The sequence below is a fragment of the Convolutriloba macropyga genome, chromosome 4, assembly GCF_964194025.1.
Source record: "Convolutriloba macropyga chromosome 4, txConMacr16.3, whole genome shotgun sequence".
In the NCBI taxonomy this organism is placed as follows: Eukaryota; Metazoa; Xenacoelomorpha; order Acoela; family Convolutidae; genus Convolutriloba; species Convolutriloba macropyga.
The window spans coordinates 15916038-15988126 of NC_134471.1; the positions used below are offsets into that span (position 1 = coordinate 15916038).

At 36.0% G+C, this 72089-nt stretch overlaps 4 protein-coding genes across 5 annotated transcripts; 2 read left to right on the plus strand and 2 right to left on the minus strand.

Moving 5' to 3' along the window:
• The first annotated feature begins 10484 nt into the window (after window positions 1–10484).
• On the plus strand, window positions 10485–25251 carry LOC142338278 (uncharacterized). Of its 2 annotated transcripts, none has more exons than XM_075387956.1 (2): window positions 10485–11073; window positions 24860–25251. In XM_075387956.1, the coding sequence occupies exons 1-2, from the start codon at window positions 10717–10719 to the stop codon at window positions 25154–25156; spliced, it is 654 nt and encodes a 217-aa protein (XP_075244071.1). In that variant the 5' UTR covers window positions 10485–10716; the 3' UTR covers window positions 25157–25251. The 2 variants fall into 2 exon arrangements, with proteins under 2 accessions (XP_075244071.1, XP_075244072.1); XM_075387957.1 differs by having other exon boundaries at window positions 10485–11067.
• A 4103-nt stretch (window positions 25252–29354) lies between these two features.
• Window positions 29355–37133, minus strand: LOC142338279 (leucine-rich repeat-containing protein 72-like). The gene is made up of 6 exons (XM_075387958.1): window positions 36760–37133; window positions 35885–35958; window positions 34060–34325; window positions 32971–33060; window positions 30184–30355; window positions 29355–29593 (listed from the first exon to the last, which is right to left on the minus strand). Exons 1-6 carry the CDS (start codon window positions 36955–36957, stop codon window positions 29419–29421), a joined length of 975 nt encoding a protein of 324 aa, XP_075244073.1. The 5' UTR covers window positions 36958–37133; the 3' UTR covers window positions 29355–29418.
• Window positions 37134–58273: 21140 nt separating this feature from the next.
• Window positions 58274–60196, plus strand: LOC142338280 (uncharacterized). Its single transcript, XM_075387960.1, has 2 exons — window positions 58274–58532; window positions 59798–60196. The coding sequence occupies exons 1-2, from the start codon at window positions 58361–58363 to the stop codon at window positions 60109–60111; spliced, it is 486 nt and encodes a 161-aa protein (XP_075244075.1). The 5' UTR covers window positions 58274–58360; the 3' UTR covers window positions 60112–60196.
• A 3086-nt stretch (window positions 60197–63282) lies between these two features.
• LOC142337994 (uncharacterized protein F54H12.2-like) lies at window positions 63283–64644 on the minus strand. The gene has a single exon (XM_075387628.1). The coding sequence runs from the start codon at window positions 64642–64644 to the stop codon at window positions 63283–63285; it is 1362 nt and encodes a 453-aa protein (XP_075243743.1).
• Between the last annotated feature and the right edge of the window lie 7445 nt (window positions 64645–72089).

Here is a 72089-nt window from a genome sequence, read left to right on the forward strand (position 1 = left end):
TTATGTTCGAACAAAAATATTTCGTTTATCCATCAAAAACTTTATCTCTAACCACTATAAAAATTAAACAGAAACATATTGGAAAGATGATGATACCTGCTCTAGGGAGAGTTGGAGACTAGGCAACAAACAGAATCAATTAAAAACAACAAGCCTTATTTACAACAAGAAATCAATGTCTATATAATTTTATGAAAATAGACTTGTTGACGTCAAAAAAGCATCAAATCAAAATTAAACTAAAAGAGTTGACTTGCACGTTACCTGAAAAGATATGGGAAATGTCTTTTTTTGGGAAAAGCTAACAAGTAGACAAAAAAGAAAATGTTATTCAGAAAAACTTTACTCTTTGAAAACGACTAGTTTCCAAGTCATGAAAAGCATTAGCTATCAACTGATATCCGGTAATGCCTTCACTTATGCCCTCATGGCATTGAGGGCTGTCAGTATTCATAATGTAATACGGCTACACACAGAACAAAAAAGCAAAAAAAAATGTCAAATAAAAAATTTCAGGTGAAACTCTGTCTCTGCGTTAAAAGTCATAGTCGAATACTTAAAATTTTAGAAATGATCAATTGAGCTTTGTTTCATAGCTGGTATTGTGATATGCAACTTGTCAGAAATGTGCCATAAATGTTATGATCGGACGAGACAGCAAATGAGAAATATAAATTTGAAAATGTCAGAAATCAAATAAAAAATTCATGAAAAATCATAGTATCGGCGCCAAAAGACCATTACTTAGATGGTATAATAGCAAATAGGACTACAAAAAAGTATCAATTGAAAACGAATTTTACATCTATTTTCAATGCGATTATGCAAACAGGTTGCAGAATTACGACTGAAAGTGGCAAATCTCAAAAAAAAAAATTGTTTTTTAAAACAATTTATTCAGAAACTTAAGACACAATAAACGTAAATTTTCGATTAAAAAATGGTAAACACTTCATCCTGCAACTGCTCATGAAACAATTGTACATGCTGTAGTTGAGACTTAATAAAATGATTGCACATTAACACTGAATACACACAGAATTCAAATTTTCACAAACAATTTTATGGAAACCGTTTTGAAACCGAGACATCAATTGCTTTTCGCTGAAATTGTAATGTAAATTCAATACCCTGTCCCTGCATGTACATTTCAACTGTCAATAATTGAGGTTTGATTTAAAATCATTCTGGTCAGCGAACAACATAAAAAATACAAAAAGCCAAAATTATTTCCAAAAAATATTTGAAGAACCCCATTGCAATCCCAATAGCTTTTGATCTATGAGAAAACATTACTCGAGCAAGACCTCTCATGGTCTGGCTACTTCTCCTATAAAGCAGAGAAAAATTACCCAAATGCTACCCACATAGCTAATTCTATCAAAAACAACTTGATATCCAAAATAAATTATGCAATTGGGTACTTATCGAGTTATTTAACGTATTTCTCTTTAAAGCGCATTATATTTCATTTGAAAGCATAGTTCCTTTAATAGCTCCGCTGATACCGAATTAGACATAGATTTAATCAGACTCAGTCATGAGACTACAAAAAGAGCAACAAATGCTGTCTAATATAAAGATTTCATTAAATATTTGTGAAAATAAATTTTAAGAGCCACAGAAAATGAGCTTTACCTATAAAAAACAATCTTGAATTTTTTTGACAAGCAGAGATCTGCTATTATTTGCACTTTTAAGCGAAAAAACCTTTCGTGTAACTGGGATGAATAAAAAAGAAAAAAAATAAAAAAAAAAAAACCCCGAAATATAATCTGAATCATTTTCCATTGCAAAACTCCAAAATGAGACAACAATTGGCCTTGCTCTCACTGTTCGACTTTTAGAAAACGCGAAAACATCCCCAAATTGTTGTTTTGGAAAATCTTAATAAGACAAAAAAACTATGCGTTATTTTAAATATTTATCTAAATTAACGAAAGACACAAAAATGTTGTTTCCAGAAAATAATTTTAGAATTCGAACTTACAGTTAGCCCACATCTGATTAAAATAGGATTGTACGCGCAAATTTTTTGGCTGCACAACCAGTCTAATTTGACAAAGTGAGCCAAATAGGCATATTAAATGCCTTTTTTATAGAAAAAAGAAAAAAAATGAATTCTCAATGATTTATCTAAACGTTTTTCCATTACAATTGGTTCAAACAATTCAGCAAATCTGTTCTATCTCTAAACTGAAAATCAATTGGAATATTGCTGACAAGTATAACAAATTACGAAAAAATTAATCAACGTTTAATAAAAAATTATGGAAAATGTCAACAAGAGGTCAGGCCAACGTTGATATTTTTAAACCTCCTTAACTCCGTTGAAAAACGCAAATTTGAAAAACTATTTTAATACTGAAACTATACGTTTAGCAAGATTTCTAATGATACCACTCATAGTCATGTAAGATGAAAATACAGGTCACTGAAAATTGACTGAACAAAAAAACCAAGTTTGAGTGTACTGTTCCCCTCTCACTAATATGGTTCGAAACAAAGAAAATGTTTCTTTTGCAGGGTGCATTTTGAACAATATGGTTGGTTTTTTATCTGATATTGAACTAATCCCTAAACAAATCTAAGAAATTTTGATTAAACCCTTTTACTGAAACGTTATTGGAACGTCTTATGAAACAACATTGCTAATTCTAAGTCTCAACTTGTTGAGTTAATTTTCATCGGTTTCGCTAAGTGCAAGTTTCGAAAATGGGTCGGAACAAAGAAAATGTTTCTTTTGCAGGGTGCGTTTTGATGATTATTGTTGATTTTTTATCTTAAATTGAACCAATCTTAAATGAAAATCTATGAAATTTTGATTAACATTTTTTACTGAAACGTTATTGAAACGTCTAATGAAACAACATTGCTAATTCTAAGTCTCAACTTGTTCATTTAAATGTCATCGGTTTCGCTAGGTGGACCCAATAACCTGCAGACGCAATCTTTCTCTTGTTGAAGACTGTCATATATCTTTTTATTGTAAATTAGAGTTAATTTGCTCGGAAGGAACTGAAAAAAAAATTTCTTGAAAAAATATTTCAACACTTTTTGTAACAATGCTGCAAATTTAATGCACATGTGTCAATTCAAAAATAAAATCCGGCTAAAATTCAAACAAATTCTACAATCTGCGATAGAATGCTTTTAAGCCAGAAAAAAATTGAAAATTAATTGACGAAAACTGAAGAAAAACTAACAAAACTGCATTTGAACAGTGCGAGATAATGCGATCTCATATTGCCCTTGTAGTGAGTTTAAGTAGTTTCAAAATTCTTGCATCTTTGACTGAAATTGGAGCCTTTCATTAGTTTGAGAATCAAAATAATTAAATATTTTTAAACAAATCGCAAAAATATTGTTAGCCCTTTATTAACAAATAAAAACTTATAAGTTGAGAGCGCATACGCTAAACCGATTTGATTTTCAGGATCAACTATTTGAATCAACTACATGATTGTGCTGTGTTGAATGCAGTAGGATACTTTGTAAAATTAACCCAGCAAAAAGCTGAGTATACTTCTGATTATAAATCTTAGAAGCGTAATGAAACTTTTTGAAAAAAATCTTTCAGAACACCTGAGAACCACAACAACTCCTTCAATTGCACGCTAAATCGCTCTTAAAAGTAAAGAAAAACAGTTCCTCGAATCAAACAGGCACAATATATTTTTCCTTTCAATTATCAGAGTTGTCCCAAAATTAATTTATTTTTATATGCCAGACAAAAATTATGAGTACCTTTGGGTAATTGGACCTTAACCTAACAGGCTGTTAATCTCGGTTCTTAGCTCTAAATATATGTTAAAATTCAGCTATTAATTGGCTTACCTTCCGCCCGAGAGATTTACTTTCCAGGTCAGGCAAACGTTGAAATTTTTGAACCTCCGTAACCCCGTTCGAAAAGGCAAATTTGAAAAACACTTTGAAATCTCAAATTATACTTTTAACAAGCTTTCTAATGATACCATTCACAACCAAGTACGATGAATATACCGGTCATTGAAAATTGACTGCGCAAAAAAAAACCAAGTTGAGTGTATTGTTCCCCTCCCACTAACATGGGTCGGAACAAAGTAAATGTTTTTGCAGGGTGCATTTTGACGTTTATGGTTGTTTTTTTAATCTGAAATTGAACCAATCTTAAACAAAAATCCATGAAATTTTCGTTAAAATTTTTTACTGATACGCATAATGAAACAACATTGCTAATTCTAAGTCTCAACTTGTTGAGCTGAATGTCATTGGTTTCTCTAAGTCGACCCAATAACATGCAAACGCAATGTTTCTTTGGTTGAAGACTATTTTTTTATTGTAAATTAGAGTTAATTTACTCGGAAAGAACTGAGAAAAACGATTGCTTGAAAAAATGTTTCCACTCTTTTTGTAACAATACTGCAAAAGTAATGCACATGTGTCAATTCAAAATTCAAAACAGGCTGGACTTCAACACACTCTACAATCTGCAATAGAATGCTTTTAAGCCAGAAGAAAATTAAAAATTAATCGACGAAAACTGAAGAAAAACTCACAAAACTGCGTTTGAACCGTGCGAGATAATGCGATCGCATATTGCGCTCGTGGTTAGTTCAGATAGTCTGAAAATTCTCGCATCTTTGACTTAAATTGAGGCTTTTCATTAATTGGATAAACAAAATAATTAATCATTTTGAAACAAATCGAAAAATTTTGTTTTCGCTTTATTAACAAATAAAAACTCATAGGTTGAGACGGCATACGCTAAACTGACTTGCTGATCAGGATCAACTATTTGAATCAACTACTTAATCGTGCTGTGTTGAATACAGTAGTCTACGTTGTAAAATTAACCCAGCAAAAATCTGAGTATACTTCTTATTGTAAATCTTAGAAGCGTAAGGTATTTTTTTGGAAAAAATCTCAGAGAACACCTGAGAACCACAACAAGTACTACAATTGAGTCCTAAATTGCTCTTAAAAGTAAAAAAAACAATTCCTCGAATCAAACAGGCACAATATCTTTTTTTCTTTTGAGTATGAGAGTTGTCCCAAAAATAATATGTAATCATATGTCAGAATAAAATTATGAGTACCTTTGGGCAAGTGGACCTTAACCTAATAGGCAGTTAATCTCGGTTCTTATTTCTAAATATATGTTAGAACTCAAATATTAGTTGTCTTACTTTCCGACCGAGAGATTCTTTCCAGGTCAGGCTAACCTGGAAATTTTTAAACCTTAAACCGCATCTCCGTTCAAAAACCAAATTTGAAAAACTCTTTGAAATCTGAAATAATACGTTTAACAAGTTTAATTATACCACTCATAATCATGTACGATGAAAATACAGGTCAGTGAAATTTGACTGAACAAAAAAAAACAAGTTTGAGTGTACTGTTCCCGTCTCATTAATATGGTTCGAAACAAAGAAAATATTTCTTTTGCAGGATGCATTTTGACCAATATGGTTGGTTTTTTATCTGATATTGAACTAATCCCTAAAAAAATCTAAGAAATTTTGATTAAAATTTTTTACTGAAACGTTATTGGAACGTCTTATGAAACAACATTGCTAATTCTAAGTCTCAACTTGTTGAGTTAATTTTCATCGGTTTCACTAAGTGCAAGTTTCGAAAATGGGTCGGAACAAAGAAAATGTTTCTTTTGCAGGGTGCGTTTTGACGATTATTGTTGGTTTTTTATCTTAAATTGAACAAATCTTAAATGAAAATCTATGAAATTTTGATTAAAATTTTTTACTGAAACGTTACTGAAACGTCTAATGAATCAATATTGCTAATTCTAAGCCTCAACTTGTTGTGTTAAATGTCATCGCTTTCGCTAAGTGGACTCAATAACATGCAATTGCAATGTTTCTTTGGTTGAAGACTGAGTTAATTTGCTCGGAAAGAACTGAGAAAAACAATTGCTTGAAAAAATGTTTCAACACTTTTTTAACAATGCTGCAAAAGTAATGCACATGTGTCAGTTCAAAAATCAAAACAGGCTAAAACCCAAAAAAACTCTACAATCTTCGATAGAATGCTTTTAAGCCAGAAGAAAATTGAAAATTAATTGACGAAAACTGAAGAAAAACTAACAAAACTGCATTTGAACCGTGCGAGATAATGCGATCGCATATTACCCTCGAGGTTAGTTCAGGTATTTCGAAATTGCTCTCATCTTTGACTTAAATTGAAGCTTTACATTAGTTGGAAAATCAAAATAATTAATCATTTTGAAACAAATCGAAAAATTTTGTTTTCGATTTATTAACAAATAAAAACTCATAAGTTGAGACGGCATACGCTAAGCTGACTTGCTGATCAGGATCAACTATTTGAATCAACTACTTAATCGTGCTGTGTTGAATACAGTAGTCTGCGTTGTAAAATTAACCCAGCAAAAATCTGAGTATACTTCTTATTGTAAATCTTAGAAGCGTAAGGTATTTTTTTGGAAAAAATCTCAGAGAACACCTGAGAACCACAACAAGTACTACAATTGAGTCCTAAATTGCTCTTAAAAGTAAAAAAAACAATTCCTCGAATCAAACAGGCACAATATCTTTTTTTCTTTTGAGTATGAGAGTTGTCCCAAAAATAATATGTAATCATATGTCAGAATAAAATTATGAGTACCTTTGGGCAAGTGGACCTTAACCTAATAGGCAGTTAATCTCGGTTCTTATTTCTAAATATATGTTAGAACTCAAATATTAGTTGTCTTACTTTCCGACCGAGAGATTCTTTCCAGGTCAGGCTAACCTGGAAATTTTTAAACCTTAAACCGCATCTCCGTTCAAAAACCAAATTTGAAAAACTCTTTGAAATCTGAAATAATACGTTTAACAAGTTTAATTATACCACTCATAATCATGTACGATGAAAATACAGGTCAGTGAAATTTGACTGAACAAAAAAAAACAAGTTTGAGTGTACTGTTCCCGTCTCATTAATATGGTTCGAAACAAAGAAAATATTTCTTTTGCAGGATGCATTTTGACCAATATGGTTGGTTTTTTATCTGATATTGAACTAATCCCTAAAAAAATCTAAGAAATTTTGATTAAAATTTTTTACTGAAACGTTATTGGAACGTCTTATGAAACAACATTGCTAATTCTAAGTCTCAACTTGTTGAGTTAATTTTCATCGGTTTCACTAAGTGCAAGTTTCGAAAATGGGTCGGAACAAAGAAAATGTTTCTTTTGCAGGGTGCGTTTTGACGATTATTGTTGGTTTTTTATCTTAAATTGAACCAATCTTAAATGAAAATCTATGAAATTTTGATTAACATTTTTTACTGAAACGTTACTGAAACGTCTAATGAATCAATATTGCTAATTCTAAGCCTCAACTTGTTGAGTTAAATGTCATCGCTTTCGCTAAGTGGACTCAATAACATGCAAACGCAATGTTTCTTTGGTTGAAGACTGTCATATATCTTTTTATCGTAAATCAGAGTTAATTTGCTCGGAAAGAACTGAGAAAAACAATTGCTTGAAAAAAATGTTTTAACACTTTTTTAACAATGCTGCAAAAGTAATGCACATGTGTCAGTTCAAAAATCAAAACAGGCTAAAAACCAAAAACAAAACTCTACAGTCTTCGATAGAATGCTTTTAAACCAGAAGAAAATTGAAAATTAATTGACGAAAACTGAAGAAAAACTAACAAAACTGCATTTGAACCGTGCGAGATAATGCGATCGCATATTACCCTCGAGGTTAGTTCAGGTATTTCGAAATTGCTCTCATCTTTGACTTAAATTGAAGCTTTACATTAGTTGGAGAATCAAAATAATTAAACATTTTGAAACAAAACGAAAAACATTGCTTGCGCTTTATTGACATATAAAAATTTATAAGTTGAGAGCGCATAACCGACCTGCGGATCAGGATCTACTATTTGAATCAACTACATGATCGTGCTGCGTTGAATACGGTAGGCTACTTTGTAAAATTAACTGGGCAAAAAACTGAGTATACTTCTTATTATAAATCTTAGAAGCGTAAGGTATCTTTTTGAAAAAACCTTTGAGAACACCTGAGAACCACAACAAATCCTACAATTGAATCCATAATTACTCTTAAAAGTATAAAAAACAATTCCTCGCATCAAACAGGCACAATATCTTTTCCTTTTAAGTATCAGAGTTGTCCCAAATATAATTTATTTTCACATGCCAGACGAAAATTCAGTATCTTTGGTTAATTGGACCTTAACCTAACAGGCAGTTAATCTCGGTTCTTAGCTCTAAATATATGTTAGAACTCAAATATTAGTTGGCTTACTTTCCGCCCGAGAGACTTATTTTCCAGACACGAGGACGCGTGTGTCCGAGTACTGAGCACAAGGCACAAGAGTGTCAAAAATTTATGTTCTTACGTGCTTGGGGGATCAAAGGGTAAAAAATTAGGCAAGCAATGAAATCACTTGACAAAGAGCAATAAAATCACCTGACAATTGTGAATGCAATCAATTGGCAATTTGGCAGTGCTCAAAAGGGACACGCTTTTAATTTCTAACTTGCTTGGATAAACTAATACTTTCAAATTCTTCCAAAACCCTGTCCCTAATTAAAATTAAAAACTTGCGGTAGTTAAGACCTCATTTTGACGTTTTGAGCTGAAAAAATCTTGTTAATGAGAGCAGCCTATTTTTCTCAGCGTACTGGTACTCTATGTTACAAGTCGCTCAGCCAACTTTTTGTTATTAATTTAATTTTATTTTCAAAATTGAGACTAGGCCAGTTGGATAGAGTGACTGCGATTCTTGCTCAAAATTCTAGTTGTTAGCTAGGGCTAAGAAGTAAGGCAAGAAACACATGCATGCTTTCATTGAGTTTTTCATGTCTGTGCGTTATCACGACTCAACAACAAAATAATTTACTAAGTTCAGATGCCTTCTGGTTTCAGTACTTCCACATTCTTACCACCAAATTCTCGAATCCTGTTGAAAGCATTTTGTTTCTGAAAAATAAAATCTAGGCAAAAAATATCAGACCCTAAATAGAGAATATCAGGTATGGAGCTATGAAATATTACGGTTCATTCATTTAATATTGAGCTAATTTTCTGGCCCTGGCTAACAAACGATAAAAAAATCCGCCGTTTCTTAGCTGCTTTCTCAAATTTTGCTGTCTTTGCGCGTCAAATGAGAACTTGTCGGCGCCCGTTGTTGTGTCCACAGTTATTTGTGTCATATATGGCACGTTTCTATGTAAATAACGTGAGCGTAAAAATTGTATGACCACTAAAGGAAAAGAGTGGGTTACCCAATTCTTAGTGGCCCGCGCGTCTTTATTCCCTGACACGAATGCACTTGCGCCCGTGTGCTGGGTCGAAGTGGAATAATATGTATTGTATGCTTTAACTTAGTTAGAGAACCAAATGTATATGTTAGAAAAAATCTTAGTCGCCCGAGGCACTTAGTGCCCTGACACGAGGGTGTTTGCAACCGAGTTCTTGGCACAAGGAGCGAGAGGAAATAACATTTTTTCTAATGTATTAACAGAACCAAACGGTATGACAGAGTTTAATTTCATTTAAAGGATCTTTTCCGTTTGTGCTCCCAAGTACGTTTTTCACCCCCAGTTAGAGAGCACGTGTCATTACATAGTAATTCATTGTGTAACAATATGGCACGTGCGTCGGGGGTGCAAATAATATAGACCCACTAAGCTGGTGGGGGCACAAAATGAAAGGACCCCATTTGAAAATGAAGTTAAGAGTGCAATTTTAAAGATTTGTGAAAGAAAAGTTTTCTTCTTGAAAATAAACAGGAGCTGAAATAAACCAAACGTCTCCGTCTCCAATTGCGAAGCAGCCGATTATTTATAGCGGTTTGATTCAAGAGCCAAAAGCTAGGTTTCTAACTTATGTTAGCATATGAATCTTAGTGGCCCGAGGGATTTAGTGCCCTGACACAAGGGCGCTTGCGTCCAAGTGCTGGGCACAAGGACCGGGGGGCTAAGATTCATGTGCTAACTTATTTAGAGAACCAAATAATAAGAAGGGGGTTAAATATTAATTAAAATTGAAATTAAGAGTACAGTTCTGCAAAATATTAAACAAAAAGCTTTTGTCAATTTTTCTAATTTTTTCCTATTTTTCGGCTATTTCAATCATTTCCGTTTCCAAGGCGAGGCAAGTGCTTGCGTATCAGGTTTTGATGGGAAATGTCCAAAAGTATTAGTGGGTTTGGCCTCACAGCCAAAAATTATGTTTCCTTACTGCGAGCGGGCCGCTAAGTTAGGGCCACTAATATAGGGCCGCCAAACTTAGCATTCCATTTTGCACGTGCTAATTGCACGTGCCTCCAAGTTTTAGCGACCAAAAAATTCGTACCCTGGGTTTTCTAAATCTAATTTTGTGCCCTTAACTTAGTGTCCTAAATTAGGACACAAAAGTAGGGCAAAAAATTAGACTTTTACTTCTTTAACTCTTTAAGTTCAACCTTTCAAACTAAACTCTCTGCCTCAAAGTTTCAGTGACCGATGAAATTGTACCCTCGGCTCTCTAAGGCACAAATATGTCAAGTTCGACTCCAGTGTTCTTGAATATACAGATATCTCACTTAAATAGCTGCAATTGACAAGAGACCTAATTTAGCACGTTGCATTCTGGTGACAAAAAATTCCGCGTAGAATCGTTCACATTTGCTTTAGTTCAATTATTCAGGTCAAAAAGAAAATTGTTGTAAACAATTTTGACACTGCAGTTTTTAAACATGCAAAAATTGTGCACTTTTACAATATTTTTGTCGACTGTTTGGTTTAATTTTCTTGCAAGTGCAGTTGAAAGACAGCTGGAAGCCCCGAAGAATAAATCTGAAACTGAACTTTGCCTGCACAATACAGATTGCACGATTGGTGGGTTTGTGTGTTGCAAATCACACCTGTGTTGCAATTACGAAGATTACAAGAATGAGCTGAAAAAGTGCAATAATCCAGGTACCAACTTCGGATGTGGAAAAGGGAGCCGGTTGGTGTGTTGCAAAAATGACAGTACCTGCAGACTTAAGGAAGATTGTGCGACAGATTCGAAATATATTGGCAATTTGAAGCTTCTTCATTTGACAGTAGGTGTTAGTTTTTAGGTAGCTCCCGCTCGAGCCCCCCCCCCCCCCCCCCAAAAAAAAAAAACGCATCCCCATTGACGATAAAGGTCGACTTGAATGGGGTGTTGGAGCTGAGCTTAAGGAATAACAAGCTTGCATAGGCGGGGAAAATAGAAACAAAACACTTTCTGTTGTCTTAGTCATTTAATAGCTATAGTTATAGTTCTAGTTCTAGTTACAGTTTGTCACGTGAGAAAAAAGAGAAAAAGGGGGAAATAACAAAAAGCAACACACAGAACTCAACGTAGTAGCCGCAGAAAACGGCTGAAAGTATAACTCAGCAAAATATTGCAAAACAAATTGTCTTGAGCAGTAAATAACGTGTTACTGTGTCTTGAACTAGAAATATTCCTGAGCAGTAAATTGTTACTGTGTCTTGTATTCAAAATATTATTCTTGAGCAGTAAGTTCTGTTACTGTGTCTTGCATCAACGAATTATTGGAGCTGAAATTCAACTGTTACAACCCCAACTTCTGGTATTCTCAACTTGTGAGTACAAACAGCAAAAGCCAACCTAGGTTTAAATTTAAATATTTTTGCACAAACAGGTCTTAGACATATATCTTTGTCTTCGATTTGTTTTTTCTATCGGATTGAACTGCTATACATAAAGAGATCCCGTATTGTGTGATCTGTAGCAATCCAGTTTAAATTGATAGTTGAAAAAACTAAGATCAGCAAATAGTTACGAACTAAAATAGTTAATGCAACGGTAAGTACAGCAGAGCGGATATACAGTTACAAAAGCGAACTGCATAAACGAAGTATCCGGACAGATTTTGTAACCACTCAGAACGAACTGGGCGGTGTAAAACTTTCTTTGTGAAACACAAGGAGAGCAGCCGTTACATTTGGTCCGCCGACCCGGACAGTGGAATAAACTGCTGTCCAACCCAACAGTCGAAGTGACGAAGTCATCGACGAACGAGAACAAAACTCAACGAGCAATTCAACAACGCAAAGCCAATTAGGCAAAGCAGATAGGAACTTTGAAAAGCAAAACTCAAATAAAGCAAACAAATAAAGGAGCTGTAGAGATTCAAGCTGCAGTCCCGAAGTACACAAGAAGTGACTCCGTCACAGAGTCAAAGCGTTTTGGATCGACAGATCAACAACTTGCGAAACAAGTGGATTGAGAAACAGGAAGAAGGTTTTGAGCTCATTGATAATCGAGATTGACCAAGCAAGCTCAAGACTCTTTATCAGCAGATACTGCAATTGGACGACAGCATTCAAAAACTTGTGAATAAGAAAGCTGAGACTCTCCGAGACCCAGATATTTCTTTAAAACGCAAACTTGAGAGAGAAAAATACTTTCAATATTTGAACGCAGAGTGGTTACCGTATATCCACGGAGAGACAAACATGTCAAGCCAGCAAAGCCAGTCAACTCTTCATGCCAATGAAGAGCAACCGCCTGCAAATAATGTGCATCAGTTAGAACAAAACGTTGGAATTCCAGAGTTTAACCAAAACCATGGTACATGGTAACACAAGTAATGCAACGACGAATACGGTTACACGGACAATCAACCAGGATACAGAAAACGCTTCGGAAGCATCTTCAGTGAAACGTCAGGTTGAAGAACGAATAAAAGAATTTGAAATTGAATTCGAAAGAAAGTTGCAAATCGAACGAGCACAATTTGATCGAAAGAGGTTGGATCTAGAAATGCAAATGAAAGAACTAGAGATGCAACATCAGCTTCGGGAAAAAGAGCGAGACCTAGAGCGCCAATTGCAAAAGACAGCGTTGGAGAAAGATGACTTCCGTTCTCAATCAACTAAGGCGCGTGACAAGTCACCTTTCAATTGGACCCCAAAAGGGAGAGATGTCTCGGAGTGGGCGAATTCGATGAACGACACGCGAACGCCAATTCGACCAAGAGCTCGCATTGACGTCAGCCCTGAACGGAATAAGCAGAGGCATTACCCATGGTACCCAAACTCTCGCGAACGCTCAGTAAGTGTTGAAGGGCGGGATATATCGCCGATAGCTGGAAGGCACTACAACACTGGACATTCAAGCAGTAGTTTACCAAAATTGAGGTTGAACAATTTTGACGGAAACCCACTGGAGTGGCCTGAGTGGTCTAGCATGTTCATAGCAACAGTAGATAAACGCACGATTCCTGACTCAGAAAAAATGAGCCATTTGAAGACTCTGCTAACAGGCAAAGCAAAATCTGCAATCTCGGGAAAGGGCTATTCTGGACAGTTTTATAGTGCTGCCTGGAACATTTTAGAAAGAAAAATTGGAAGACCGCATGTAATTATAGATGCGCAGCTCGAGAGCCTACGAAAAGCTAATCAAGTGAAACCTCATGATTCAACCAGCCTGATTAATTTTTCTGTTACTGTATCTAACTTCGTGAACGTGCTTAAAGAGTACAAACATATTGGTGACTTGCAATCAAGTTCGACATTGTACATGGCAGTTGATAAGCTACCACAGGTTCTTAAAGAAAAATGGTGGTTCTACGTCGATGACAAAGACGAGGACTGGCCTGACCTTATCATGTTTGAAAAATGGCTATCACGAATGGCATTCGTGCATGAAGGGTTTTCAGCGTTTAAAGGGGAACGCAAAGAAGAAGACCGACGCAACTCAAATAGAGAAAAACAATTCTCGAAGACATCGAACTTCAGTGCAAGTTCGAACCTGCAAGAAACCAAGCAGACGCAAAGCGATCACTGTCCATTAGCCGATGGCACTCATAAAATTTGGAACTGTCCATCATTCAAAAACATGAGTCTGAATGATCGATACGTGGCAGTGAGGAGAGAACGCTTATGTTATGGATGTCTGGGGAAAGGGCATGCAATCAAAGATTGTAAAGTCCACCCGTGCGGTATAAATGGATGTACCAAAAAGCACAACAGACTGCTACACTCAGAAAACCAAATGGACGAGGGTAGTCACGCAGTTAACGTAAGCGCAGCAACAATCAACCAGAGTAACCAAGTTACTAGTTTTCTTCAAATAGTTCCGGTATCGGTTCAGAGTGGTGGTAACAGGTTGACTACCTACGCTTTCCTCGATAGTGGTTCAACAGTATCATTCATCGATCAAAGTGTTAAGGATCAACTACAAGCCAGAGGCGCGGACGTTACCTTAAACATAGCTGGCATACATGGGACGCAAGATTTGAGGACAGAGAAGGTTCCTATCACAATAAAGGGACTACATTCAAAGGTGCATTCGATTGAAGCGTTTGCACACCCATCAATCTCGTTGGGAAACACGAAATATGACTACAAGGAACTGAAGAACAAATTCAGACACCTGAATGTTCTCACTAACAGCACATTCAACCTGATGGAAGTAGGCATCATACTTGGACAAGATGCCTACGAAATTCAACGTCCATTGGACTATAAGATTGGAACACGAAGTGAGCCTTTCGCCGTCTTAACAGAATTAGGATGGGTAGCCAGTGGTCCCGTGACAGGCAAGAAAAGTCAAAATGTTTGTCATTTTGCCTTCACAGAAGATGTGAAAGTGGCAGAAAATATCCAATCATGGTGGGACATAGAAACTTATGCTTTCAAAATAAATGTTGTAAGTCAATCAAAGAAAGAGCAACAAGCTCAGAAGTTTCTAGAGAGCACTACAAAGTTTACAGGCGAGCGGTACGAAGTGGGCATGCTCTGGAATGAACCAGAACCCAGTCTTCCAAACAACTACGGCTCAGCCCTTGGTCAGCTCTACTCACTGGAACGAAGGTTCCAACGAGACCCAAATTTGAAAGAATTGTATCAACAGTCAATTGATATAGATGTTGAAAAGGGATTTGTGAAGATCCTTGGTAAATCGGAAGTCCAAGGCACTTTCGGAAGAGAATGGTATTTGCCACACCATCCAGTACTAAACCCCAACAAACAGGGTAAAGTTCGCCGTGTTTGCAAAGCTGCAGCAAAATACAAGGACGTATGCCTAAATGACAAGCTGTTAGCCGGACCCGATCTACTACACGGATTGATCGGAACAATATTCAGATTTCGAGAAGGGCCAATTGCCCTAACCGCAGATATTGAATCAATGTTTCTGCAAGTGCAAGTTCCTGAACGGGATAAAAGCTGCTTGAGATTCTTGTGGCGACCAACAATGAACGAACCTGTGCAAATTTACGAGTATCAACGTCATGTTTTTGGAGCAAAGAGTTCACCAACATGTGCCAACTACGCTTTGAAGCGAGTAGCGATTGATAGCGAGGACGAGTTCCCTATTGCAGCAAAAGCAATCCAAAACAACTTCTACATGGACGATTTCATCAAGTCAGTCGAAACACCTGAAGAAGCAATCAAGGTTTTCAAACAACTGCAACCTCTTCTCTCAAAACATGGATTTGAACTGAAGAAGTGGATCACCAACAGCGACGTGGTAACAAACGCAATCCCAGAGGACTTAAGATCAATCAGCAAAACAAAGCAGGTTGAAGTAGAACCCAGCCAGGAAGGGTCATCAGTGCTTGGGCTTCAGTGGACGATTACCGATGATAGTCTACAGGTTTGTAGAGGTACAAGCAAAGAAGTTGAGACCCCAATCACCCAAAGGAAGATCTTATCTCTAGTTTCTTCAGTGTTTGATCCTCTTGGACTGTTTGCACCATTAAGTGTCCATATGAGACGACTCCTGAAGAGCATCTGGAGCAAAAATGGACAACATTGGGACAACTCAGTAGAACCTAACGAAGAAGAAGAGTTTCTGAAGTGGAAGGCGCAGCTTCCAGAAGTAGCAGAAACCAGCATTGGTAGAAGATACTTCAGCACGGTCAAGGACAAATGGGAACTTCATGTTTTTGCCGACGCATCTGAAGACACAATGTGCGCTGTGGCATACCTACGTTCAAAGCCCAAAGAATACTCAGCAGATTTAGCATTTGTAATCGGAAAGTGCCGAGTCGCACCGATGCGACACCTTTCCATACCACGCTTAGAACTACAAGCAGCAGTGATGGCGGTGAGACTTAAAGAACAGATAGTGAAGGAACACGAATCGAAGATTCACAGTTGCAACTTTTGGACAGACTCCACTACTGTTCTGCAATGGATTCATAGCTCCCACCGTAAGCAACAGGTGTTTGTTGCAAACAGAGTGGCTGAGATTTTGGATACAACTAATGTTTCACAGTGGAATCATGTGAGTGGTATTAACAATCCAGCTGACATCGGGACACGAGCGATCAATGTTGACGAACTCAAGAGAAGCGAATGGCTCACTGGGCCGGCCTGGTTGAAGCAACGAGAGAACGAATGGCCTGAACAGTTGAATTTAACATTTGCTTCATACGAACAAAACGACGAAATGGTCTTCTCAGCAAAGGTTGAAGAGAAGAAGCCGATGATTCAGTGGGAACGATTCAGCAATTACAATCGACTAGTAAAAACAATGGCATACATACAGCGTGTATTCAAAAAACACAAACTGGCAACAAAAACACTAAGTGTTGAAGAAAGAGAGGATGCACAAGCAAGCATCTTCAGACTACTGCAGCAAGAAAAGTTTACTGAAGAGATGAAAACTCTCAAGGCTGAAAGGGAAATTCCAAAAAACAGCAAAATCCTCCAGTTTTCACCATTCATAGACCAGCAAGGACTTATTCGTGCCCAAGGCAGAATAGGTAAAAGTCAGTTGAACTTCGAAACCAATGATCCAATACTGTTACATTGGAAGCACCATGTAGTTGAATTATTCTTGCAAAATGAACATAAGAATAATCATCACGAAGGTACTGAACATGTCAGAAACATAGTTCAGCAGAATTTCTGGATCCTAGGCATACGAAATGCTTTGAGATCGATCAAAAACAAATGCATTAGATGTCGAAAGGGAAGAGCCCAAACAAAGGCACCAGTAATGGCAGATCTACCTGAAGAACGATTAGTCGCATCAACAGTATTTTCGAATGTGGGCGTAGACTATTTCGGACCATTCATAGTAAAGATTGGTTGGAAGAAACGAAAAGCGTTGGTGCTGTCTATTCACATGCCTTACTGTACGTGCGGTACATATAGAGAGTGTACCAAAACTAGACACTGATTGTTGTCTGAACGCAATTATGCGATTCATTGCACGAAGAGGCAAACCGGTCAAAATGATTAGCGATAACGGGACAAACTTCGTTGGAGCTGAAAAAGAACTGGCAGAGTATATAGCAGCATGGAACAAGGTGCGAATTGAAGAACATCTGATTCAACAAGGTATCAGATAAAAGTTCAACCCACCTGCAGCACCACACTTTGGAGGAGTGTGGGAAAGACTGGTTAGGAGTTGCAAGAAGGCAATGTACGCAGTGCTGGGCAATCGATCGGTCACGGAGGACGTTCTGTCAACCACGATGTGTCTTGTTGAACAGACGCTGAATGCTAGACCGCTGACACAAGTCAGTTCTGATGCTACCGATTTAGAAGCTATTACTCCAAACCATTTCCTACTTGGCAACAAGAACCTTTGTTTACCGTATCTATCAGGTGCAGAGCAATTTGTTGATCACAGAAAGCTCTTCCGACAAACACAAGCTTACGCAGACCTCATCTGGGACAGATTCCGTAAAGAATACTTGCCAACGTTGAATAGTCGAAAGAAATGGCAGACCACAACGGACAGAAGTCCTCAGCAGGGTGATCTTGTGTGGTTAGTGGAAGACAGTGACAAACGTGGATATTACGATCTGGGTCGAATAATCGAAACCTTTGAAGGTTCCGACAGAGTGATTCGATCAGCGACAATCCGAACGAAAGATGGATACTACAAGAGACCAGTAGTGAAGCTCGCTCCAGTGCTATCAATGGACGAAGATGTTTTCACGAAGGAAAACATGGCCGGCTATGTTGGAGCTGAGCTTAAGGAATAACAAGCTTGCATAGGCGGGGAAAATAGAAACAAAACACTTTCTGTTGTCTTAGTCATTTAATAGCTATAGTTATAGTTCTAGTTCTAGTTACAGTTTGTCACGTGAGAAAAAAGAGAAAAAGGGGGAAATAACAAAAAGCAACACACAGAACTCAACGTAGTAGCCGCAGAAAACGGCTGAAAGTATAACTCAGCAAAATATTGCAAAACAAATTGTCTTGAGCAGTAAATAACGTGTTACTGTGTCTTGAACTAGAAATATTCCTGAGCAGTAAATTGTTACTGTGTCTTGTAATCAAAATATTATTCTTGAGCAGTAAATTCTGTTACTGTGTCTTGCATCAACGAATTATTGGAGCTGAAATTCAACTGTTACAACCCCAACTTCTGGTATTCTCAACTTGTGAGTACAAACAGCAAAAGCCAACCTAGGTTTAAATTTAAATATTTTTGCACAAACAGGTCTTAGACATATATCTTTGTCTTCGATTTGTTTTTTCTATCGGATTGAACTGCTATACATAAAGAGATCCCGTATTGTGTGATCTGTAGCAATCCAGTTTAAATTGATAGTTGAAAAAACTAAGATCAGCAAATAGTTACGAACTAAAATAGTTAATGCAACGGTAAGTACAGCAGAGCGGATATACAGTTACAAAAGCGAACTGCATAAACGAAGTATCCGGACAGATTTTGTAACCACTCAGAACGAACTGGGCGGTGTAAAACTTTCTTTGTGAAACACAAGGAGAGCAGCCGTTACATGGGGTATGCAACCGCTAAACTGAGAGATTAAATTCAATTCTAAGATAGAAATTTATAGTGGTCATATTAATGGGTCATATAACGTATACTCCCCCCCCCCCAATTTACGGTTATTAAATCATAATAAAGGGAGCTATAATAATTTCGGGATCTATTCTGTTTTGCACCCCCCCCCCCCCAGTTATTGTAACTGGGGGCGTAAAAATGAGGGGGGGGCAAAACAGAATAGACCCTAATTTCGGGTGGGGGGGAGGAGGGGGCTATAATGGGAAAGACCCCCATGCTTTCCGAGATAATGAGCTTCGTGTACCGAAGTGGGGAGAGGGATGCAATGCCGGGAAAGATCTGGAGCTTGCGAAAATTTGAGCAGCAATTAAATTCAAAAGAAACTTGTTTTCTAATTGTCGACCCCCTCCCCCAATATAGCCCAACTACTGTATGCTTAAACCAAAATAGGACATTTGCATTCAAAGGAACTTAGAATCTTTTCTATTTGTGCCCCCCCCCTATGTTATGCACCCCCAGTTACAAAGCACGTGCCATTACAGAAAAAATCATTGTGTGAAAATATGGCACGTGCGTCTGGAGGTGCAAAAAATATGCACCCATTAAGCGGGGGGAACAAACCGAAAAAATCCGAAATTTAAATGAATTTACGTGCTCCGCACCTGTGGGTGCATGTATATAGCGAACTCGTGGGGGGGGACACAAACGGAAAAGTCCGGCCGGACTTTTCCGTTTGGCCGGACTAAGTTAAGCGTTGAATTTATGTGATTTCACCGCTTTCACTGCTGTTCTACCACAAATTTACCACATTTTTTTCTAAGCGGTCAATTTATGTAAGTTTATCACTAAGTTAAGCGTTGAATTTATCTAATTTCAGCGCATTCACTGCTTTTCTCACAAAATTTTGACACTTTTTCCAAGCGGTGAATTTATGTAAGTTCACCACTAGGTTATGCGGTGAATTTATGTAATTTCAGCGCATTCACTGCTTTTCTCGCAAAATTTTAACACATTTTTTCAAGCGGTGAATTTATGCAAGTTCACCACTAAGTTAAGCGGTGAATTTATGTGATTTCACCGCTTTCACTGCTGTTCTACCACAAATTTACCAAATTTTTTTCTAAACGGTCAATTTATGTAAGTTCACTACTAAGTTAAGTGGTGAATTTATGTGATTTCAGCGCATTCACTGCTTTTCTCGCAAAATTTTAACACATTTTTCCAAGCGGTGAATTTTTGTAGGTTCACCACTAAGTTAAGCGGTGAATTTATGTGATTTCACCGCTTTCACTGCTGTTCTACCACAAATTTACCACATTTTTTTCTAAGCGGTCAATTTATTTAACTTATCACTAAGTTAAGCCTTGAATTTATGTAATTTCAGCGCATTCACTGCTTTTCTCGCAAAATTTTAACACTTTTTCCAAGCGGTGAATTTATGTAAGTTCACCACTAGGTTATGCGGTGATTTTTCGATGTATGCTATTTCACCGCTTTCACTGCTGTTCTACCACAAATTTACCACATTTTTATCTAAACGGTCAATTTATGTAAGTTCACTACTAAGTTAAGCGTTGAATTTATGTAATTTCAGCGCATTCACTGCTTTTCTCGCAAAAGTTTAACACTTTTTCCAAGCGGTGAATTTATGTAAGTTCACCACTAAGTTATGCGGTGAATTTATGTTTTTTCACCGCTTTCATTGCTTTTCTTACACAATTTTACCACATTTTTTTCTCAGCGGTGAATTTATGTAAGTTCACCAATAGGTTATGCGGTGATTTTTTGATGTATGTGATTTCACCGCTTTCACTGCTGTTCTACCACAAATTTACCATATTTTTTTCTAAACGGTCAATTTATGTAGGTTCACTACTAAATTAAGCGTTGAATTTATGTAATTTCAGCGCATTCGCTTCTTTTTTCGCAAAATTTTAACACTTTTTCCAAGCGGTGAATTTATGTAAGTTCACCACTAGGTTATGCGGTGATTTTTTGATGTATGTGATTTCACCGCTTTCACTGCTGTTCTACCACAAATTTACCACATTTTTTTCTAAACGGTCAATTTATGTAAGTTCACTACTAAGTTAAGCGTTGAATTTATGTAATTTCAGCGCATTCACTGCTTTTTTTCAAAAAATTTTGACACTTTTTCCAAGCGGTGATTTTATGTAAGTTCACCACTAGGTTATGCGGTGATTTTATGATGTATGTGATTTCACCGCTTTCACTGCAGTTCTACCACAAATTTACCACATTTTTTTCTAAACGGTCAATTTATGTAAGTTTATCACTAAGTTAAGCGTTGAATTTATCTAATTTCAGCGCATTGACTGCTTTTCTCAAAAAATTTTGACACTTTTTCCAAGCGGTGAAATTATTTAAGTTCACCACTAGGTTATGCGGTGATTTTATGATGTATGTGATTTCACCGCTTTCACTGCAGTTCTACCACAAATTTACCACATTTTTTTCTAAACGGTCAAATTATGGAAGTTTATCACTAAATTAAGCGTTGAATTTATCTAATTTCAGTGCATTCACTGCTTTTCTCACAAAATTTTGACACTTTTTCCAAGCGGTGATTTTATGTAAGTTCATCACTATGTTATGCGGTGATTTTATGATGTATGTGATTTCACCGCTTTCACTGCAGTTCTACCACAAATTTACCACATTTTTTTCTAAACGGTCAATTTATGTAAGTTTATCACTAAGTTAAGCGTTGAATTTATCTAATTTCAGCGCATTCACTGCTTTTCTCAAAAAATTTTGACACTTTTTCCAAGCGGTGAAATTATTTAAGTTCACCACTAGGTTATGCGGTGATTTTATGATGTATGTGATTTCACCGCTTTCACTGTAGTTCTACCACAAATTTACCACATTTTTTTCTAAACGGTCAAATTATGTAAGTTTATCACTAAGTTAAGCGTTGAATTTATCTAATTTCAGCGCATTCACTGCTTTTCTCAAAAAATTTTGACACTTTTTCCAAGCGGTGAAATTATTTAAGTTCACCACTAGGTTATGCGGTGATTTTATGATGTATGTGATTTCACCGCTTTCACTGTAGTTCTACCACAAATTTACCACATTTTTTTCTAAACGGTCAAATTATGTAAGTTTATCACTAAGTTAAGCGTTGAATTTATCTAATTTCAGCGCATTCACTGCTTTTCTCAAAAAATTTTGACACTTTTTCCAAGCGGTGAAATTATTTAAGTTCACCACTAGGTTATGCGGTGATTTTATGATGTATGTGATTTCACCGCTTTCACTGCAGTTCTACCACAAATTTACCACATTTTTTTTCTAAACGGTCAATTTATGTAGGTTCGCCACTAAGTTAAGCGTTGAATTTATGTAATTTCAGCGCATTCACTGCTTTTCTCGCAAAATTTTAACACTTTTTCCAAGCGGTGAATTTATGTAAGTTCACCACTGAGTTATGCGGTGAATTTATGTTTTTCTCACCGCTTTCACTGCTGTTCTAACACAATTTTACCACATTTTTTTCTAAGCGATGAATTTATGTAAGTTCACCATTAGGTTAAGTGGTGAATTTATGTAATTTCACCGCATTCACTGCTTTTCTCACAAAGTCTTAGCACTTTTTTCCAAGCGGTGAATTTATGTAAATTCACCACTTAGTTATGCGGTGAATTTATGATGTATGTGATTTCACCGCTTTCACTGCTGTTCTACCACATTTTTACAACATTTTTTAAGCGGTCAATTTATGTAAGCTCCCCACTAAGTTAAGTAGTGAATTTATGTAATTTCAGCGCATTCACTGCTTTTCTCACAAAATTTTAACACTTTTTTCCAAGCGGTGATTTTATGTAAGTTCACCACTAAGTTAAGCGGTGAATTTATGTGATTTCAACGCTTTCACTGCTGTTCTACTGCATATTTTAACACTTTTTGTCTAAGCAGTGAATTTATGTAAGTTCACCGCTAAGTTAAGCGGTGAATTTATTTGATTTCACCGCTTTCACTGCTGTTCTACCACAAATTTTAACACTTTTTGTCTAAGCAGTGAATTTATGTAAGTTCACCACTAAGTTAAGCGGTGAATTTATGTAATTTCAGCGCATTCACTGCTTTTCTCGCAAAACTGTAACACATTTTTCCAAGCGGTGAATTTATGTAAATTCACCAATTAGATATGCGGTGAATTTATGATGTATGTGATTTCACGGCTTTCACTGCTGTTCTACAACAATTTTACAACATTTTTTAAGCGGTCAATTTATGTAAGCTCCCAACTAAGTTAAGTGGTGAATTTATTTAATTTCAGCGCATTCACTGCTTTTCTCTCAAAATTTTAACACTTTTTTCAAGCGGTGATTTTATGTAAGTTCACCACTGAGTTATGCGGTGAATTTATGTTTTTCTCACCGCTTTCACTGCTGTTCTAACACAATTTTACCACATTTTTTTCTAAGCGATGAATTTATGTAAGTTCACCATTAGGTTAAGTGGTGAATTTATGTAATTTCACCGCATTCACTGCTTTTCTCACAAAGTCTTAGCACTTTTTTCCAAGCGGTGAATTTATGTAAATTCACCACTTAGTTATGCGGTGAATTTATGATGTATGTGATTTCACCGCTTTCACTGCTGTTCTACCACATTTTTACAACATTTTTTAAGCGGTCAATTTATGTAAGCTCCCCACTAAGTTAAGTAGTGAATTTATGTAATTTCAGCGCATTCACTGCTTTTCTCACAAAATTTTAACACTTTTTTCCAAGCGGTGATTTTATGTAAGTTCACCACTAAGTTAAGCGGTGAATTTATGTGATTTCAACGCTTTCACTGCTGTTCTACTGCATATTTTAACACTTTTTGTCTAAGCAGTGAATTTATGTAAGTTCACCGCTAAGTTAAGCGGTGAATTTATGTGATTTCACCGCTTTCACTGCTGTTCTACCACAAATTTTAACACTTTTTGTCTAAGCAGTGAATTTATGTAAGTTCACCACTAAGTTAAGCGGTGAATTTATGTAATTTCAGCGCATTCACTGCTTTTCTCGCAAAACTGTAACACATTTTTCCAAGCGGTGAATTTATGTAAATTCACCAATTAGATATGCGGTGAATTTATGATGTATGTGATTTCACGGCTTTCACTGCTGTTCTACAACAATTTTACAACATTTTTTAAGCGGTCAATTTATGTAAGCTCCCAACTAAGTTAAGTGGTGAATTTATTTAATTTCAGCGCATTCACTGCTTTTCTCTCAAAATTTTAACACTTTTTTCAAGCGGTGATTTTATGTAAGTTCACCACTAAGTTAAGCGGTGAATTTATGTGATTTCACCGCTTTCACTGCTGTTCTACCACAAATTTACCACATTTTTTTCTAAGCGGTCAATTTATGTAAGTTCACCACTAAGTTAAGCGTTGAATTTTTGTAATTTCAGCGCATTCACTGCTTTTCTCTCAAAATTTTAACACTTTTTTCCAAGCGGTGAATTTATGTAAGTTCACCACTAAGTTATGCGGTGAATTTATGTGATTTCACCGCTTTCACTGCTGTTCTAACACAATTTTTTTCACATTTTTTTCTAAGCGATGAATTTATGTAAGTTCACCACTAAGTTAAGTGGTGAATTTTTGTAATTTCACCGCATTCACTGCTGTTCTCCACAAATTTTAACACTTTTCGTCTAAGCAGTGAATTTATGTATGTTCACCACTAAGTTAAGCGGTGAATTTATGTAATTTCACCCCATTCACTGCTGTTCGCACAAAGTCTTAGCTTTTTTTCCATGCGGTGAATTTATGTAGATTCAACACTAAGTTAAGCGGTGAAATTATGTAATTTCACCGCATTCACTGCTGTTCGCACAAAGTCTTAGCATTTTTTTCCATGCGGTGAATTTATGTAAATTCAACACTAAGTTAAGCGGTGAAATTATGTAATTTCACCGCTACCAGGCGATTAAGGTTTTTTTTCACCGCATTCACCGGCTGATTTATGTAATTTCACCGCATTCACCGCTGATCTTACAAATTTTTCAGCTTTCACCGCTTATATTGAATAATTTTGCGTTGAATAGCGGTGTCAGCTCGAGCCGGGGGTATTGTATTTAGAGTCTATATTTTTCAGGAGTTCCAGGAAGCCGCCATGTTTAATGACGAAAGTCATGCCTTTCACGAGAGACTCATGGCACAACACGACTCAGAGTCCACAGTTCTCAAACTAGTAATCTCTCTTCTCATTGTGTTTGTTGTGGCTCTTCTAACTACTGGAATAGGGGCGGGTGTTTACTGCGTGACAGTTTACTACCAGCGACAGAGCCAGAGTTACATGAAGTTGGGAAATTATGGAGACGATAGCTTGGGAGGCTACCAGCCGTACCAATTTTCCAGCTCTCCTTCAAGCCGGAAAGAAGGGACTATTTAAAAACAAAAAACTGCTGTAGATTGATTGTTGGGGTCTTTCCCATTACAGAAACTCCCACCCACCCATAAACATACCATATTCCATGGGGATATAATTTCGGGGGGTGGAGGGGGTTGGCAAAAATTGGAAGGATCTTTTCTGCCGTTTGTGCCCCCCAGCTCAGTGGTAGAACCTCAGGCGCACGTGCCAAATTTTTAATGATTTGCTATGTAATGGCACGTGCTCGGTAACTGGGGGGGGGGGGGGGGGGCACAAACGGAAAAGATCCAATGAGAAAAAAACATTGTTGTTGTACTTAAACTTTCTAATTGTTTGACGCAAATTTAATTCTGACGGTCATGCAATATTTCAATATATCAATAAACCGCTTTTGTGTATAGCAGTTTTTAAAGTTTTCTTTGTCACATCAAAAATTTTGGGGATCTTTTCCATTTGCGCCCCCCCCCACCCCCCCCCCCCCCAGTAGGTTTATGCGCCCCCTAGTTACAGAACATGTGTCATTTATTCATTACATAGTAAATAATTATGTAAAAATATTGCACGTTCATCTGGGGGTGCAAAAAATATGCATCCACTAAGTTGGGGGGGGGGGGGGCACAAATGGAAAAGATCTAATTTTGGATCCTTTCTCCATCCCCACCCCCCGCCCATCTTTGTGGTCATATAACTTTTGCGCCCCCAACCAACTGGCCTACTTTTTATATAGTGACATGATATATAACAACACATTGTATGCGGGGCTATGAAAAACACTGGGGTTCCGAAGCAAAATAGATACTAAATTTTTGGGTCCAATTTTTCTCCGTTATCGCCACTAAATTGTTGGCCTGTATTTGCGAAACTTTGGCTTTGCAGCGAATCATTGTGTCATACTGATTGTCAAAATTAGGTTATCGCCCCTAGTTCTACTAAAAAAAAGAAGAACTGTTGAAAACAACGCTCTAACTTGTGATCAAATTTGAAAAATCATTGTTACATAATCAAACACCTACAACGGTGATTTTGACTTCATGTGAAAGTGAGATGAATTTACCAGATAGCCAATGTAGAATCGACGAACTTGATCCCAGGCTCGCAAGGAAAAAAGTTGTCTCAAAATATGATGTATTTTCACGTTTTTTCAATTTTGAGTGAGTTTGCATTTACGTTAAACATTTGAGAGAAAAAATGCGGATTATTTTTTATTTTCGTGACACTATTTTTTTTTACAAAACTTGGCTGGAGTTCATCAACTCTGCATTGGGGTATCCAGTAAGTTATAATTGTGTATTATCTTAATATCCTTGTTGTGTGAGGGCACTAGTGTAAGAAATCGATGGTGTGAGAGTTGATTTTGAAATTTGATCACAAGCTGGAGGAACATTGCTTCAACAATTCGACTTTCCTTTGGACGATTAAAGAGTGAACTTCCTTTCGTGTAGTATATTATTGCAAATCAGCTTGAAAGGTGCAAATAGATTTAACGGCAAAAGTAAGTTGGCACCCGACAGTTTAGTTAGGAAAAAGGTTCAATTCATGGCCAGGAGGTATTAAAAAAATTCAGTTTGTGCAAATATTTTTCCTCTTGTTTTTTCCGATGCTAATACTTGTAGCTCAATGTCAATTTGAGAGAAAATGGAACGGTGCAAATATTTACAAAAGGATAAATTTATCCAAAAGTATGCATATAGTTGTTGTTAATTGCTCTTGAACGAAATTCGTAGCACTTATTGTAAATGTGTTTGTCCTTTTTATTCCAACTTTTCACTTGACCATTTTGCGTTGTCCATTTAGAACATTCTTTGACTTCTCAGGTGACTTTTCCGCGCTTTCCTTCTTCATTTATGAGTGATCTCTATTGCTCTCACTCCGAAGTAAAGTTTCTTGTTAAAATAAAATCGATTGGAGCATAGCAACAAGAAGGTCCTGATAGTTGAATGGGCAGTGCTTCTGGTGAGGGATTGCAGATCCATGGTTTGAATCTCGGAGTGGTTAACTATTTCTATACCCATGAAAAAAATTATCTAGGCTACAGCCCCTAAATTCTTCCGACATCAGTCGGTTTATGTTTATATTTGTTTCATGAAAAAGCAGTTGCAATATCAATTGAAGAGACGTTAAAAAACTTCATACGATCAGAGATAATGAAAAGGGTATTGCTATATCAGACTAAAAGGAGCTCAATAAATAAAACATAGGATTAAAGGATAGATAAAATATTTTCATGAATTGAAATGCAGTTAAGTGGACTTTTGTAAGAAAATCTTCGTGCAAAATTTTTTGTCAAAAGCAATTACGATTAGCAAAAAATTTTGAGAATAAAACGTGCTTTTTTCCAATTTTGTCTGTTTTAGTATCTACAATATGTGTATTAAGGCAAAAGTGTTTTTTCACAATATATATTTATTATTAACAATTGGAACTCGGAATATATATTGCGCAGCATATCGTTCGTAATTAGTCTCAGTTGGTGGTCTCAAATTGAACTGTTTCCATTTTCTCCATTAATTTATTTTTTATAAGTGTGCGTGTGTGTGTAAACTAAAGTTTTTGCACAGGTACGGATTCGTTTGACAAAATAAATGTTGGGATTTTAGGTAATTTTCTTTTTTTCAACTGTGAAAATATCAATTAAAGATTGTCATATCCTACCGTGTAGGGTAGTGGAGTTGGCGGGCTGACTCACAACACAAAACAAACGTTTGACAGCTCAAAAAATTGTCATGCAGTATCTGCATACAACCTGGCAGTGTACATACTGTTGGAAGATGACCTCAATTACAAAAAATAATTACATCGAGAAGTTTGTTTTTGTCAAAACTACATCAAAGGTTATTTTTAAACCTTTCCTGAGCTCTAATTTAATAGTGTGATGAAGTTGAAATTTATAAGGCATCCCAGTAAATTAAAATTTGATGCAGCTTGCCAAGACATTCATAATCTTGACATCTCTTTCAAAACTTGAGACATCTTGCCAAGAACTTTAAAGAACAACATTTAATCTTATCAAGATAGCCCAAGTAAATTCCTTGACAGCTATTGAAATTATCTTAACAAATCTTTTTATCATTTCTGACCGCTGCTCAATTTATCTCGTCCTCGAAAAGAAAACAAAAAATTTCCTGTGAATTCAAGAAAAAAAATGAGGGTAAAGCATATCATTCGCAGTTTTCAGACTTAAAAACCTAAAAGTTTAGAATACATTATAGCTAAGCCAAAAGTAGACGCCAGGTTACTTCTTTCGGTGGCTGTCAGTATAAAGCGTCTACCATGTACATACAGAGACTGCATCCACTTAAAAACTTGTTTATACTGGAAAAATTAGGTTGAATTGTTGGTTTACAAACTAAAGGGAGCTAAATCTTCCGAGAACTCACGAAATGGTGCTAAATCTTGTTTACAGCTTTTTAATTTAAAATTGTTTATCTTGCCAAGATCTTGTTTCTTGATGCTCAAGCAAAGATCTTACAAGTTCGTACAAATTTTGTTCATGGTAAGTGCCATGTCTAAATCTTGGTAAGATTTGCCTTTTTTAGTACTTTTCTCATCAAGATGTGTCAAGTTTTGATTAGGGATATGTGCATCGCTCATGTTTTGTGCAGACCCAAAAATTGTGCGTACAAAGATTTGTTCACAAATCAATTATCCCAGAAATTCGCCAGAACTTCAATAATTTGCAACTACATCGGCACAGTTTTAGACAAGCTTAGACCTCGAGAAAATTCTAGCGAGGCGGGCCTTTATTGTCTAAATTAAGCATTGACTAAAATCCGAATTAGTCGAGGAAAAGTTCCTTTCATTGGTTGAGTAAAAGTCTCTTCATGGGTATTTTGGGTCGAGCATGGTCTTTTCATGGGTTGAGAAAATCTCATTTTAATAGACCGGGTAAAGTCAATTTGACGGCCCAGCACGCTTATAGCAAGTGGGCTTTTTAGTGATTCTGATCATAATTCATTCAGCTCCTAGACATAAATGCGAGGAGTCTGCATTTCAACGCTGGAGCCAATTTTTGATGTTAAGAATTGAAATCACTCAGTTTCTGTTCAAAACCCTATTCAATTGTTCATAGTATAAAAATTTTTATTTTTTGAAATTTTTAGTTGATTTTTTTAAAGTATAATCTAATGTTTAGGATTCTGCGATTTTTCTCAGTTCTAAATCTCCTTTTCAATCCCGACCCAAATCATTAAACTGTCTGAGATAGTCTCGGAAAACATGCTTCGCTTTTCTGAAATTCAATTTATCTAAATAAAGACTATGAAAGAAACTTTTCTGTGATAATTCTACTGAAATCTGACAGTTATTAGTTGCGCCTCGTATTCATCTTCTGCACTGCCGTCAGTTGTTCGTTTCTGCTCTGATAGGGGCACTTTGGACCAATCAAATCGCGTGAATTCCATTACCGTCCTCTGATTGGCTCGTTTAGCCGCCGCTTTCTCATCGTCACCCATCGGTGGTCTAAAAAAGTGGTTTGATAGATGAGGAAAGTTTTTCCTCATTTGCGCTGATATAGTCATACACTAGTCTAGATTGAACACTTAGATAATATGTTGATAAAAAGGGAAACGCTGTCACAGCCAGAGAAAAAATTATTTTTTTCTTTTTTCAAATAGCTTCCAAGTGGACACATCCTTCCTGCCTAAACCTGCTTCTGTCTTTTCATGGAATCCTAATTTTGATTTGGCGCCTAACTAGATCCAGTTTTCTCGTTCTGGTCCAGCTTGAGGTCCCAGACCTTTCGTGCGTTCATGTCCAGACTTTCGTGCGTTCATCGTCGGACCTTTCGTGCGTTTATGTCCAGACTTTCGTGCGTTCTTCCATGTTTTCAGACTGTAAATTTGAACACGGCGCCCCCGTTATTTGCTCATTTGTGTCTGGACATATCGACGTTCCGTCTGGGACCTCAACCTGGTTAAGCAACTGCATCTCACAAAATTGGATTAACAGAAAACGTAACATATTTTCAATCATGTGTTTTAAAACCCGTTAGATCTTTAAATTAAATCACACAGTGAATAAGCAAGGGAATTGAGAAATTTGGTGATTACACTTTATAGTGGTTGCCAATTTCCTTAGAAGGAGCAATTACTAATCCTCTGTCCAGGTGATGCGTCTTGGGTTTGTCTCTTATGAGTCTTCCGAACCCTATTGAGTCCTCAATTCTCATCCTGTCCTGTGCGAATGTCCTTTTTGCTAGGAGACGCTCGTCTTCCATCACAACTGAAATAAAATACTTTTCCAGAATAACAATAAAAAACCTTGAAAAAGTAACCCTGATCACAGTACGGACTAAATCAGCACTGAATCATGGTTTTCTAATTCTCTATATATTCACTCTTATCATAGTCTGAGCACGCCATTTTTGCTACGTCGCCGAAAACATGCAAAACCGCATTTTCAGTCAAAAACCATAAAAAATAGAGCCTGACATTGTTATGCCAAAACTTGAAACTAAAGAAGTATTTTAAATCTCAAGATACTGTCCTGATTTGATGGTTGGCTTTTGACGAATGCTGAATCAGTACAGATATACTTTGAGGCTGGGGTCCACCCGCGTACATTTTGATAACTGTGGCAATTGGAGTTACATTTAATTGATGCATCAAAAAATCTAAATGTCTTGATTCTTAACAAATCCTATTATTAAAACCAGTTCATATCAAATCAATAATCAAATCAATCTTGCTGCTGATCTGGCAGAAAAACCAGCAGTACCATTTCTGTTCTTTCTTACACTTTATTTTCTTAAATAATATTTGAGCCCCTCACTCATTGAGTGAGACCTCACTTCAACTATTATCGCTCTATTACCCTGGTTGATACAGGATGGCTAACTTACAAGAACTTACAAGATTCTAACGAAGGATGGTTAACTTGTAAGAACTTACAAGTCAGATTTCATACTTGTAAGAACTCACAAGTCTGATGGTTATCTTTTAAGTTTCTTCCAAACATCACCATAAGGGTACAAATAGTGATTTTATTTCATTTATATTTTCAAATCTTATTGTGACATTGATTCGTGTGATAAAAACATGAAGACATGACTATTTGGATCTTTTTCGTTTGTGCCCCCAGCTTAGTGAGTGCATATTATTTGCACCACCAGAAGATCAAGAATTTTGAAGATTAGGAAATGAATCAAGAAATTTTAAAGAAATGAAGATCAAGTTGAAATTTTTCGGGGAAAAAAAGAAGATGGAAAATGGAAGAATTTTTCTTTTGTTGCTTTAGATTAATATTTATCTGATGTATTCTTTTTTTTGCAAAAAATATGTGTACTTTTATGTTCAAGGTTCTTATATTTTTCCAGATATTATTAGGCTAGACAAATGGACAACTTGTAAGCGCTATATTATACAAGTTAACCATCCAGTCTCGACCCGGGTGTTTAAATGAACTACTCTCTTCAGAAAAAAAATTAAATATCCAACTTCTAAAGCCAAATCATGAAAATGTTTTGAATTTGTGATTGAGCGTTGACATCAATTACCAAAATTGAGACCTTAAGGAAAATAATTTCGGCAAAACAAAAATATGAATAAAATACTCAATTGTATCAACTGATAAATCAATTAATCAGCCCATTTTCTGCTTAGGAATGCAACAAACGTGGAATAAAACATTTTGAAAAATCAATCAGTCAAAATAGCATACTTTTGCTGATTTGACGGGGAAATTTGATGAACGGAACACCGTAAAATTCTGGTCTAGGAAAAAAAACCCATGGAAATAAACTCAACGGAAAAAACCCATCTTCGCATTGAGTATCGGTTGTGATTATTTGTTCCTTTGTCATAGTTTCACATCAAGTCGCACGTGCTGCTTAGTCATGGTCATGATACGCGACGAATGACCAAACGCGGCAAATGCGCAGCTTTTTAATAGTCAAATGTTGGTTTATTTCCGTGTGGGTCTTTTTCATTGGGGGTTATCTTTGGGTAATTTTCGTTTGGTATTTACAAAGTTCAGGGTTTTTTTCCGTGGGGTTCTTTCCGAATGCTGAATCACATCAACAGTGTGAAAAGTTACTAATGGTTAAAGGTGTCTTCGGTTAATTGGCAATACCATAGGATAGCGAGTTTAATCTGAAATTCTGATTTTTGTTGAGGATTGTTTTTCAACCCAATAATGAGGCTTGAAAAAGTAACTGCACTCCAATGTTTTGGAAATTTACTTGGTTTTCACTAATTTTGTGTACAGTCTTCGCGGTGCTAGGAAAATTGGCCGACAGGGCCTTCGTTACACCTTCGTTACACTAGTTGATAAAAAACTGCGGTATATTTGTCCGCTTACGAACGTGTTTTCAATTGGCCAATCACAGCTTTAGAATAAGTTTTATTGCTCATTTTACTTAAATTGTTGGTTAAATTTCTCATTTTTTGGTTGTCGGCTAAACGCCCTGTCGGCCAATACAGCGGCCACCAGTCTTCAAACATGATTTTGTGAATTGATTGGTATTATTTCTATCAGTCGCCACTATAATGAAAAACAGTTTACAATTTTTAAACTGTTTACAATATTTTATTCGAATGAACTATTAAAAAACGATTTTAAAAAAATATAGATGGTTGTGCCACCTATAATTCCTGATCCTTCACGCCATTTCACAATCCATTTAAAACTTTATCAAGTATAGCTGGGTGTGGTGAAGTCTGAGCTTAGTTCTGTTTTTAGCTTCAGATTAGATCCCAGATTTTGCATGTGTACGCGTGAAACTCAGAACTCAGTAGAAAAAAGGAATGAACAGGCGACGGTTTTAATGGGTTGTAGATAAGATTAATCAGAGAGTGTTGATCGACTGTTTACAGGGAGAAATCATTAATTATACTCACGTGATCTGTCGAGTACAATGACTTGTGGGAGGTGGTGGATGACGTATGACCTGTACTGGGGCTCACTGGTCAAGGGGTTGTGGAACAGATCTGGAATTACACAAATCCACTTCATACAAATAAAAAGAATTGATTTCTTGGTCGTTTACCCGTACAAAATTATAAACAGGAATAGTTACCATAATTAAGGGTGATGACAGAGAGGATAATGAACGTGATCAGATAGATCCTCTTTTCCACCTGGTCAGTTTGATTTTAACACAATTAAAACTTTTTATATTAGATGACAGGATTTTTATAATAGCAGAACGGGATATTAATCAATACTTAAGTTGAATTAATCAAGAAAATTGTGCCCCCCCCCCCCCCCAACCAGCTTAGTGGGTGCATTTTATTTGCACACCCCAGAAGCACGTGCAATATTTTTACAGAGTGATTTACCATGTAATGGCACGTGCTCTGTAATTGGGGGAGCATAACGTACTGGGGGGGGACACAAACGGAAAAGATCCAATAAAATTATTGATCTTTATTGTTGAGTACTTTATTTGTGTCGGCTAAGCAAATCAACCGGTGTAGTCTTGTAAAAGTCTCAGACCCTGCACATGAGTCATCAATGCTCTACTTCATCCACATAATTTTAAAAAAATCTCTGACCTCTTCATATGACAAGTATGGGTCACGTGACTCTGGCATTCGCCGAGAACCGCGTAGCAGTTTGAGACCTAATCCAGAACTTCAAAGTGATTTTAGCAGTCGAGAAATCTGTCATCGCACAGGGATCCTATTTGACAAACAAAAGCTTAAATTTCGTTGAAAAACGGCAGTACTTTTTTACTTCAAACAATTTTTTGAATTGTACCATTTTTACAGAAATTGAAATGGTGCGATTTCGTTAAAAATCACCTAAGAAAATAACCTTCAACTATTAATGAAAATAAATTGGATAGTTAAAACAAGATTAAGGCATACGGCCATGTCTCGTGGCCATATTGCTGCCTTAACGGCCCGTGGAAGTTGATAAGTATCTATCACAACGCTAACATATCACCACGTACAAAATTTTTCAAGAAAATCCTGGTGACTCACTGAGATTTTGGAGTCCATGCATGTTGGCCAGCTCACTGACCGTTTCCTCCATCCTAGCCAGTTGATTGTTGTTCAGACTAAGTGTCTGCAACCCAGTCAAGTGTCTGAGAGAGTTGGCTATGCTGACCAGACTGTTGTCACTAATATGTAGCTCCGACAGTCGGAAGTTGCCAGGTAGAAAATTGATGAATCTGAGACGGTTCTGGTTCAGCCACAGTCTGCGTAAGTTTTTGAAGTCGGACAAGTCGCATACCTCTGTGAGGTCTCTGAAAGAAAGTCAAGGCGTAAACCAGAGGTCTCTGAAAGAGATTGTAATTTATCAAATGATCCATTAAAACCCTATTTCAGAAGACCGAACAAAAACCACGTAAGAAATCGTCGGTTTGATCAGGTAGTTTGTTCGACATGTTTGCTTTTAAACACGAGGGGGGAGGGGGGGGAGGAGGGGAGTATGTGGGTCTGTTTGTGGTCTTTAATTGTGGTTATGTTTGTTCTGGAACGTAAGAAAGCTTCGAATGTTCGGTTTTGCACGATTCGGTATATTTGGTTTGAAACGTAAGAAGTTGTCTGTTTTTTCCGTGAGAAAGTTTGATTTTTTTCATCATAATGTTCAAATGTTACGCTAGCATTCGTTTTGCACCTATTTCTTAGAGAAAAATAACGAGAGAATGTGCAAATTTAATGACTCGTTGACAAAACCCGTTAAACAAATATAAGTTTCCTGTTTGTTTGTCAATTAAAAAACATAACATACTTGTGGAACATTGATGTGAATTCCTGGATTGAAGTTTCTTTGATTTCATACAAGGATCGTATATGAATTCATACTGTCTAAACCTGGTTTCTTAGTACGATCCTAGTATGAAACCAAAGTAATCATTTATGATCCTTGTATGATCACCAAGAAATGACATATGATCCTAGTATGAGTACCACATACATCTTTTCCCTCTATTTACGTTCATATCTTTCATTAATGAGGGATCACTTGTGTGATTTTCGGCATCGCTATGTGATCCGCCAAACGACCCCGAAATGCAATATTTTTTGCATATTTGGGTGCTAATTGAAAGAGTCAGCTTATATATATGAAAAAATTGATATTCTGGGAAGTCAGTTTATACCTAAAAATGCACATTTATAAGAACATGCAAAAAAATCAATACAAGTTGAAAATCATTTTCTAAATATGCATCAATCCAAATTTATTGTTGTAGCGCATCCAAATAGACAAATTTAGACTGCTTATAAGATATTTTAATTTAAAGGCCTGGGACTACATTTTTCTGGAATTTGAGGCTCCAGTCAATTATGTGGCGCCAGTCATTATGACTTTGTATGATTTCCAAGAACTTGTTTCAGCCTCTACCGAAAATGAAGATCACAAATTTTGTGATTCCTGTATGATTTCCAAAAATTCATATGATCTGTGTATGGCTACTAAAAAATCATGCAAATCATTTTTGACCTAGTATGATATCATGAAAAAATGTATGATGGGTGTTCCAGGTTCTGTTGATTAATTCACATTCATGTAGTTTTGATTAGTTTTCTTGTGCTTTGAAGCAGAACAAACCGACGAAATGCTACGTTTGAAAATGAGCATAAGGAGGATTTCGAATTTTGGAAAACCAAACATGTATTCGGTTTTCGAAAATTCGAAATCCTCCTTATGCTCATTTTCAAACGCAGCAATTTGTCGGTTTGTATATACCAACCATTTCTTCTATTTAACAAGGAACGTACCGAAGAACAAAATGTAAGCTCTTTCATAGTTTTTGTTCAATTTTTCAGGTCCCAAGTTTGAGGATTTTTTTTAGCTTACAGCTGTGATAAGTAGAGATCTCTGACATCTTTGTTCCTGATCAAGTTCTGCTTCTTCAGCTGCTCCGCGATACTCTGAAACATGATAATTTCTTCAACTATATTCTTAAACTTATTCTTATACTTTATCTTAAATTACACAATTTTTATTAAAACGTTATATGTTAATAAGATATGCTTAGTAAAACTGATAAATTGTTTCATCAAAGCAAATATTTGCAAGTACAAACGTTCAAACGTTCGCATTAGTTCTCATTCTAAAGATGTTTTTTAAATGAAACTATCTTTTTTTTAATTTTTCCTATTTTCTGGAATCCTAATGAGCAGAGATTTAGTTTACACCACATTTGGAGCAATTTTCGAAGGTTTCTTGCGTAAATTGTAAAATTGAGGGCATTCAACTGACTTATTGGTTAATTATTTTCGAATAGATCCCAAACTTCCAGAAATTACACACATCAATATATAGTATGTCATTCACGTACTCCTGAGAAGTAATTTTATAGCGCTATTACTTTAAGCAACGTCTTTCAAATTGTGAAAATGTGAAATTTTAATCTTTCGAGAAAAGAAAACTTGCTCTGTGACAGCATTACCCTATTGCCCGAAGTTACGTACCATAAAACGGCCTTATATGATAGCTTACTAGCCATCACCCTAGTCGAGCCAGGATATTAATCTTGAAAGATCTTGCAAGATTCTTGCATAATACTGTTAATCTTGCAAGATCTTTCAAGAGGATGTTAATCTTGCAAGATCTTGCAAGAGGATGTTAATCTTGCAAGATCTTGTTAGATGCTTGCAAGATTAACATCCTAAATCGACTGGGTCAGAGAACAGTCCTTATATGGTTCATCAAAGACATAAAAAACTCACCTGCTGAGCTCTTGCAACACTTTCGCTATTCATTCTGTTAATCTGGCTAAGCGCAGCCGCATTTGTCCTAGTAGGAGGCACAGTTCCAGTTGGCTGTGTTTGAGTTTGAGACTGAGATTGAGTCAAAATAGCTCCTCCGCCGTGATAGTCTGTTTTTTGACCAGTATTCGAACATAATAAAGCATTAGTCGTTGTCATAATGCTTGAACGAATCTTTTGTCTGGAACAAAACCCAACGCATGTAATGCAACACCTGCGCTTGATTAATTGTGGTCGTGAACAAAAGAATAAGTAAATACCGAACGATACTCGAGCCAGAGAATATAAATTGAACTAAACGTTGTGTTATTTGAACGTTTTTGAATGTGTGCGTTGTTTTTGGTTAAACATAGCTAAACTCAAATTGTTGTAAGCATGCTTTAAATTAATCAATTTTTATTAAAACGTTATATATTAATAAGTTGTGCTTAGTAATATTGATAAATTGCTTGATCAAAGCAAATATTTGCAAACACAAACGTTCAAACGTTCACATTAGTTCTCATTCTAAAGATGTTTTTTAAATGAAACTATCTTTTTTAAATTTTTCCTATGATAAAGATAGAGCCATCAGCAATTATGCCTCCGTCTTCTCTATATCCTAGCGACTATTAAATCAGGATAAGAAAAGTTTTCTGTTTACAGCTATGATTACTGCAATTTGATAATAACGAGAACTGTGTAATATTAAACGGTTTTAATATACCACGGTTAAAACTATTAAATATGAGACCACATCTAACAGAAAGAATTGAAACTAATATCTTCTCAAACTATATTCTTTTAATTCTAAAGTGAAAAAGTGAAAGCAACCTCTTTTTCTCGTCTATAAATATATTCTGCTTCCATCCAACCAAATTTTAGGTCAAATTTCTTGCATAAAGTACGCTCTGTATCTATGATCTACGAACTCCGATTATTCCCTACCCTTTCGTTTTTAATGTCTTTTAACGACGAAAGCTAAATACTGAATATATACTTTCAGAAACAACGAGGCAATTCCTTTTACATTGCTCAGAAAATAGAACAATAAATAAAAAATTAAGTTGAGTCTACAGCTAGCCTTGCTTTTCTGTTGCAGTAGCCCAGGTTTCGTGCCCCAATTTTTCTTATTGAGAACTTCTGAAAGTTCTTGAGAACGTTCTTGAGAAAAACTTAAATATCTGTGGTTGCGTACTTTATTCTTTTGAGGCGACCTAGACCATTAAGTGTGACGTTATCATTTTTATTTTTACGATTATAATATGAGACAAGTTTTGAGAGCTACTTTGCGTATTTTGCGTTCAGAAAAGCAATGAGGCAAGTAGTAATATGTCAGCAAGACAGGGGGTAAAAAGACGTACCCATGTGTAGAGATTACATATAGCCCATTTTCCCTCAAATCCAAAAGACGTACCTCACAGCATGATACTTACGCTGTTCACACGAAGAGGAATAGCAAGATATTCCCTTAATATTAAATTAGTCAGGTCATTTACCCATTCCCATATTACACTTTACTAATCTCAACTTTCCAAAGACGTACCTCACAGCATGACACCCAAGCTGTTCACACAAAGGGGATTAGCAAGATAATCTCTTAATAATAAATCTGTAATGTCACTTACCTTTTCCCATATTACAATTGAATAATATCAGTTTCCAAAGACGTACCTCACAGCATGACACCCAAGACAATCACACGAAGGGGATTAGCAAGATAGTGTCTTAACAACAAATTAGAGAGGTCATTTACCCTTTACCAAATTGTACTTTACTAACGCCAGATTCCGAAAACGTGCCTCACAGCATGATAACCTAGCTGTTCACACGAAGGGGATTACCAGAATAGTGCCTTAACAACAAATTAGTTAGGTAATTTACCCCTTAACATGTTGCACCTTAATAATGTCAAATTCCAAAGATGTACCTCACAGCTTGATAGCCAAGTTGTTTACACGAAGGGGATTAGCTAGGTAATGTTTTAATATTAAATTACATAGGCTGACTCACTTACAGATTACTCACTTACTGGCACTTCTTGGCAAAAGTACTCAATTCTTTCTTAAAAATTTACAACTCTTCAAAAAAGCCCAATTTTTGCAAAAAATACACAATTATTAAACAGCATCCAATTTTTGACAAAAATAACCAATTATTTCCAAAATTACCCATTTATTGCAAAGAATTACCCAATTATTTCTAAAAAGTACCCAATTTTGCTAAAAAAGACTCAATTTTGGCCACAAATACCCAATTCATGCCAAAAAACACCCAATTTTTGAAAAAAAGAACCCAATTCTCGGCAAAAAATACCCAAATCTGGCTAAAAATTGCAATATTCTTGCTAATAATTTACGCAATTATTCCAAAAAATACCCATTTATTGCCAAAAAAAATCAAAATTTGCTAACAAAAATACCAAATTCTTGTCGCAAACATTCAATTCCTGTAACAAAATTGCCGATTCTTGAAAAAAAAAACGATATTCTTTGTAAAAAATACGCAATTCTGGCTGAAATACCCAGTTCTTGCTAAAAAATACTCAATTCTTGCCCAAAAAATACCAATTTGTTGCCGAAAATTACCCAGTTATTGCCAAAAAACACCAAATATTTGGCTAACAAATTACCCAATACTTGCAACAAATACTCTTTTCTTGCTAAAAATTTCTAATTCTTGAACAAAAATACGCAATTATCGCCAAAAATACCAAAATTTTGCTAAAAATACCCAATTCTCGCAAAAAACACCCAAATCTTGCTGAAAAAATACACAATTCTTGTAAAAATTCATAACTCTTGCCAAAAAAATACCATTTTTTAACAGGAATTACCCAATGATTGGCAAAAAATACTAAATTCTTGCTAAAAAAACACCAAATTCTAGCACAAAATTACACAATTCTTGCTAAGAAGTACCCAATTATTGCCAAAAAATACCCAAATGTTGCCAAAAAATAACCATTTCTTGGTTAAAAAAATAACCAATTCTTGAAAAAATGCCCAGTTCTTGGCAAAAAAATACCCAATTTTTGCTGAAAAAATACCCCGTTCTTGCTAAAAAAATACACGATTCTTGCCAAAAAATACCCAATTATTGCCAAAAAATACACAATTTTGCTAAAAAAAAACACCCAATACTTGCAAAAAATACCCATAGTAGATCATACTCATAGTATTGTAATAATTATGTCACTAATTCTTCATAATGATGTAATTGTTATCATAGTGTACAAACAAAAGTTCAGCTAATTCTGCTTCTTTTCCTTCTCTTCAACAACTTAACTATAGCCAGCTTTTATTCTTTACTTGAGACAATTTCAATTGCCTTTTGTTACGAGCCTAACCTGACAAATATCAACATTTCAGTGAAGATTCTTCATCTCCAGGAGCTCTTCCAATTTCCCATTCCACGTAAGTGATTTCTGTTACAAATGTGAAGACAAACCAGAAAAAAAACGAATAAATGCCTATTATAATCATGGTACTTATTCGCAAATAGCATACGAATTCTCCAGAGGGAGAGACTTTGCAATTATGATTATAGGGCAATATTGCTTTAACTTTAGTTCATTTTTGATTTCAACCGTCTTCAATCAAACAATGGCCGGAATATTGAATATCAAATCTGTGAAAGTGAGCGAAAATGTCAAGGTCCACTTCTCCTTCCCAGACTGCAATGATGGTGTAGCAATTATAGGGGAGGGGAAAACCTGCTTTGGGATGGTTAGTTGATCCTAAATTCTCAATTCCGAGACAACTTCTGGTGTTCATTGTTGCGATCAAAAATCTGCAATATTGATGCAATATCTGATCATTGTTGCAATATACAAACAGACAACTGTAGACTTCTACAAAAACGACAGCAAAAACAACTTTAAAACATTACGAAACAGAGATAAACCCAAACTGTCACGCGCAGATACGCGCGATGCGTGTATCTTGTGTTCGTTATTACTATGTTAATACATTGAAATGGAACAAAATTGCAGAAATTGCTAAAAAATACCCCGTTCTTGCTAAAAAATACACGATTCTTGCCAAAAAATACCCAATTATTGCCAAAAAATACACACTTTTGCTAAAAAAAACACCCAATACTTGCAAAAAATACCCAATTCTTGCTAAAAACTTCTATTTCTTAAAAAAATACCCAATTCTTGCCAAAAAATACCCGATTCTTGCAAATAAAATACCCAATTATTGCCAAAAAATACCCAATTCTTGGTTAAAAAATACCCAATTCAGGGCAAAAAAATCCAACTCTTGCCAAAAATACCAAATTTTTACTAAAAATTACCCAATTACTGCCAAAAAACACTCAATTTCTGGAAAAAATTCCCAATTAAGGCCAAAAAACCCAATTCATGACAAAAGCACCCAAATTTTGGCAGAAATTACACAATTCGTATCAAAATTTACCCAATTTTTGCAAAAAAAATGCCCAATTCTGACAGAAAAGTAACCAAAACCATAGCAGAAATTACCCAAACTAGTTAAAAAAAACACATTTCTTACCAAAAAACACTACAATTTACAATTGACCTAATTGTATGCAATATAGCAGAATGTTAGCAAATATTTATCGGAAAAGTATCAAAAAATAGACAACTTGCCATCATCTGTATTTACTTGAATTCTTTCTGACAATCCAATTATATAGTGATCTTACAAACAACTTTTGACATCTTCTTTTGTTAAGGCGAATCTTCTCAGGTTATTGATACAGGTTTTATGAGAACAAATTCATCACGAATTTTTCACTATCGTTAACAACTAGTCACAAAATTTATCAATTAAGTCGTAGGTACCATAAAAATTACGTCCTCCTATCTTCGCAAATAGGGTCAGTTAGGTGATCTCATCCTTGCAAGGGCGCCAATGACCTCTGTGGAATAAAATTGAGTTCAACTACGTCGTATGATTGCTACAATTACCGAATTACAGAAGCCTAAGTATTGTAAGGGGTCATGGAACTCATGTGAACAAAGTGTAAACCATTCTACTTAGGATATGATTATTCATACTTTATCAAAGCATGCACAACTCAAGTGATTGAGATCTTACTCATAGTATTGTAATAATTATGTCACTAATTCTTCATAATGATGTAATTGTTATCATAGTGTACAAACAAAAGTTCAGCTAATTCTGCTTCTTTTCCTTCTCTTCAACAACTTAACTATAGCCAGCTTTTATTCTTTACTTGAGACAATTTCAATTGCCTTTTGTTACGAGCCTAACCTGACAAATATCAGCATTTCAGTGAAGATTCTTCATCTCCAGGAGCTCTTCCAATTTCCCATTCCACGTAAGTGATTTCTGTTACAAATGTGAAGACAAACCAGAAAAAAAACGAATAAATGCTTATTATAATCATGGTACTTATTCGCAAATAGCATACGAATTCTCCAGAGGGAGAGACTTTGCAATTATGATTATAGGGCAATATTGCTTTAACTTTAGTTCATTTATGATTTCAACCGTCTTCAATCAAACAATGGCCGGAATATTGAATATCAAATCTGTAAAAATGAGCCAAAATGTCAAGGTCCACTTCTCCTTCCCAGACTGCAATGATGGTGTAGCAATTATAGGGGAGGGGAAAACCCGCTTTGGGATGGTTAGTTGATCCTAATTTCTCAATTCCGAGACAACTTCTGGTGTTCATTGTTGCGATCAAAAATCTGCAATATTGATGCAATATCTGATCATTGTTGCAATATACAAACAGACAACTGTAGACTTCTACAAAAACGACAGCAAAAACAACTTTAAAACATTACGACACAGAGGTAAACCCAAACTGTCACGCGCAGATACGCGCGATGCGTGTATCTTGTGTTCGTTATTACTATGTTAATACATTGAAATGGAACAAAATTGCGGAAATTAGCTACTTTAGCAGGTACCGACAAAATGGAAGGGAAATTAGCAACCCGTTCGCAAAAGTGTCCTAATCTTAACGGCGAAATACAAGTACAAACTTTATAACCTAATTTTCGCAGGGCTTGTATCACGCATCTGCTCCATTTATGTATCAATTTTCTGAGCGCAATGTAGCTCAATTTGCCAGATAATCCGCAATAAGGCCTAAATTAATTACTATTACTACTTTATTACTACTTTATTACTACTTATAGTACTTTATTACTACTTATTACTACTTATTAGTACTATTTATTACTACTTATTTAAATCGGCCAGTCCCATATTGGTATACAAAGCCTTTGATGTGCGACGGATTTTTCGCAAAAAAAGTCAGTTTTTGTGGTTGCATGTATTTCAAGCAGTGTAAAACTTTGAAATCTTGAATTAAATCGTTATTAAAATGCTTACTGCATGCTCAAAATGCGCCTGAATAATATATACATAAATTTAGAGGAAACGTGCTACAAGACTTTTAACCTAATTTTCGTTCCGAATATTCTTTTATTTCGCAAAATCGGCAGAACCCCTTCTGCAAAAAGTAAGACATAAAGGATGTCACCTAATTTCGTTCATTGTATGTATCTAAATTTTGAGTCAATTTTACTAAGGCGGAAGTTTCGGACAACGTTGAAATAAGCAGATCAGTCCCTGCGCAATTCTCTGATTATGAGTTGTCCTAAAGAACAATGCAGGGATATCAACGAGGAGGAGAAAGAACTTAATATTCTCTCGGTCTGTGTCTGACGAGTATGACAATTTGCCGGAGCAGAAACCTAATCGCGATTGTCACGAGTGGGAAAATTAGTCACTGACAGAGAGTATTAAGGCAAGCATAGAAGAAGAGAACGCACTTGGCTTCAAGTTTGACAACAAAACATTTGACCAGGCAGTCCCCTTTTCGTGTTTTTCAACAGAAACTGGACAAGAAACCATGAAAGAAGTACAGGGGACATCAACTGTTGAATATACTTCACTGAAGTCTACCAAAACCATCCCCAGTTCTGTAGTCAATGAAAATGCAGATTACCAAGTTCTTATTATTTCTAATGTGGAATGTGAAACAACATATGAAAAAAATTCTCTCAAGTCTGAGCAAACGGCATATTGTACACAAAGGACAGTCAAGAGTAAAACTCATGCTGCCAAAAACCCTAAGAGTGAGGGAAGTAAAAGCCAGAAGGTGATTAGAACGAAGAAAAAATGTGTCCTCCATCGCGCAATTTGAGTCGAGCTGCTGAGTAACATAGAAACCAAAGTTAGCAATCTGTGAAGTTATTTCCTTGACTGATTATTTGTTTATATTTGCTGTATAACTTCATATCTGAAACAAATACCTTCTGAGGTGACTGATTGACTGTTTAACTTTTAATACTCTGTTTTTGCACTCAGAAAAACTGAATTTCAAGCATGCTTTTGATTTAATACTTTGGTGTTATTAATAAATTGAGTTTTGAAACTGCTTTTTCGAAAACAGTTCTTATCAAAAATTTAGTTTTGAACTTATATATTTCTCGGAAAAAGCTGGTTTTTTTAATCTGTTCTTTTCCAAAAATGTCGGTTTTTTGGCTTCTGCAATACGCTCCCCGCCGCAGCATTGAATAGCCAATTTGGAACGTGGTTGATGCTCGCCGCGAAGGAGGTCAGAACAAAGGCTGCAGTAATTATGAAGTTGATTGGATATAGTTGGTTTGGTTATCAGATAATGGACCGCAGTCGACATACAAACACAAAAAACTTTAAGGTTTTTATCAGAAAATGTATGTTTGGATGTTTTTTATTTTTTTCATTTATCAGTTTATGAAGTTTTTGTAATGTAAAACATGAATTTAATTATTTTGTTCGAAAAAAACACGTGTGAATTGAATCATTTCATTTGAAAAAGTGCTTAACTGAAATATTTTTTGCAAAAAATATCGTTTTTTACATAAATTTTTTAAAGAAAAATGTAAATTAAAATTTTTTTTATTTTTCTATTTTTCCATTTTCCAGATTTTGTTTCAATATTAAATTACATAGGCTGACTCACTTACAGATGACTCACTTACTGGCACTTCTTGGCAAAAGTACTCAATTCTTTCTTAAAAATTTACAACTCTTCAAAAAAGCCCAATTTTTGCAAAAAATACACAATTATTAAACAGCATCCAATTTTTGACAAAAATAACCAATTATTTCCAAAATTACCCATTTATTGCAAAGAATTACCCAATTATTTCTAAAAAGTACCCAATTTTGCTAAAAAAGACTCAATTTTGGCCACAAATACCCAATTCATGCCAAAAAACACCCAATTTTTGAAAAAAAGAACCCAATTCTCGGCAAAAAATACCCAAATCTGGCTAAAAATTGCAATATTCTTGCTAATAATTTACGCAATTATTCCAAAAATTACCCATTTATTGCCAAAAAAAATCAAAATTTGCTAACAAAAATACCAAATTCTTGCCGCAAACATTCAATTCCTGTAACAAAATAGCCGATTCTTGCCCAAAAAATACCGATTTGTTGCCGAAAATTACCCAGTTATTGCCAAAAAACACCAAATATTTGGCTAACAAATTACCCAATACTTGCAACAAATACCCTTTTCTTGCTAAAAATTTCTAATTCTTGATCAAAAATACGCAATTATCCCCAAAAATACCAAAATTTTGGTAAAAATACCCAATTCTCGCAAAAAACACCCAAATCTTGCTAAAAAAATACACAATTCTTGTAAAAATTCATAACTCTTGCCAAAAAAATACCATTTTTTAACAAGAATTACCCAATGATTGGCAAAAAATACTAAATTCTTGCTAAAAAACACCCAATTCTTGCACAAAATTACACAATTCTTGCTAAGAAGTACCCAATTATTGCCAAAAAATACCCAAATATTGCCAAAAAATACCCATTTCTTGGTTAAAAAAATAACCAATTCTTGAAAAAATGCCCAGTTCTTGGCAAAAAATACCCAATTTTTGCTGAAAAAATACCCCGTTCTTGCTAAAAAATGCACGATTCTTGCCAAAAAATACACAATTATTGCCAAAAAATACACAAATTTGCTAAAAAAAACACCCATAACTTGCAAAAAAAACCCGATTCTTGCAAAAAAAATACCCAATTATTGCCAAAAAAATACCCAATTCTTCGTTAAAAAATACCCAATTCAGGGCAAAAAAAATCCAACTCTTGCCAAAAATACCAAATTTTTACTAAAAATTACCCAATTACTGCCAAAAAACACCCAATTTCTGGAAAAAATTCCCAATTAATGCCAAAAAACCCAATTCATGACAAAAGCACCCAAATTTTGGCAGAAACTACACAATTCGTATCAAAATTTACCCAATTTTTGCAAAAAATGCCCAATTCTGACAAAAAAGTAACCAAAACCATACCAGAAATTACACAAACTAGTTTAAAAAAACACATTTCTTACCAAAAAACACTACAATTTACAATTGACCTAATTGAATGCAATATAGCAAAATTTTAGCAAATATTTATCGGAAAAGTATCAAAAATTAGACAACTTGCCATCATCTGTATTTACTTGAATTCTTTCTGACAATCCAATTATATAGTGATCTTACAAACAACTTTTGACATCTTCTTTTGTTAAGGCGAATCTTCTCAGGTTATTGATACAGGTTTTATGAGAACAAATTCATCACGAATTTTTCACTATCGTTAACAACTAGTCACAAAATTTATCAATTAAGTCGTAAGTACCATAAAAATTACGTCCTCCTATCTTCGCAAATAGGGTCAGTTAGGTGACCTCATCCTTGTAAGGGCGCCAATGAACTCTGTGGATTAAAATTGGGTTCAACTACGTCGTATGATTGCTACAATTACCGAATTACAGAAGCCTAAGTATTGTAAGGGGTCATGGAACTCATGTGAACAAAGTGTAAACCATTCTACTTAGAATATGATTATTCATACTTTATCAAAGCATGCACAACTCAAGTGATTGAGATCTTACTCATAGTATTGTAATAATTATGTCACTAATTCTTCATAATGATGTAATTGTTATCATAGTGTACAAACAAAATTTCAGCTAATTCTGCTTCTTTTCCTTCTCTTCAACAACTTAACTATAGCCAGCTTTTATTCTTTACTTGAGACAATTTCAATTGCCTTTTGTTACGAGCCTAACCTGACAAATATCAACATTTCAGTGAAGATTCTTCATCTCCAGGAGCTCTTCCAATTTCCCATTCCACGTAAGTGATTTCTGTTACAAATGTGAAGACAAACCAGAAAAAAAAAATAAATGCCTATTATAATCATGGTACTTATTCGCAAATAGCATACGAATTCTCCAGAGGGAGAGACTTTGCAATTATGATTAAAGGGGCAATATTGCTTTAACTTTAGTTCATTTAGGATTTCAACCGTCTTCAATCAAACAAAGGCCGGTATATTGAATATCAAATCTGTGAAAGTGAGCGAAAATGTCAAGGTCCACTTCTCCTTCCCAGACTGCAATGATAGTGTAGCAATTATAGGGGAGGGGAAAACCTGCTTTGGGATGGTTAGTTGATCCTAAATTCTCAATTCCGAGGCAGCTTCTGGTGTTCATTGTTGCGATCAAAAATCTGCCTGAAGTCTCTGCAATATACAAACAGACAACTGTAGACTTCTACAAAAACGACAGCAAAAACAACTTTAAAACATTACGACACAGAGGTAAACCCAAGCTGTCACGCGCAGATACGCGCGATGCGTGTATCTTGTGTTCGTTATTACTATGTTAATACATTGAAAATGGAACAAAATTGCGGAAATTAGCTACTTTAGCAGGTACCGACAAAATGGAAGGGAAATTAGCAACCCGTTCGCAAAAGTGTCCTAATCTTAACGGCGAAATACAAGTACAAACTTTATAACCTAATTTTCGCAGGGCTTGTATCACGCATCTGCTCCATTTATGTATCAATTTTCTGCGCGCAATGTAGCTCAATTTGCCAGATAATCCGCAATAAAGCCTAAATTAATTACTATTACTACTTTATTACTACTTTATTACTACATATAGTACTTTATTACTACTTATTACTACTTATTAGTACTATTTATTACTACTTATTTAAATCGGCCAGTCCCATATTGGTATACAAAGCCTTTGATGTGCGACGGATTTTTCGCAAAAAAAGTCAGTTTTTGTGGTTGCATGTATTTCAAGCACTGTAAAACTTTGAAATCTTGAATTAAATCGTTATTAAAATGCTTACTGCATGCTCAAAATGCGCCTGAATAATATATACATAAATTTAGAGGAAACGTGCTACAAGACTTTTAACCTAATTTTCGTTCCGAATATTCTTTTATTTCGCAAAATCGGCACAACCCCTTCTGCAAAAAGTAAGACATAAAGGATGTCACCTAATTTCGTTCATTGTATGTATCTAATTTTTGAGTCAATTTTACTATGGCGGAAGTTTCGGACAACGTTGAAATAAGCAGATCAGTCCCTGTGCATTTCTTTGATTATGAGTTGTCCTAAAGAGCAATGCAGGGATATCAACGAGGAGGAGAAAGAACTTAAATTTCTCTCGGTCTGTGTCTGACGAGTATGACAATTTGCCGGAGCAGAAACCTAATTGCGATTGTCACGAGTGGGAAAATTAGTCACTGGCAGAGAGTATTAAGGCAAGCATAGAAGAAGAGAACGCACTTGACTTCAAGTTTGACAACAAAAAATTTGACCAGGCAGTCCCCTTTTCGTGTTTTTCAACAGAAACTGGACAAAAAACCATGAAAGAATTACAGGGGACATCAACTGTTGAATATACTTCACTGAAGTCTACCAAAACCATCCCCAGTTCTGTAGTCAATGAAAATGCAGATTACCAAGTTCTTATTCTTTCTAATGTGGAATGTGAAACAACATATGAAAAAAATTCTCTCAAGTCTGAGCAACCGGCATATTTTACACAAAGGACAGTCAAGAGTAAAACTCATGCTGCCAAAAACCCTAAGAGTGAGAGAAGTAAAAGCCAGAAGGTGATTAGAACGAAGAAAAAATGTGTCCTCCATCGCGCAATTTGAGTCGAGCTGCTGAGCAACATAGAAACCAAAGTTAGCAATCTGTGAAGTTATTTACTTGACTGATTATTTGTTTATATTGTATATAGCTGTATAACTTCATATCTGAAACAAATAACTTCTGAGGTGACTGATTGACTGTTTAACTTTTAATACTCTGTTTCTCCACTCAGAAAAACTGAATTTCAAGCATGCTTTTGATTTAATACTTTGGTGTTATTAATAAATTGAGTTTTGAAACTGCTTTTTCGAAAACAATTCTTATCAAAAATTTAGTTTTGAACTTATATATTTCTCGGAAAATGCTGGTTTTTTTAATCTGTTCTTTTCCAAAAATGTCGGTTTTTTGGCTTCTGCAATACGCTCCCCGCCGCAGCTTTGAATGGCCAATTTGGAACGTGGTTGATGCTCGCCGCGAAGGAGGTCAGAACAAAGGTTGCAGTAATTATGAAGTTGATTGGATATAGTTGGTTTGGTTATCAGATAATGGACCGCAGTCGACATACAAACACAAAAAACTTTAAGATTTTTATCAGAAAATGTATGTTTGGATGTTTTTTATTTTTTTCATTTATCAGTTTATGAAGTTTTTGTAATGTAAAATATGAATTTAATTATTTTGTTCGAAAAAAACACGTGTGAATTTAATCATTTCATTTGAAAAATTGCTTAACTGAAATATTTTTTGCAAAAAATATCGTTTTTTACATAAATTTTTTAAAGAAAAATGTAAATTATAATTTTTTTTATTTTTCTATTTTTCCATTTTCCAGATTTTGAAGTTTTTTATATGCAAAATTTTCACATTAATTGTTTTTTATTGAAAAATGTTGTTTTACTTAAACAATTTTTTTTCAAAATTTTTGTTTGTTGCACATAACGTTCGTTGCAACAAAAAATGTAAATTTTGTTGTTTTTATTTTTCTTATTTGAAGTTTTTCAGTTTTTGAAGTTTTTTTCATGTAAAATTTTAAATTTAATTATATTTTTGTTAAGAAATGTCGTTCTACTAAAATAATTTTTTTTCATTAGTGTTGTTTTTTGCATAATGTTTTTTACCAATAAGGTATATTTTGTTGCTTTTTGTTTTTTCTATTCTTCTTCTTTTTTTCCATTTTTCAGATTTTTAAGTTTTTTTCATTTACAATGAAAAACCTTCAAAAGCGAAAAATTGAAAAATAGAAATCAAAAAACAACACAATATATTTTATTGGTAAAAATTCATGATGTAAAAAATGACACTTTTGAAAAAAAATTTAGTAAAAACAACATTTTTCGATGAAAAAAAAACACTTATATTGAAAATTTTCAAGAAAAAAACTTCAAAATCTGAAAAATGGAACAATAGAAAAATAAAAAACATTAATAACTACATTTTTCGTTTCAATTTTATGTAGAAAAACAACATTTTGGACAAAAATAATATTTCAGTTATACGCTTTTTTTCAAAAGAGGTCATCAAATTCACACGTTTTTTTTCAAACAAATTAATTAAATTCAAAGTTTTAAATTAAAAAAAACCATAAACTGACGATTGAAAAAAAGAAAAAATATCAAAATTTACATTTCTTGTTGAAATTTTTATGTAGAGAACAACATTTTTTTTCAACAAAAAAGCTTTCTCTATAAAACCACATTTTCTTTTCAAAGCAAAAAAAAATGATTGAAATTGTTTTCAACTTCAAAAAAAACTGTAAATTTTTTTAATGATATGTATGTGTCTATATCTAAAGTGTCTGTTTTCTTATCAAATGCAGCATGACTATTGGATTATTCTTGTGGTAAAAAATTGCTGCTAGAGTCTGCTGCGAAATAATCTTTGCAATCACTTTGCATCATCCATTACCACAATGGTCGCATTTCTGGTCGACTGATTTCGTCAGGTTTTTCCCCACTCAGTGCCATGTGAAGACTATCAGTTTCCAGTTCAATGATTTCATATATGTTTGTATCGCAGAAATAGGGAAATACATTGTACTGAAGTTGCAACATTGTAAATTTGGCGTACAGGAGAATAAAGAAGCCAGCAATTATTGGTCCTTTACGCTGGAAACCAGTTTTGCTCATTTCTACCTCGAAAATCTGGTCTGTCAACTCATTGAGGGACTTGAAAACACTTCTGTTAATAACCTTATCCACCCAAGACAATTTCACGTTTTTTGTGTTTTTATGTCGACTGCGGTTCATTATCTTATAACCAACCCAACTATTTCCAATCAACTTCATAATTACTGCAACCTTTGTTCTGACCCCTTCGTGGAGAGCATCAACCACGTTCAAAATAAACCAATCAAAGCGGCGGCGGGTGGCGTATTGTAGAAGCCAAAGAACCGAATTTTTTGAGAAAAAAAACAGATTACAACAACAAGCACTTATCGAGAAATACATATATTCAAAATTAAACTCTGAATGAAAACTGTTTTTGATAATGCATTTTGAAAACTCAGTTAATTTTTAGTATCAAAGTAATAATTCAAAGCATACATGAAAGTTGACGTTTCTGATTGCAGAATTAGAGTAGTAAACTAAAACTAGTCAATCAGTCATCTCAGAAATTACTTTTTAATTTCTGAGATTGCTAGTTTTGGTTACTGTATAACTCGGCAGCTTGTCTCAATTTGCGCGATGGAGGACACATTTTTTTCGTTCTCATCAACCTTCTCATCTGGTTTCTTACTTCCCTCACTCTTAGGGCTGTTGGCAGCATGATCCTTTCTCTTGACTGTCCTTTGTGTACAATATGCCGGTTGCTCAGACTTGAGAGAATTTTTTTCATATGTTGTTTCACATTCCACATTAGAAAGAATAAGAACTTGGTAATCTGCATTTTCATTGACTACAGAACTGGGGATGGTTTTGGTAGACTTCAGTGAAGTATATTCAACAGTTGATGTCCCCTGTTTAATTCTTTTATGGTTTATTGTGCAGTTTCAGTTATAAACACGAAAATGGGAGTGCCTAGTCAACAGTTTTGTTGTCAAACTTGAGGTCAAGAGCGTTATCTTTGTCTATACTTGCAATAAAACTCTCTGCCAGTGACCCATTTTCCCCACTCGTCACAATCCCCATCAGGTTGCCTCTCTGGCAAAATGTCAAACTCGTCAGACACACACCAGAAAAATTTAAGTTCCCTCTCCTCCTAGTTGATTTTTACGATTTGCTCTGCAGGACAAATCATAATCACAGAATTTCGCACGGACTGACCTGCTTATTTTCATGTTGTCCGAGACGTGTAAAGTAGTGTTTTCGTAGTGGTTTTTGTAGAAGTCTACAGTTGTTTGTTTGTATGGTACAGAGACTTCAGGCAAATTCTCAATAGCAACCATGAAGACCAGAAGCTGCCTCGTAATTGAGAATGGAGGATCAGCTACCCGTCCGAAGCACGGTTATCTCTCCCTTATAATTGCTACATCATCATTGAAGTCTGTGAAGAGAAAGTGGAACTTTAGATTTTTGTTCCATTTCACAGATTTGATGTTCACTATTCCAGCCTTTGTATGGTTGAAGACGGTTGAAGTCCTAAATGAGCTAAAGTTAAAGCAATATTTTCCTTATAATCATAATGACAAAATCTTTCTCTCTGAAGAAATCGTATGCTATTTGCAAATGAGTACCATGAATATAATAGGCATTTATTCGCTTTTTCTGGTTTGTTTTCATAGTTTATAGCAGAACTGACTTACGTGGAATGGGAAATAGGAAGAAGGTCTGAAGATGAAGAATCTTCACTGAAAGGTTTATAATTGTCAAGTTAGGCTTATAACAAAAGGCAATTGAAATTAACTCAAGCAAAGAATAAAAGCTAGCTATAGTTAGGTTGTTGAAGAGAAGGAAAAGAAGCAGAATGAGTAGGACTTTTGTTTGTACACTATGATAAAAATGACATCATTATGAAGCATCAGTGACGTAATTTTTACGATACTATGTGTAACATCTCAATCACTTGAGTTGTGCATGCTTTGATAAAGCATGAATAATCATATCGTAAGTAGCATGGTTTACACTTTGTTCAATGACTTCATACAATACCTAGGTATCTGTAATTCGGTAATTGTGGCAATCATACGACGTTGTTGAACACCATTTTGTTCCAAAGAAGTCGGTGGCCCCTTTACAAGGATTAGATCACCTAACTGACCCTATTTGCGAAGATAGAAGGACGTAATTTTTATGGTACTTACGATTTAATTGATAAATTTTGTGACTAATTATTAACGATAGTGAAAAATTCGTGATGAATTTGTGCTCATGAAATATGTATCAATAACCTGAGAAAAGATTCGCCTTTACAAAAGAAGATGCCAAAAGTTGTTTGTAAGATAACTAAATAATTAGATTGTCAGATGGAATTTAAATAAATACAAATGATGGCAAATTGTCTAATTTTGATATATTTTCGATAAATATTTGCTAAAATTTTGCTCTATTGGTTACAATTTGGTCATTTTTCGACAATCCTTCAGAAAATAGGGTAACATTTGGGTATTTTTGACAAGACATAGCTATTTTGTGGGAATTATAGGGTGCATTAAATGGACAGTGTTTAATTGAATTGGGTCTTTTTTGGTGAGAATTAGTTTTTTGGCAAAAATGTTGTTTTTTTTGGTAAAACATGGGTATTTTTAATTAGTTTTGGGTAAATTCTGGAAAAGTTTTGATAAATTTTTGTCAGAATTGGGTATTTTTTCAAGAATTGGGTAAACTTTGATAAGAATTGGGTAATTTCTGCCAAGATTTGGGTGTTTTTGCCAGAAATTGGTTGTTTTTGGCAACATTTGGGTTTTTTGCCTTGAATTGGGTATTTTCTGCTAAGAAATGGGTATTTTTTGGCAATTACACTTTATTTTTTGGCAATAATACGGTATTTTTTTAGCAAGAATTGGGTTTTTTTTGCGCAAGAATCGGGTATTTTTTAGCAAGAATTGGGTATTTTTTGCCAATCAATGGGTAATTTTTGGTAATAATTGGTATCTTCTTGGAAAGAATTGAGAATTTTTTCAGGAATTGGGTAAATCTTTTAGCAACATTTGGACATTTTTGGTAAGAGTTGGGTATTTTTAGCAAGAGTTGGGTATTTTTTGGCAATAATTGGTTAATTTTTGGAAACAATTGGGTATTTTTGGTAAAAACTAGATAATTTGCTAAGAAATGGGTATTTTTTAACTAGTTTTGAGTAATTTCTGGTAAAGTTTTTATAAATTTTTGTCAGAATTGGGTATGTTTTGCAAAAATTGGGTAAATTTTGCTAAGAATTGGGTAATTTCTGCCAAAATTAGGGTGTATTTTTCATGAATTGGGTTTTTTTTGGCGTTAATTAGGAATTTTTGCCAGAATTTGTTTGTTTTTTGGCAGTAATTGGGTAATTTTTAGTAAAAAATTTGGTATTTTTGGAAAGAGATGGGTTTTTTTGCCTTGAATTGGGTATTTATTTAACAAGAAATGGGTATTTTTGCCAATAATTGGGTATTTTTTAGCAAGAATCGGGTATTTTTTGGCAGGAACTGGGTATTTTTTTCAAGAATTAGAAATCTTTAGTGAGAATTGGGTATTTGTCTCAAGTATTGGGTATTTTGCCAGGAAATAGTTATTTTTATTCAAGAATTGGGTATTTTTTGACACAAATCGGTTCATTTTGGCTATAAGTGGGTATTTTTATAAAGAATTGGATACTTTCTAATAAAAATTGTGTATTTTTTGCAGGATATGTGTTTTTTCAAGAATTGGGTGTTTTTAGAAAGATTTGGGTATTTTTGCCAAGATTTAGGTATATTTGGCCAGAATCGAGGATTTTTTATCTACGCGGTATGAACTGATTTTTCCAAAAGAGAGATATGAGAATGAGTAATTAGCTCATGTCTAAACAGTTGCATACAAGCTGTTTCTTTAAAACCCTACTAATCCCCCTAGTTTCTTCTGGTGAACATATGACTCATTCTAACTAATTTGTTGTTAAGGTACTATCTTGCTAATCCCGTTCGTGTGAGCAGCTTGGGTATCATGCTTTGAGGTATATTTTGGAAACACGCAATCCGTACATACCTGTAAATGGGTCATCATGTCTAATTCAATCTTACAACCTTATCTTGTTAATGCCCTTCACGTGAACAGCGTGGGTATCATGCTTTGAGGTACGTCCTTGAAAAGTTGACATTGATCAAGTGTAATATGGGAATGGGTAAATGAACTTACTATTTTAATATTGAGGGATTATCTCGCTAAACCCCTTCGTGTGAACAGCGTAGGCATCATGCTATGAGGTACGTTTTTGGGATTTTATACGTAATCTTTATACATAGGTACGTCTTTTTACCCCCCCCCCCCCCTGTCTTGCTGACATTTTACTACTGAGGCAAACCACTATTAACAATTAACGTAAAAAAAATCCAAAAATTTTTGGATGGTTTTTAGTGTCGATAGTTAGGTGTAGAAAAATCTAGATCAAAATTGCACTTTAAAGAAATTTATGGTTGACTTATTTAGCATAATATTTTTAAAATGGAATTTAGAAAACTAATTGCAATAAATTTTAGCAAGATAAAAACATGCACTCCACAACCAGAATTCACTTTTAAGAATTCATTCCATTCGTACAATGATCACAATATTTTCTTAAAACTTTTCCACTTAGCCCTGTAAAAAACTGCTTAATTGCTTTTGTCAACATCATCTTAAGAGTGGTTGATACTCAGGTCACAAAAAGTTATGATTGATTACTTGTTTATTAAATTTGAAGCCAACATCAAAATTTTTATACTAATTTATAAATTTGAGGCTTCCGAGAGCTTTATTTTAGTCATTTAATTATCTTCAACGTTCATCAAAAACAAATCAACGACTCCAGGTTATTTTTCTAATCTCTGAAATAACTAATACATATTCTGTAATTGTTTGAAGTGCAGCTTCCAAATGAACAGAACTTTTTCAGATTGGGAACACTAAGATTCTTTCTCTTCATTTTAGATCAATTTGTTAATTTTGTTAATTTTTTTATTTAGTTAAGTTTATTTAGTTAAGTTATTTAACAATTTTGTAATGGTTATTCTCATCCGAACTAAAAAACTAAAAATTTCATTTCAATCAACACCTGTTGCGATAATAGCAGTTAAATAAACTGCCATTGAAAAAAAATTTTAATGCCCGATCGACACTGGAAAAACACTTCAGCATTAGACCACAAGTTTATTACAGTCTTTTATCGCCATTGTTACTAAGTTAACAGTGGCGATAAAAAAGTGGTGATAAACTCGTAGTCTATTGATGGAAACAGTTTGATAAACTTGTAGTCTAAAAAAACAAATTTGATCGCAACAGGTGTTGATTTAAAAATTTACCACACGGTTGTTATCGCCCTCGAAGTTATCATAACACTTCGAATTCACCTCGGACTCGGAGTTTGATAATTTCTCGGTGACGATAACAACCGTGTGGTAATTTTCATTAGTTGAGCATAATTGACAATGTCTTCAAAACACGTCTTCTTGCCAGAACTGACAAAGTAAACATTTCCTTTTTTCATCGTTATTTTTTTAAACTTACGCTAAACATCTTAACAAAATTGGGTAATGTCCACATTTTTTATCGTACTAAGCCTCCACGCGCCACAATTAGTTTTAAATTATTTGGAAGAAAAAGCTATTTGTTTTAACCGTCCAGAATGTTGGAATTAGGAAGTGTATATTTTTTGATGCTGCTGTACGTACTAAGCTATGTCAATTACTCTCAACACTTTTAAACAAGCGTTGAAATGTTATTTTTGCACGTGTTTTTAGTGGAACAAACAATGAAAAAGACATTGCCACATTGAAATTGTTCGTTCACTATAGTTAAAATTCTGTTTTTTCTTTTTTACTCCAAATTTTGGTAAAGGTTGAAATTTGACGCAAGCAAATGTTAATGTGTTGGGATCTAATTAGCTCAAGCATCGTATGCTAATGGGAACACTTAGTTATCATTTTTCATTGAGAACGCAATTTTTCGTGAATAATTCTGATCATTGAATTTTCTAACCTTTTTACTTTTCGGTCCTCCATGAATGACTTCAAAATTTAGTTAATTTTATTCTGTATTATTTGCATGAAGTTTCTTTTGGCTGATTGGAAGCTGAAAACACGTTTTCTTTACCTGTTTAGTTTTCTTTAAAGAGCTTATTAATAGAATGTGTTAGAAAAAAAATATCGAAACCGACTTGAAATTAAATTTTCTATCATGTCATTTTTACAATTAAATTATTGAATGTTGAATTTCTAACCGAACTTGGCTTCGCTTGAACGCACTTGCATTTAATTTTCTTTGAAGTTTTTAATTTTTCAATTTTCCGATTTCTTAATTCTTTCAAAAATTGGAATTTATATTTGTATTACGATTTATAACTTGTATTTTGATTTATAATTTTTATGAAAATTTGAGTCCTGTATCACTTCACACACTACAACACTGGCACACACTCCTGGATTACTGGTATATATAAAAACTAACTCGGGAATAAGAGGGAAAAATTTGTTTACTCTTAAAACAAATTTTAAATTTTTTTTTTAAAAATTTTCGTTATGCAATGCGAATAAATTTTTACAGCAAACGTCAATTTCTACATGACAGAAGTTAAATCCTTAATCCAAACTTTTCTTTCGACTGTCCTCAAAGAAAATTAGAGAATGCCGATGATAAAAAACTTAACGAGCCAGAATGGCAAAATTAATCGTATTTTCCGATGCGGCTTTCTATGGAACATGCAACAAGTTGTAGAACATAAAGTTCATTTTGAAAAACCACAGTCATGTGTTCAAATTAACATCATGTTTCGTCACAGTTGAAAAAGTTTTAATTTCTCAGTTTTGAGTGTTCGTGTGGTTTCAAGTTGCTTCTTGTCAAATGACGGGTTTAAAAATTATGTGCAAACTCACACAGCAATCCGCCTTCTTAAACTTTAATGGCTATTTTTGAAGATCTTGAAGGACATTGTAAAATGACACGTAATCTTGTCAGATTTTTGCAACGATTTTTGCAAAGAATATGAAACAAAAATTTTTATTAAGAAGCTCAAGATTTTCCTTACAGGACTTTTCGCATGAGCATGCATGCCCTCTTTCAACAATCTATTTGTTTCTTCTCAGTTTCTTCTCAGTGTCTTCTCAATATCAAAATTATCAAGTTTCCTTGGCACTTAATGGAACAATGAATTGAAATTGCGTTAATGATTTCTTCAAAATCTATTCCGTACTTTTTTCAAACTCAGTGATTAACATTCAATCAATCTTTTGCAACTTTTTCATAGAATCAGGTCACATTTTTTCATTGGAGAGACCAATAATTTTTAAAACCTTCCCTCCCTCAATTTCTCCTGTGTCGATCTTGTCCTATTAGCCTTTCTATTTATAAGCTATTCTATTTAAGTTCATGCCCAAATTGTTATCACTTGTTTAATCAATAAGGATGAACAAAATGTAAACAATTTACGTGAACTTGATCCGAAGCACCGCTTTTTGCTGCAAACTATTATCATTATCCAAGAAAAGCGAACTTTCAACAATTCTAGTTCTTTAGTGATTTGAACCAAAACTAATTGTAATAATTGTGCAATTTTAAAATTCCATAATAAAATAGCGAAAATGGCGGCGGAGTCGCTTGCGTGTATGGTGCGAGCTATTAAAATAGTGGCTATAGTGGGGGTGGTGTTTTCGATAGTAGGAATAGTTCTACTGGTGGTAGGAGGCTTCCATTTTGTCCCAGCTCTCATGCAATTGGGAGCTATGCAGGCCGCAGCAGCTAATGCAACCGCAGGTATGTAAATTTTCATGTATCAAGTATTCACACTTTTTTAAAAAAAAACCTCATAAGTATACAATATCTTTAACATTGTAATTGGCTGGTATTTGTGTCAGTCGATAGCGCTACCCGTTCTTCTATGGTCGTCTTCAGATATTAATCTAGCAAGATAAACACCCGATCTCGACTAGTACCCACGTCGATGATTTTGCCCGATTCTACCGTTAAAAATCGGGGATAGGTGTGGACTTGGTTTTCCGCCGTCTGGAATAAGGGCGGAAAAGTGAACAGATCGGATTTTCCCTGTTAGCTCACCTTTATTTCACCAAAATTCCACCCTTGTTCCACTCGAAAACTTTAAAGTGGACTAAGTCGAATTTACGATTTTCGTCCACTTTAGTTACATCATTGATTCACTGTGATTCCACCAATAAATCTTTAAAGTGGACGCTGCTTGATTTCCACTTTAAGTCCACTTTTGATTCACCGTTTTCCCCCACGTACTGAGCCTCCAGAGACCATCGGGCCTGATTCAGAAAAAAATCAGGCAAGTTCCCAGGCCTGATTTAGAGTCTGATCATGTCAAATATAAGGCTGCTAAGAGAACACTCCAGAGTCGATCTCTGAGGTTTCTATTGACAGAGAAAAATCAAGTCTTGGGTCTCTCTGCCAAGAGAATGTCCAAGTCTTGGGTCACTCTGTGCAGAGTACAACCAAGACTTGGTGACCTCTTGGCAGGCAAGACACAAGACTTGGGATTTCTCTTGGCAGAAAGGATCCAAGACTTGATTTTTTCTGGACAGAGGGTTAGAATGGTGCATTTTCTAGGTTCATGGGCACTTTTAACATAAGTTTGAGTACCCTAAATTACAAATAAAGCACCAATTATGATTATGAATGCTATTTAAACTATGTTCGTGGCTCTTGGTAAGGTATGGTCACCTTTTCAAGGCCAAAGAGGTCCTTAAAAATACAAATTCAATACTCACTGTTGAAGAGAAATGAAGAGCTATAGCTAAAAAACCATTACAATACCAAACATTACAAATATACATAAAACATCCCAAAGCAAAAAAATTGAATTCCACTTAAGTTTCATAAAATTGGACAGATATGGTTTTCCTCAAACAATCTCTTAGTCTTTTTTGTTCCCTTTGTTCGTGATCCGCATTTTACAGCTGTCAGGACAATTATCTCGTGCCAAATATTTTCTTCATTTACTCATTCTATCGCAAACAAACTTCCTATCATTGGTAGCCCAAAGTCTTCCGTATTTTCAGGCGACCTCTCCTCCACCGAATCGGCCGAACCTGACCAGCCCCTTCTCTCTGCTACAACTGCCAATGTAACCGACACACCAATGAGCCCTCTGGTTCTCTCCCTTATCGGCCAGATGTCTGGTGGTCTTGTCAAGATGTACATCGGAGGGGGTCTTCTGGCGCTGGGCTTCTGTCTACTGATTGGCTGTTTGGTCATGTTCTGTTGCTGTGTGAGACCTCAGTTGCTCGCCGCAGCCGAGGGGGGCAGGAGTTTGCAGTACAATGTGGTCACGCTTCCAGGAGGGGGAATTGACTCTAAAGCGTCGTCAATGTGAAATAAACTTACAACTTTTTGGAGAACTCTTTGTATAATTAAAGTCACTGTGTTTAAACAACTAACTCTCAATTATTATTTTTGTCACAAAACCATCTCTATATAATTTTTTACCCAGATCAAGGTTTGCGTTGATGATCAGATAAATGAAGTGAGAAGAATACATATGCCGATAGGGTGATACTCGGCACCCAATCAGCACATGCATTCTTCCTCGGTTTTCGGAGCCTACCCGACAATGAAATTGTTCTAATTTTAGAAACACCTCATTTTAGAAAAAACAAATTAAAATATTACTAACCTCACTTTGCCTTCCTAATAAGAATACCAACATTGAAGCACACTGTTTGACGGCTGTGGTGAACATTCAGGTTTGACTCTTTCCGCCCCGTCTCCTCGTCAACAATTCGTGTGAATTTAGCGCTGGTTCGAATTTTAACGTCAATAATACAACTTGTTCTATGGATAATGTTATTAAAGTAACCAATTTCTTCATTTTGAGCCAACTTGAGACTTTTTCTCCACTGCGCGTGCATCACCACGAATTTGATGTCAGTATAATTTTTCGCTAGCGCCTCTATTACCTTTGCGCAACTTTTTCCATCCAGCGCTTCATGACCGTTATGGTACTCCAGCGAATTCCCAACAATATCACAATATATTAAAACAGCTTTTGGTGCGTGCGTAATTGCCTCCGTTACAAGATTACTAAACAAATACAAAACAAAAACAGACATGTCAAAAATTAAACATTTTGCATATTAAAACAAAGAAAAAATTACTGGAGGCTTTTTGTTTCATGATTTACACGAGCACCAGGCACGCTCACAAATTTGACATCTTCCACCCACTCAGGCAAATGAATGTCCTTTATACATTTATGGTCCACATTTTGACACCAGCACAACTCATAATCTTTTTCAATATTTGACGCACCAACGACAACAAGTTTAGACATCTTAGTGCAAATATCGAATTGGCTGCGTGTTTAATTAAAACTTACTTGCTCGCCAAGGGTCCATGGTTCAAAACTGGCAGTTTGTTCGATATTTTATTTACTCTAAACAATTTTTAAGAGTATAAATCAATTAAACTACAAAACTAAAGATATTTAACATAAAAAGAGATGTGTTTTGCAAAGTCTACAAGCCAGAATGTCTGCTCTCGCTAGACAGGGCTTGTACGACTAAGACTCGAGTTTATTTTTGGTCAGCTCAACTAATGATAGTCAGCAAACCAGTTCGCCCGCACTCGCTGGACAGGGTTTGCATGACTATCAACTAGTAGCCGCCTTTAACTCCCCCACTCTTCATGGCAGGCTTTCTGCAATTTCTTATATCCCGTCAAAAGACTTGAGGAGTTTTGAAAGCCTGTCACGCTCAGCAATCTTGGGTACATCTCACATGTAGCCCGAATTGACAGATACTGCCGCACACGAAGTTCTTTAAAATTTAGATTCCCCTCCCGCAGCATCCGATAAAAAGTAGCTGGGTCCTGACACGGAGCTGCAACCTCCTCATAATTCCACCTATATGGTGTACGTGTTTTATGAGGCTGTTGTTGTTTAGGGTTTCAGCCCGTTCAAGGCGACGCAGCAATTGTGACGGGGCTTCGTCGTCACCAATTTCTTCAGCCTGCTCAACTTCAAGGCCGGTGAGATCATCTGCCTGCCTCAAGATGCTGCGGAACTGATCAACCGTTTGCTGTAAAAAACAAAAAACAAAGTAAACAAAGAATTCTTTACTAGAACTGCCCGCATCAGCTTTTCCCAAGACATCAACAACATTAGTCAGGATCAAAATGCATTGAAAACTATTTAAGCTCACCCTGTCTCTCTCTTCTCTGTTTCTTCTCCTCGTGTTGGGTGAAGCATTTCTGTTGGGAGCATGTGGAGAAAGGAACCGTATTTCAGCGGCCTCACTTTCTTCATATGTGGGAGGTGGATCATCGGATACCCCGGTATTTTCGAGTGCCTGATTTGACACCTCACCAGGTGACTCAGGCGACGAGAGAAATACTGTTTCTTCCAACACTCTGGCGGCTTCATTCAGCAAGCCGTCATTGCTGTCATCATATCCTCCTGCATGACGCCCAAGGAAAACCAAGGCTTGAGTTAAAGCCTGTCTTTCTCCGTCTCTTGGACATCCATACATTCGGAGCAGATGGCAAAACTGCAACAGATGTGAACTTAAAGGCCTTGTATTTGCCGTCTCTTCTTCTTCCAAGGCCATCCGAGTACCATTATCATCGTCCGAGGAGGAGGAGGACGAGGAGTCTAGAATAGACTGCGCTCCTCGGCGTCGAGGTCTCAATCTGAGCCTCCGGTTGATTGAAGTGACCTCCTCATCGTTATCTTCCACATCTTCCAGGGAAGTTTGCGCACTTCCGTCTTCAAACATTAGTGCTAACTCATCTCCAATCTCCATTTCCAACTGAGGCGACGGAGGGATAGACACATCACTCGCGTTATTGTCCGAGTTAGGATAGTCGACTAACATGGCAGAAGCAGAAGTAAAACATGAGTTGGTGCTCGACATACTAAATAACTTTTTTGGAAATTTTTAGGTTTGCGTGTTTGTTTATTTTACTGATTCATTTGTTTTTTTTTAGTTTTTTTTTCAGTCTGTCGGATCAACTCCATCCTATTATTGCAAAAATGAATCTTATTTTGATAGCTTGCACACGTTTTGCAAAAAAAAAACAACTTTTCAAAGAATTTATTTTCATTGTAGAAATGCTAAGTTTTTCAGCAGCAAATTGAAGCAACTCTTCTTCAGTTAGATAAAAAGGAAAAGTTCGGGTCGGTAAATAGATACAGTGAGCAACGTATAAACCGTACAATGCACAAAGTTTACTTGTCGCTAGCTGTTTGAACAATGGACGAATTTCGACAAATTTAATAGATGTATTTTTTTTGTAGAGTTTCTGCAGTCTTTTAAAAATACTCGGGAAAACTTCGTGAAGATCTCTTTTGAAGGAGTCGTAGAAAAGTAGTTGTCCATTACTGTCTGCGATCAAAAGCCAGTGTTCCCCAAAAAAGCAAGATGGTTGATTGTTAACAATAACAAATTTGTTTCGCTGAATGAAAGGGAAGTTGTCAGCAGAATAACAGCCAAGGTAACGCAGGCTAAGCTCAGAGTGTATACTGACAAAACGATCAATGTCACTGTTGTCAACCATTGTAAATTGCTGAGTTTTTGATAACTTCTCTATTGCAATTAACCAAAGCAACAGGTCGACGTTCAGCCATAAGTATGACTCTAATGGGTTGCTTGGTTGGTGTTTTGAATTTAAATTCGATCCCCAACCGTGCACCAGTAAGTTCCGGACGGATTGTGCTGTCCCGTAAATTGGAATCGGCTGTAAGATTGAAGACCAACGCAAAATGATTGGCAAAGTTTTCTAGAGTAATTCCGTTACCGCCAACAGAGTGACCCAAGGCCGTCATTGTTGTGTGGTAGAGACGGACGTGGCTTTTAGAGATATCAATGGGTGTGCCACCTACTTGCGATCCTTCTCGTGTGACCCTCACTGAACTCAAATCAAAGTCCTCGAAATTGAAAGGATTAGATTTGTACGTTCCCGTGAAAGAGTTCTCTGGTACCAAGACCACAACCAATTTGCAAGCTGGAGCTCTATTGAACAAGTCATCCTGGTAATAAACGCTGGTGCCTGTAGTGATTAGAAAAGAAGTAATGGGAGACTCTTGCCACTCATATTGAGCTGCTTTTTTCTTTAAAGCTCTCTCCAGTGAAATAAAGGTCTCCGTTCGAAGTTCCAACAAGTGTACAAATAGAGAAGCATTTAGGACCTTGATTGTGAAACTACTCGCATCCTGACATCCTCCGGGCTGAAGCATAATGAACTTGTCCAAGGAACGTGTCAGTCTGATCCGAACTTCAACTCCAGGTATCAAATACTTGTCAACACCGTTCAAAAAATTGTCAGAAATGGTGGAATAAGTGTGAAAGCTACGCCCCGAGTTTACAATTTCATGCCGTCTGGAAAAAGCATCGTTTTTCAAATTGTTGAAATCCGAAGGATCTGGTTCAAAACTATAGCCTTGAGTTGCCATTATGCTCTGCTTGGTTGTCAGGTCGTAACTGAGGTCAGCCTCTAAGATGGACTTGTAGGGGTGCAAATTGCTAGACGAGGAGACCATGGTGCCATTCAAAAAAACTTCCACATTTTGCCATAAACTATTAGCGATGTTATTCAAAAAAATTGGTAGGGGCTCGCCGTCTGTGCCATCACTTTTTTTCTTCCTAACAGCTGCTTCGCCTGATGATTTTTTAATCAACAATAATTCCATTTTGAGTAAAATGTTGTTTAGATCGGCTACAGTTCCACATATTTCCGTACGTGGCGCCTGAAATTCAAACTCCAACACTGGGCCATCAGAGTTTGTTGGCGGGAAAATTTGTTCGTCGTAAGCGCGGACAAAATCAACCAAAACTTGACTTGTACCAAAGAGGTCCAACATTGAGCTGGTTGCTGATACTGGGGGATCGGCATAGGTGAAAGAATGAGACATTGCAATCAATCAGTTAAGTCGCAGCGTCGACGATGGAGGAAAAGAAATCTTGCTTGTTATAGTTCTTCTTTTTTTTCGCTGTACGCCTACGGTTTGTTCTCAAGACACGCTTTTTCCTTGTGGAACGCTTTCTGATCATTTTTCTTGTGGAGCCTTTTGATTTTCTTCTCTGGTAGCGGGAGCGTTTTTTCTTTGATTTTGTCCTTCTTTTTGTTTTGGTTCTCCGTCTAGGTTTCGATGACAGACGTCGTCGCCCCTTTTTTGTTGAACTTCTCTTTCTTTTTCTTCTCGAGCGACCACTTCCAATTTGTTTTTTTACCGTTTCGCGTAAAGTTTTTTTCAGGGCAGCTTTTGGTTTTGTACGTCCCTCTATTATCCCTAGCACTTCAGGAGCGGCACTGTGTACCAAGTTTTTGGCTAAGGGTAGACCGTATCGCTTTGCAAGTGGTATCACAAAACTTTTCAAACCGAGACGCAGCGCAGAACCCAGCCCACTGCCGTATTGACGATTTGTTGAACCAGAATAAAAACTAGGATTTGCTCGTGAAGAAAGTATGCGATTAGAATGGTAATTGACGTCCATTCAAGAACTGTCTACAAACGAAAAAGTTTTTGCCTTTCCCCCGCTGACAGTGAAGCAAGGCGTTGAAAACTGAATCGCTTGACAATCAATATGAGTACTGAACTGCAGGTTGCCCATCAACCCGATCACAAACGATTTCTTAGGATGACCAATTAACCAGGCCTTCAGCTGCAAAGCCTACTTGCTGGCGGCCACGATGTCTATCTTCGTTATACTTAAAAGCAACTAGTTCAGAAGCATAGAAACGTCCCAGAATTTCTTCGCCGTTGTTATCATGCAGTACATAGGTTATAGGTTCACTACGATTACGCGGAATGGACACTCTTGCAACAGTAAAGACTTCATCTGTAAATCGCTGTTTATAGCCTTTCTGGAAGGGCTTTCGCTGAAAAGACAAGCGAACAGTTTGTTTTTTCCTGAACATTTTTTTTCGCCCAAACAGTTTTGGTGGCGTACGATAACTCTTCATACCTGAATTTGGTCTTTTATCGTAAGCATTGGGACTGTTTTGCAGAACAAGACTCCTAACATGTTCCTTAGAGACGTCTGCGGGAGCTAAACCGATGCTTGAGTTGACTCGAGAGTTTATCAGCCTCACAAATTGTTGAAGATGACCCAAATATCTACATGAACCACTTTCTTCAAAAAATTTGTATAAAATATTTTTCAACGTCCGCACAAACCGCTCTGCAATAGCACTTTTCGAATCACCATAAGTGCTATAAACTTCAACTCCTAGCTCTTCACAGTGTTTTCTAAAGTATCCCTTGAATTCTTTCCCTTGATCTGTCCAAAGTTTTATGGGCACTGATGTTGGTTTTTTGATATTAATCATCTTTGAAAAAGCATCAAAAGCTGCCTGAGCAGACTTTGATTTCATTGTCTGAACTCGTAGAAAACGTGTTAACACATCAACTGCAATCAGGAGATACTGTACGCCGTCATTTTCCTTTGAAAATTTATTCATAAAAGCGACATCAACGGACCAAATATGGTTCACTCCAAGACTTCTGACTTTAAGTCTTTTGAACTTTTGTCTTGCAGCTTTAGACATTGTATACACTTTACTACTCTCCAAAAACTCTCGCACTTTGGACAGGGGTAACCCGCTGGCTTTTCTCAGACTAGAAATTCCACCATAAGCCGCAGGGTTGTTCAGCGATGTATAGATTCCTTTCAAGTGACGATACTCAGCTTCTGAGAGTCTTTCAGCTTTTTTACCGGCCTTTTTTGTAGTTTTAACAGAAACCATGCTTTAAAGATTTCAATTCAGTATATAGAAATTATGAGTCGAACAAAATAATAACTATCACTCAAGACTTAGCTTGGATGAGCTAACTTTATCGTCAATGACTTGCATCGCCGACCTGTTTAGGAGCAAGGACTTTAGATGATCAACTTTTTCTTTTGTTATCGGCACCATCAATAATGTTTCAACAATTTGACGTTCCATCCCATTCAACTTTTTATTATGAATCTGCAAATTCTTAAGAAAATGTATCAGGTTAACAGAATTTGTAATGTCAACTTGATCGCCCGACTGAAATGAATTAGATCCTAGGAGTAAGCGATTACCAGATTGGCTGAAAGAAAGACTGGGATTGGAGTCAATCAGAGACAAAAGAGCTCGCATGCGATAACGTTTCAGCGTAGCACCATCTTTTTTTCTGACTGTTGATTTTTGGGAGCGTGGACCTCCTTTCTTTTTTCTATCCAACTGTTTCAAAGAAGAACTGACAACTGATTCTTCCCTAACAGGGTCGAAAGAAGAGTTTCCTTCAATATTTGTTGACAGGTTGTCTTGTCTGTTGTTGTGAGCAGCTGACTCGTTGTCGTGATCTTCTTTATTGATATCCGTTGTATTGAAGCTACCTGTTTTTGGGACAGAGGAAAATGACCTTTTGGACAGTGGCTGCATTGCCAGCAAATTTGTATGAATGGCATTTTTTGGCTCTTCTTGTTCTTTCAGCAATGGAACTAGTGCAAACTCAATAAACTTTGACGCTGTATTCGACGAGGCCTGCTTTGCTCGATATGACATAACAATAAGCACAAAAAAATGTTAAAATAGGGGGAAAATTTTATCGGATTTTGTTCAACTCCAGTGCATGCAATGTTTAACTCACATTTTGCAGATCACTTTTGCCAACACTCGCTAGTGTGATTGCACAATTTTGGTAAAGTTCACGGATCGAACCATGTAATTCGTCCACTAGAATAGAGCCGTTTTGATGTAGGGTAAAATTGTTCGAACAGACTTGTTGAAAGGAGAGAAAGAAATGGGTGCAATCCCCGCGCCGAGGTACCGGCTGTTTTTGACTAGAGTCGAACGACAACTGGCACTGATCATCTGTTTCATTTGCAAAGGAACCACCACTGACTGCTCTCCTTTGCTTTGATTGCGTGTCAGATGATATTAAAATATCTTTTTTGCTACCTACGGTAGTATTGCAGATGTATGTGCAAAATCTCAGACTATCGGGACATGTGGGTGTCAAGTGAATTAGGAAATGACCGAATGGAACTCTCATGCAATGCTTATAGCAGCTGTTGAGAAACGCAGGCGTTGCAGTATCCAGCTCAGAGCCTAAGATTTTCAATTGCTTACCAATGCGTGGTGATTTTGTGAGAACGATATGTGTTGTGCCCTTATCAATGGTAACCGAATAACGGCCCTGTTGATAGAGATTGTGTTTAATGAAAATTGTAGAGATGTTTTTATGCCTACCGGCTGTCGCCAATGTAGCGAAAGCCTTGCTCTCCATAACTTCCTCACCGCAGTCATCAAAAATTAGCAGCTTTTTCTTTTGTGGGTAGCCGATGTTGCTGTGCTTCTCGGAAATAGCTTGAAGCTCACTCAAAATAAGATCGTCAACACAATTTTCTTCGTTGCTAGCACCGCTGCTGTTGTTAAGGGTATTTGTGATTAAATTTTTTGACTGAATGCGGCACTTGAATTCTACTTTGACACTTTTTCCCAAAGTCTTCAAAAAATCGTAATAAACAGGTTGCCAGTAGCGATAAATGTAAACAATGTGTTCAAAGGGTGGTTGGAAAACTCCCTGTAGGACAGTAGGAGTTGATAGCATTGAAAGGATCAGCTGAGTTTTTCCAGTTCCGGAGCTTCCGCAAACACACATAAAAACACGCTCTTTCGTTGATATTAATTTATTCATTACTGCTCATACATGTGGTTGACTTGTGCTGCGGAGTGAACGGGGGGTAACAAAAAAGTCAGACAATATGTAATGACCATAAAATATGCAGTTTTTTGCTCACAACTGAGATTGTCAGAAGCAAACGCAAGCTGGCTACACGCAATTGAAACCATCACAATTACAAAAAAAATTTGAGTATAGAAGGTAGCACGGGTTTTTTCTATTGCACAGCACACAAACTCCCAAACATTATGCTGCTGTGAGATTTTTGCTGCTTTGGCATTTTGAATCCTGTCGGCTCCGTCTATTTGGTCAACAGCATCATCAATGTCAGAGTCGCCAGCTTTACTACCTCTCTGCAACTTTCTAACAACGTGAACTTCAGTGGTTGGCTTCGGAGCAGGCACGAGATAGCCGATACAAGTGCTCAACAGAGTTAGATACGTCGTATTCTCTTCGCAGAGGAAAGGCGAGGAATGGTGCGTTTCATCACTTGTAGAACCCGCGGTTGCTTTCTTTCGAGCAGAGAACCCGCTCTTAGATAACTTGTAGAGACACAAAAAGGTAACAAACACAATCACAATGCATTGTGTGAAAAATAGAATCTGTTGATTGAGCCAAAAATAACGACGAGTGCCGAGTCTTGGTTTGGTAAAGACTGAATTTTCTTGAACCTTGCAATCTTCAGCTACATTATCTCCGCCAATGTTGTAAGACGTTCTTCCAAAGCTCAAATCTGTTGTTTGTTCTTGTACATTAGACGACCGCTGCTGATGATTAGTATCTTTCATAATTAAAATGAGAGAGCACGTGCTTCATTTCGTCTCTTACTTCTATTGGAGCGACAAACTGTTGTATTATTTATTATATCTCATTAAAACTAAAGAAAAACAGAGAAAAAAATTCAATTGACATTGATTGACAGATAGATAGATAGACAGATAGATAGATAGATAGATAGATAGATAGATAGATAGATAGATAGATAGATAGATAGATAGATAGATAGATAGATAGATAGATAGATAGATAGATAGATAGATAGATAGATAGATAGATAGATAGATATAGATTAGTATCAAAATGAAAAAAAAGTAGCCTCAAAAATCCAAAATTTTGACAGTCAGAAATTTTGTCTAATTGCATTATCCAATTGATTGCAGTATCATCAATCAGCAGCGTAGTATAATAATTCTATTGAGTTTTTTTTTGTTTAGTTAGTTGAGTTGAGTTCAGTTCAGTTGAGTTGAGTTAACTTAAGTTAAGTTAAGTTGAGTTGAGTTGAGTTGAGTTGAGTTGAGTTGATTTGAGTTGATTAGTTGAGTTAGTTAGTTGGATTCATGCGTGTGTGTTTGTGTGTTGAGTTCAACAAAATGGATGAGGAAAAACTAGACCAAATGTCAGAGGTAGGCCTCCAAAAGACAAACGCTTTGATGTTGCTGCGCCTTAGGTCTTTTTTGCAGCGGATGATTTGTTGTTGTTTGATCAAAAAGTTGAAGACTATTTGGACGCAGTGCAGTGGACTGACTGGAGGGATGCACTCTCGTTGTCTTTGACAGTAGAGCTGACACGCCACAAAAGTGGAGCGAACTTGCAATTGGACGCATTGAGTTCATTCCTTGTTCGTCTACATTTTGCTCGGATATAGTCATCCTCCTGCTCCTCTTCCCATTTAAATCAAAGTGGCTGCTTTCCATTGATGTCATTGTTGTTGCGTTAGTTCCTAACAATTTCATGCAATTTCCGCACGGCGTCGCACCGCCCGAAGATTGCGCGCCATCCGAAGTCCGGGCAGCGCGTCCGCCGCCCCGCTCGGCGTCGTCCGCGGGCGGCCCGCCGTTCGTTCGGGCAGCGCGTCCGCCATCGGCGCCGTCCGGAGAGCGCGCGCCCATGTCGTCCGCGTCGTTCTTCAACTCAGCAGAATTAAAACAACTGCTTTTTTCTTCCGCCACATGTTTTTGTTGTTGTTGTTGTTCTCTAATCATCTCGTTGTGAATAATGTGTTTTTTCGCTGCAGTTGCAAATGATGGGGAGCCACCACTTTAGAAATTAGGTCGGGCAAGATACTTGTTTGACACTCAGCCAGTCAGTCAATTGAAACCAGGCAGAAAATTTGTTTGTAACGATTTTTTGTTTTGTCTTCAAAGCATCTGAAAAACAAAACACTTTTTTTTCTATTGAGAAATACAGGTACTTTATTGTAAAAATATACCAAAAAAAATTAGTTTATGAAAAAATGATGTATATCACATCTATCCATCCATTCATCCATCTCATTGTTGACAAACTCCTCATTGCTGTTTTCTTTGCTTTTCCTTTGCCATACAAACAAATATCTATCGAAAAAATTATTGTTATCAATCGATCAATCAATCAATCAACCAACTAAACAACCATTACAAAACAGAACTTGATAATGAAAAACTGCATAGCTAGGTGTATGATCTAGGTCTTTGACAAATATTTTTCATTTTATTAATTAATCTAACATCATCAACAACAACAGCAGTAAATTTTGATTACTTTTCTTCGCACAACAAAAATTAAGAAAATTAGATAGAAACAGGAAAAAAAGCGCCATTTGTAGTAACAAAAGAAGACACAGTACAAAAACAAAAAGAAGCGAGCAGCTTTTTTTCTGGCAGCAAAGAAGCGAGCAGCTTTAAAAAATGTAAAGTAAAACGTAAAGGAGTAGCAAGAAATAAAAAAAAGTGTTTTCCGAAACAGCAGCTTAATAGATAGCATCAGCTTCTAATTAACGTCAGTAGTATTGATATTGTCTTCATCATCTTCCTCTTCAGCGTCATCATAGTAACCATCAGGAACACCAGCTATTACAACAGCTTCTGCCGACGACGAAGTAAGATTTCTGTCTTCCCTCCCGGCAACTTGTTGTTTGGTATCATTGCTTGATCCATCTCCCACGTGTTGAGACACACAGGCTACTCCCGCTAAGGAATTGTTGTTTTCTTCACTTTCTTCTCCAATTGTGTAATTGGAAAGATTTGAAAGATCAGCCGAGGAATAATGTCGAACGTTTAGATTGTTATTGGCAGCTCTACCAAATTGATTTTGTTGAAAACGGTTTCGCTGCTGCAACAACGTAGCAGATGGTGCAGCAATATATGTCACTGGTGATGGTTGCTGATTTTGCACTGGAAGCGAATGAGAGTCCATTCGAGCGGCAGCCGCAAACGGTATCTGATGTGTGGAAAGACTTGACCTAGCTGCAATGTGTGACTGATTATCTTCAAGTAAATGTGCGTTGTTGTTGTTTTGGTTGAAATAATGCAGATTGAAATCCAAAGTTGCGTCCGATGCACTATCATACTGTGGACAAAAGAACTGAGATGAATTCATTTGGCTGTTGCTTTGCTGTTGTTGTTGTTGAGCGAACCGATTATAAGCATTCTGGAGCTGGTTTTGAGGCAAATATGATGTTGCCGCTTGTCGGTAATTGTAGACTGAATTGTAGTAAAAAAGCAGGCTGTCAATGGCTGGCTTCAAACCCCAAATACGATTCATTTCTGTTACGGAGAAAGTAGCAATGCTCTTGAAGATTCCTACACGAGAAGCGTCCAACTGTATTGTCAGAAACAGGTGCCTGCTGCTCACTGGAATTTGTGTTTCGCAGCTCAAATTGCTGATACGCTCAAACACCTCAATATTGGGTTCGATATGCTGCTGCAAAAGCGGGTTCTGAT

Excerpts from the sequence above, each read along its gene's own strand:
- LOC142337994 (XM_075387628.1), bottom strand. The coding sequence starts at position 64,644 with ATGTCTCATTCTTTCACCTATGCCGATCCCCCAGTATCAGCAACCAGC.
- LOC142338279 (XM_075387958.1), bottom strand. The coding sequence starts at position 36,957 with ATGACAACGACTAATGCTTTATTATGTTCGAATACTGGTCAAAAAACA. Across the intron at positions 33,061-34,059 it reads GCATGGACTCCAAAATCTCA|ATCTGTTCCACAACCCCTTG; the intron begins GTGAGTCACCAG and ends GTGTAATTCCAG. Across the intron at positions 30,356-32,970 it reads CATTGTACTCGACAGATCAC|TTGTGATGGAAGACGAGCGT; the intron begins GTGAGTATAATT and ends ATTTTATTTCAG.
- LOC142338280 (XM_075387960.1), top strand. The coding sequence starts at position 58,361 with ATGGCGGCGGAGTCGCTTGCGTGTATGGTGCGAGCTATTAAAATAGTG. Across the intron at positions 58,533-59,797 it reads AGCAGCTAATGCAACCGCAG|GCGACCTCTCCTCCACCGAA; the intron begins GTATGTAAATTT and ends CCGTATTTTCAG.
- LOC142338278 (XM_075387956.1), top strand. The coding sequence starts at position 10,717 with ATGCAAAAATTGTGCACTTTTACAATATTTTTGTCGACTGTTTGGTTT. Across the intron at positions 11,074-24,859 it reads TTCTTCATTTGACAGTAGGT|GAGTTCCAGGAAGCCGCCAT; the intron begins GTTAGTTTTTAG and ends TATATTTTTCAG.